The sequence below is a fragment of the Tachysurus fulvidraco genome, chromosome 9 (assembly GCF_022655615.1).
Source record: "Tachysurus fulvidraco isolate hzauxx_2018 chromosome 9, HZAU_PFXX_2.0, whole genome shotgun sequence".
NCBI lineage: Eukaryota > Metazoa > Chordata > Actinopteri > Siluriformes > Bagridae > Tachysurus > Tachysurus fulvidraco.
In genome coordinates, this window is record NC_062526.1 from 22982770 (window position 1) to 23054443 (window position 71674).

At 42.2% G+C, this 71674-nt stretch overlaps 2 protein-coding genes across 3 annotated transcripts; one reads left to right on the forward strand and one right to left on the reverse strand.

The window, feature by feature from the left end:
• Positions 1 to 15114: 15114 nt before the first annotated feature.
• Positions 15115 to 60217, reverse strand: mei4 (meiosis-specific, MEI4 homolog (S. cerevisiae)). Of its 2 annotated transcripts, XM_027177097.2 has the most exons (5): positions 59980 to 60217; positions 59561 to 59794; positions 53411 to 53922; positions 41530 to 41661; positions 15115 to 15536 (listed from the first exon to the last, which is right to left on the reverse strand). In XM_027177097.2, the coding sequence occupies exons 1-5, from the start codon at positions 60011 to 60013 to the stop codon at positions 15285 to 15287; spliced, it is 1164 nt and encodes a 387-aa protein (XP_027032898.2). In that variant the 5' UTR covers positions 60014 to 60217; the 3' UTR covers positions 15115 to 15284. The 2 variants fall into 2 exon arrangements, with proteins under 2 accessions (XP_027032898.2, XP_027032899.2); XM_027177098.2 differs by lacking the exon at positions 41530 to 41661.
• A 4914-nt stretch (positions 60218 to 65131) lies between these two features.
• LOC113662364 (5-hydroxytryptamine receptor 1B-like) lies at positions 65132 to 67059 on the forward strand. Its single transcript, XM_027177102.2, has one exon. The coding sequence runs from the start codon at positions 65700 to 65702 to the stop codon at positions 66858 to 66860; it is 1161 nt and encodes a 386-aa protein (XP_027032903.1). The 5' UTR covers positions 65132 to 65699; the 3' UTR covers positions 66861 to 67059.
• Positions 67060 to 71674: the final 4615 nt, after the last annotated feature.

The window sequence follows — 71674 nt, forward strand, 5'->3', positions numbered from 1 at the left end:
TCCATCACCAGTTCATCACTATAACCACCACCACCCCTTCATCACCACCCCATCACCATCACCACCACCACCACCCCTATAATATATACAGTACAGTTATAGAATGGAAATGATTCAGAATTGTGCTCTTCGGTGTGACCAGATGAGGATCTCTTTTGAGTCTTGTTCCTCTTTTCTTCCTCTTTTCTTCCTATAGTCTTAGGGAGATTTTACCTCACTACTGTCGCCACTGACTTGCTCCTTAAGTATAAGCTGATACATTTAATATTGACAGTCCCATTGAAAATCATATCATAACTGTCTATCACCAAATCGTCCCTTCTATCTATCTCTCTCTCATCCGGTACTTTATCGGCTGGCTCCGGGTGTAACTTTCTGGCAAACAGCAGCCAGAGAGAAACAGGAAAAATGTAATGATCATGATCGGATAATTTTGTTTCGCAGCACAGCAGCTGGCAGCCAATAGAATCTGATTAAACATCACATTCATGTAATGTTTCAGGAGGTTACACAATCGTACAGATGAATTACAATGATTATTCACAAAGAAACTTACCACCTTTAGGCATACTCGTTTACAATACATTACGTTTATGAATATGATCATTAACTTATAATGAAATTATTTAAAGGATGAATTTTGGTTGTTGGTTTGTTTGGCACTGAACTCCAGGAGGTTGAATTCAAACTCAGTGTTCTGGGTGTGACATTCAGTGAGGAGAAAAAACTAAGCGATAGAGCTAAACAAGAAATAAAAAAAACTAAGCGAAACAGAAAAATTAAGCCTTAAGAAGTTTGGAAGGCAGTCACATGTGCAGCGCATTGCAGGAATTATTTACGTGGATAAATAATTTTTTTGTAAAAAGGATACACCCTGGATGGAATGCCAAGCCATCGCAGGGCACACACACTCTCATTCACTCACACACACACACACACACACACACACACACTACGGACAATTTTCCAGAGATGCCAATCAACCTACCATGTATGTCTTTGGACCGGGGGAAGAAACCGGAGTACCCGGAGGAAACCCCGAGGCACGGGGAGAACATGCAAACTCCACACACACAAGGCGGAGGCGGGAATCGAAACCCCAACCCTGGAGGTGTGAGGCGAACATGCTAACCACTAAGCCGAAAAGTATTTGTATTATAATTTGTTTTAATTGTTCAAATATTCTGTTGTTTTGTGAAGAGAGTGTAGAATACAGAAGCAAATAGAATGAAGAGTGAACAAAAAGTAGGATTTTTCTACTGGCTTTTGGAGAAGCTAAAGTGAGAATGGAAATAAACTACAGGGTGGTTCGACTGAAGCGTGTTCGCCGATGATCGTCCTCTGTGCTGTTTCTGTGGATTAATCCAAACGAATAAGTTGTGATAGTTTGTAAACTGGTGTTATTGTTATACAAGGATTTAGTTGAATAGTTTGGCGTAATGATGTTTAACGACTCAGACAACCTCCTAAGTGCTTTTAGCAACCGTCTTTTTTCAAGAAAGAAACAGAGACTATATAAGAATAGTATAGAAGAATTTGTTTTGTCACATATACATTACAGCATCAGAGCGCAGGGTCAGCCATGATACAGAGCCCAACAGTGGCAGCATGGCAGTGCTGGGGCTTGAACCACGATGATCCTATCAACAACCCAGAGTCTTAACTGCTTGAGCCATCACTGCCTTTAAATAAATAAATAAATACATAAATACATAAATACATACATACATACATACATACATACATACATACATAAATAAATAAATAAATAAATAAATAAATAAATAAATAAATAATCTTTTTCCCCCCCCAAATAAAATACATTTAACTAAAAACCCTTAACTAAAAATCCAGGAACGAAATTTGCTAAAATTCTGACTAGTGTCTGGGATTTAAGCTCTTTGTATACAGTACATAATTTAGGCCCACAAATGCTTCAACAGCAGGATCCCACGCTCTCATTGCTGCGGCCCTGGTTTGATTCCCGGACAGGGCCCTAACCCAGCCACAGAAAAGTTAACTCCCAGTGCCGATCCCAAGCTGGGATAAAAATAAAAGGGAGTTGCATCAGGAAGGGCATCCGGCATAAACCCCGTGCAAAATCCAATAACCACGTGATCCGCTGTGACCCCGAACAGGAAGCAGCCAAAGGAAGAAGTATACAGTACATAATTAATGAATAAATCACCACATGGTGTGCTGTTACAGAAAATATTCAGAACTAGGAAGGTTGGGTGAAGTTATGTCACAGCATCCACTGAAGAGTTTTTTGTATTTTCCAATAACATTACATCCTGAAGTGTTTTACTCAATTCCCCAAAACGGAACTTATGAACTCGTTATTGAAAACATTCACGCTGTTTATAGTTCTATTGAATCAAAAACGATAACCTGAGTCATAGAGCAATTCGAGGTATATTCGAGGTCACCTGTAGGAAACGGTCTGAATATTGAATCGTTAAGAGAAAAAACTATAAAAGATTGTAAAGGCTACAGGAATCGAGGTTGCGAACAAAAGCGGAAAATACCGTACATCCCACTCAAGGTTCTTACGCTTGCTCTTATACAGTGTCACACCTTTAAGGCCAAACAACTATATCAACACACCGATCAGTCAACCAGCATTTATTTTTCATGCTGAGATCAGAAATCATCAAAAAAGTGAACCAGGAGCCTCCTGCTGCCTGTGACATTTCGACTGACGGACAAGAAGACGTGGGATATACTGTAAAGTATTCTCCTCCTTTACAGAACTTCTCCTTCTCTGTCCATCCATTTTCCACTCCCTGCCTCGCGCAAACCCGGCAGTAATAATTCACTATAATGCACATTAATACAGCCAGCTGCCGTGGATATAATCTTGTTATCTGGTTAACACTCAAAAACACGGCAAATTAAGACGAATGAGAATAGTTCGAGCTCAATTTTCCAGTGTAAAAATTATAGCAGATAAATCATGAGAAACTTTTACAAGAAAGTGAACGGTCTCTTAGAAGAGTCCTAAAACTTGGAAAATGAGCTGGATTCAGAAGTCAGACAATGATTTCCTATTTCTCTCACGCAGTCACTGAGGGCCTGGCACCGTTAACACGCAACTGATGAGGTGACCTGATAAAGTCTAACAGAGTTCAATCCAAGTCCATGAACACAAGCCCGAGATCTGATGAGAGACACAGGTTATGAACTGCTTTAACAAGTGCACTTTGAGTTGGGCTGTATGACGAACCTGGGGAATAGAGACCGGTGTTATCCACTTTTCTTACGTTGGAGGAAAAACTCAGCATTTTGTAAATACTGTAGTTAATTATTTTTGTCAATGGTGCAATTTCAAAGCGTTTGAATAACCTTGAATAAACATGGAGAACTACCGACTTACTACAAATATCCATAACTGAGCTTGTTTTTTCATCTACAGTACGTGTACAAGTGCTTGAGAAGGCCGCTGGGTTGTTTGCCTGTTCATCTTCAGAAATTAAGGCTACAACCATGTGCAACTGACCAAATCGTTTTTTAAGTAATAAAACTAGCTTGTTTTCCGGTTACACGTAGCGTTTGAATTTTAAAACCCTCTCAACCTACCAAAAAGGTTTAGTAAATCTTGAGTTTTCGAGATACAGTACAGTTCATGACAATGCACAACATGTACGACGAGTCCTCCTTTAATAAGCGAGAAAAAGAAAAAGAAAAACAACTTAGCATTAGAAAGGGAATAAAACCCTGTCGGCACATTGAACTCTAATCTCACTCGTACTGATCTACATTGCTAATGAAATCTTAATAACATGGGTGAACATGTGAACAAAGATTTCTGTCGAAGAAACAAAACAAAACAAAAAATTCAATATGCAAACAGCTTGAGGTTAAAAGCGGAATGGCATAAATGAGCTTGAAGCTCAAGAACGTGACGTATTCACAAAGACCCCAGTGATAAAGAATCGGGATCAGGCGACGTGCATCACATGATGTGACAGGAAAAATCTGCTGTCAGTACGTTGAAAGGTTTGGAGAGTGAGACGATAAACTGGCTGGACGTAAGCATAAAAGCTGTTGACTTGCGGTGTAGTTAAAATATGCGAGCTTTTGTTGAAGTAAAACCACAACAATGCAGTCTTGTCTGTTCTTTTCCCTGCGATGCTAATTGGATATCGCAGAGCATTTTAATTTATTCCTGTAAATGAATGGAGTCAACGTCCTCGTTTATTATTCAGAACACGTAAACCAATCAGTTCACCTGCTCATTTCCGCCCTCCTGTTTCATTTAATAATGAGGTATCTGGTAATGAGAAGAAAGGAGGAAAGCTTGGATAGAAAATTATATACACCTCACCTACCACTGGGTTTTACTCTCACAGCAGTCTTGGTTCTTCACAGTAAAAGTTATGGACTACAGTTAGATTCAGATACGAAGAACTTGATTTGATTCGCTGTATTATTACACCACCACCACCACAGATAAAGATTCATCAGATTTGGTAAGGTTTCACAAACAAACATTCCATTAACCCCAAAAACCACTGCTTCCAAGCATTGTCCTTTAAAAAAATAAAAAATACAAAATACAAAAACGCTCATAATTCTGTTCTGGGCTGATGAGAGCAGAGTCTGACATCATTATCTGCTGTTTCAATGTGTTGTTTGATTAGAGATCCTTTTCTGTTCACTCTGGTTGGAAGGAGTAATTATTTTAAAGTAACTCTAATTTGAGGCCTTTTCACACCTGGTCACTTCATGTGTTTTCTCTGATCCGATAGCTATCTGATTTGTTAAAACTGTTCCATTTACATTAGGCCACTAATCGACTTCCATAATTTCCGACCTTTTAAATCCCCGTTTCTCGAGCCGCTTCTCGCGAATCTTTGCTGCAACATTTCAGTCCCCTCCTCGAACCCTGACTCCTCCGAGCCAGAACACGTTGTCCAGTCCGATTAAGTTATCTCCACGTATTTGTATCCTCTTTTCCCTCCTTCTTTTCTTCTTCTCCCTTTCATCCTTCCCCTCCCTTTTTTTACCTATTTATTCATTTTCAAAACATGTACTCAAACCTTTCAATACCATGCATGTTTATGGTTCTGATTCTCCTGGTGTTGTCACAAACGCTGGATAAAAGGGACCCAAACGCAGGATGGCAAAAATAGCAGGGTTTAATAACGAAAAAACATGAAACATAACACAGACTAGACCAGACAAAGACAACAGTTGATTCCACGCTGCACAAGGCAACGCGGCACAGTTAAATACAAAAGACAATGAGACAGGATTAGGAACAGGTGTGGAGACAGGGAGGGGCAGACGAAGGCGGGGCAGACACTTGACAAGGAACGTAAACAAAGGCACATGGCCAAAAGTCCGGGCTGAGTCCTGACAGGTGTATGCGGTTTTCAGAATGCAATCAAAAAGAAGACAAAAAACTTGTTACGAAGGTTATGCTACATGTACAAAAAAACAGCGCTCACTGTTTGCTGCATTTTCGCTGGCCGCAGCAGCGCATTTTAAGACCCAACGAGACGCCTGGGTGAAAGGTCACCTGCGAGTGACGTACTTCGGTTTGGAAGGAGTACTGTATAGCGCTGAGGTATGTGGCTTGAACAACCACATGCATTTACACCTGTCCAGTTTCATTTGAAATGTGTCCCAGACCACCTCCTGAAGTTGTTTTAACCATCGGATTTATATCCGTCTCGTAAACGTTTCGGAGGGCATTTAGACCTGGTCTTTTTACCATCAGATAGCTAACGGATCACAGAAACGCATGAAGTGACCAGGTGTAAAAAGCCCCTTAGAGTTCATGTCAGCTCTTCACAAGTCTGCACATGCTCCTTTTAAATGTCCAACCAAATGTTCGCTAAACCATTCGTTGATGTAACATTCAGATAAAGTGTTTTAAATTATAATATTCTACAACAATTTGCCTTTTTGACTTCCAACATCCCAGCATCACATTCACATTCAAGACTTTAGGGCAAAAACTCACAAATCAACCAAATAACATACAAATCAACCAAGCAACCAACAAATCAATCAACAAATCAACCAACCGAGAAACCAACAAACTAACCAAACTTGTGGCTTGCAATGAAATTAGTGTCAAGTGATTATATGACTAAATGAAAGTCGATAGCTAAACTGGCTGCAACAACTAAAGATGAATCGAGTCAAATAACCCACTTTAAATGATGAAATCTTGTTTAAAAATTGAATAAATAAATCAATTAGTTAATAAACAAACAAACACCAGGGACTTGTTGGAAAAGTCTTCAGTTCCAGCGGTTTTCTTGTAAACAGTCAGAGCTGTTAAAACTGTAATTTCATGTTTTCTGATATGAGAATATCTTCATGGATGGAGGACTTTGTCTAATTAACTTCAGGCGAGATAAAATAAAGGATGCTGAGGGAATGTAAGAGATAAGGTACAGTGACGTTTTCTGCTAATAATAATGTTACGATATTATAACCACAGACAGAAAAAAAAACATCCGGACAATTAGAAACATCTTTAATATGAGAAACATCTTTAATATAGTCATTTGTGTAGTATTTCCTATTATAAGATAAAAATGATCAGGCTCATTTTTAGTTCTTCACATTTTTACTCATTTTAAGCTTATTCATTAGCAGAGTTTAGTCGTTTTGGTCTATTTAGAACATGAGTCTATTACTCAATTAATATTTATTAATTATTGCATCATCTTTCTGCCCTATGAGGAATTACATTGAGCTTAAGTCTTTTTTTTCCTTGTCAGTTGTACGACATATTATATAATAAAAAAAATTACGTCCCCTGTTAAAACTGCAAGCTACAAGAAATCATGTAAAGTCTTTTTCCACCTCTTGATATAGCAGCCAAAATAATTCAAGTAGAAAACATACGTTTCAGGAGACAGGTTTTAAGTATATGACTTTGTCGAACGCACGAAACTTTGATCAGATTCATTCTCATCTGATCTTCACACACTGCAGCACTGACAGCGTACCCTGTTAATATCAGTGCCACGCCAACACCCTCAATAAATTTTATTCCTGTCTAATAACGAGCAATCGTTCCATCGACACTAAATCAGGACGCGTATCGTTACTTCATATGGACGATACGGGGACGGCTCCCGCTGCTACCTCGTAAATAACATGTAAGAAGTACATGCAACACTGTTAGACCGGGTTCTCGGTTATCAAGGTCACCTTCACCTCGGCGTGCTTGTATCTGGAACAGCCTTAAAAAATTGACCATCAACACTTCAGGCAGAAACTAAACGGACATATATGTAGATCTGGGAGACTTTCAAGAGCCATGAACTAATAAAAAGCTATTATTTTTAAATGTGTTGGTATCTATTTTACCTATTTACATGTATTATTAAATTACACTGTAGGGGTGTTGAAGGTGAAGTAAACATTGTTTAAGCTATAGTCTCTCTCTCATTACATTTTTATAATGTTAATGGTTTTTTTTTTACCACTTTTTGCTTTATTAGAATATTTTCACTTTGATTTGAAAGCTGCTGATGTGCCTGAGTTTTTTTTTTCTGCTCTAAAACAATTTTCGTTTGATTCCCTCAACCCGAGCCATGCCTCTAAGCTGTGTTAGCGATATCAGGAGAGGAAGGAGGAGACGGGTCAGTAATGGAATGACCTGCCCAGCTATCTGAACTTAACCCTGCCGAGCTGCCCTGGGAAAAGTTGGAAGCGAACCTGCTAAAGGTATATATTATTGTCATATTACTGTTATTATATTACGTATCGCTGTGGTAAAGTCAGTATAACCGAGTTAAACCAGTGAAGACAATCCCTTTTGGATGGTGGTGGGTGAAGAAAAAACAGTCAAGATGTATGAATTCTTGGTAGATGACATATAGGGAACATCACGATTTGATCACGCAGGTGTCCGGTAGTGGCTTTCGAATCATCCTGAACACATAATAGAGACACGATCTCGAGTATTAATGCAATTGCCTCCATTTTAACTTTTACCACGGTGCTGCTGAATCTTAAATCTGATTGGTCGGAAGGTGCGGATTCATTTTCTTTGACAGCAGCTCTGATACACTTACATTCACTGGTCCTGACACAATATAATTCAAATAATAAATGAATTTATTGAAAGAATGCTAGAAAAGAAAATAATCCGGGATATGGTGACGTGTTCTGTTTATATGCAGATTATTTATTTATTTAAAACGTGGCTCGAGTGACTTAACGCTATGTAGGTTTTCTGTCTTCCGGACGATTATTTTGTTCACTATACAACATGACAAATCCGAAGCTCTTCACAAAAGTGTGAAAGATCGGTTTGGTGTAGACCTTTTCACAATTTACTAAATGTACAAGGTACAAACGCTGGTAATGTTACACCAATTAATTTGCTATTTTCTTCCAAGCTTTATTTTCCTTTTTGATGTCTCTATAAATGGTTAATGAGAGTTATATATATTTGAGTCAAGCAGTACATAGAAACAAAGTACATTTGCACTACATTTCCACCACAAGGGAATAATACGGATTTGATTATAATGTGGATTTGTCGCTTTATCTCATCATGCATGGTCAGCGGTTAAGGCACTTGGTTACTGATCAGAATGTTAAAGGTTCAAACCCTAGAATCACCAAATGCATGGGTAAAGGTGTGCTCCTGGGGTGACTTACTGCACTCTGACCTCAGCTTAATGACAAGAGATTTAAAAAAGAATTTCACTGTACTACAGCGTACATGTGTTTAAAACAAATTAAAAGCATTTAAAATGTCTTGTTGCTGAATTACGGCTTCTTCGTCACACGCGTAGACAGAAAGATTTAAAAGTGAAAGTGAAAAGTGACGTGACATACGGCTAAGTACGGTGCACACACACACACAGCAGTGAACACACACACACACCAAGAACACACACCCGGAGCAGTGGGCAGCCATTTTTATGCTGCGGCGCCCGGGGAGCAGTTGGGGGGGTTCGGTGCCTTGCTCAAGGGCACCTCAGTCTTGGCCAGCACAAGACTCGAACCTGCAACCTTAGGGTTAGGAGTCAGACTCTCTAACAATTAGGCCATGACTTCCAACACACCGATGCTGCACTGATGATTTTTAGTATGGTAGAAATTGATGTTAAACCATGAAAATTGAATTTCAATTACACAAACTATTTGTGGTTTATTCAATAGTTAAAAACAACAACAAAAAACAAACAAACAAACAAAAAAACCTCTACGTAAAATGCTTTCCCAGGCAGGCAGAAGATTATTAAACATATCTATTATGAAGGTAATTCAGAGAAGCTAGCATTCAAGATGTAGCATAAACTCTGAACATTAACATATGACTAATCAGAACGAGAATGTCACAGCCAGGCTGCTCCGCCGAGCTCTGTGGCGTTCTGCCTCCTACTGAGACGCTCTCGTTTCTGCCAGCGATGATCAACGCTCACCTCGGCGGAAAAAAAGAGAGAGAGAGAGAGAGAGAGAGAGAGAGAGAGAGAAAGAGAGTCAGTTCACGTTGTTGTCATTTCCCCTCTCTTCCCTCCATCTGTCTCTCCTTCATCAGTTCGCTCTGCAATTTACTATCAGGCCCCAGTTTTGTGAATGCAACTCATGTCTAATTGTAACGAGTTATCAAGTGTAATGAGCTTTTAATGTTTTCACACACACGGAAAATTGCTCTGCGGTAATTAAGGAGTCGTCATACTGTGATGGAGTACCTAGTCAGAGAGATTAATATGGTTTTGATGCACTGGGAGGGGTATTATTTATTTATTTATTTATTTATTTATTTATTTATTTATTTATTTATTTATTTATTTATTTATATTTTTTCTTTCTTTCTATATTTTTATACGCATTCCGTAGGAAGTGTACATTTTGACGTTTACAGTTTCGTTACGGCGTTTTTACCTGTATTTTAACTCAAAAGACATTTTGATGGTCTCGTATTACCTTTGAAAGGTTATAACCTTGGGCAAGACATTACAAGCACCATAAAATCCTGGAGCTCGAAATAGCTTTTGATGTTTAAAGTATGGGGAGGAAAAGGAAAAAAAAAAAAAAAAAAACCCCAACAACAAAAATAAATAAATAAATAAATAAATAAATAAATAAATAAATAAATAAATAAAAAACGGTGAAATCGGCTGTCTTTAAATCAAAAAACCTTCACTTGTGTGGGGCAAGGTCAAAAATCAGAAGGGGCATCTTTGATGGCATTTCTAAGTGAAGACTACAGAAAGTGCTTGGTGTGTTGGTGTGTGATGTACAGATGTACAGTATATTTGAAAGAAGTTACCTAGATTTGGAAATTTACTGTCAGGTTTTGTTAAAAGTTCACTTTAAAATCAATTACTTGCCACTATACCATCAGTAAGGTCTAAGATGGTTTAAAAAACAGATGATTTTCTGTTCAATACCCAACACTTGCTTCGAACGATAGTGCTTTTTTTTTTTTTAATTTGCCGATCATTACCTGAAACGATAATAAGGAAACAAGACCAAATAAGTGTTCAGGCTTCAGTAACAGATTTTAAGCAAAGCTTGTCGTATTCACTGGTGGCCTAGTAATCATCATCATAATGAGCAGCCTCACGGACCAAATTTTGAGGGGTTCTTCAGAATCAATATGTTTTCATTTGTTTGTTTCTCAAAAAAAGAAGCAGCAGAAAGACAATGAGACAGTAAAACCGTACTGATACAGGACGAGAGCTTTCTTCAGTGTTTACAGTACATCAAACATCTATATGGTGAAAAATCTCAATCCGATATGAAACGGTTAGTTTTTTTCATTGGTTGGATCGAGTATCTCAGAATCTACCAGAAATTTTTCCACAAACAAACATCTCAGAACACACAACAGATTGACCCTTGGTTTGGATTGGCTATAACGCCAGGAAACTGCTCCTGTCCGTCAAAAAGAGAAATCTGAGGCTACAGTGGACGACAGATTCTGAACACTGAATCTGCTTACTGAGTTTCCAGGCTCCTGAGCAGACATGTGAATGAGCACAAGTGGTTCTGTCCATACAGCTTTCTGACATATTAAGCACACAAGAGCCACCTCGACCCCCACTCATCCCGGAGGTTGCTGTTGTCTTGTAGTACGTCCCCGGGATGCTGGCGACAGGATATGAGAGATGCAGAGATGGCAGGAGGAGAAGCGGGAGTCGAGACAATACACAGGCGATCGTTATCAGGCAGCAACATGGAGTCGAGCGAGCAACGCGTCCAGCTCCGGCGACATAATTCATGATGCTCTATCAAATGAGTTTGGCATCAGGGATGTTATTGCCTGCACAAATATCTCAGCATGGCAGTGCGACAGCATCACAGGGTCACTGATGGAGCTATTTATGAGGGGCTTGTGAACTCAGGGGAGCGAGAGGAAGTAAAGAAGGAAGGAGTGCTCATGGAGCAAAATGGGTTCACGAAAAAAAATGAGCACTACAAACGAGAAAATGTGAACCACTGCAGTTTCATGGCAAGGTTATAAAGTATTCCTTTCCTGAAGGTGGGGGAGGGAAACCTGGACAATGTATGAATCAGTGGAAAACTGCTGTGGTGGTGTACTGGGATTGGAAAGTAACCACTTCATGAGGGTAGCTGTAACTTTACTTTATGTCAGGGAACCTCGTTGTCGATTAATATCCTGTAACAGCAGACTTGATTTATTCCTTACATACCAGAACACACAAAAGTTTTCTAGTTCATACTAGGAACAGAGATGGAAAAAGCACTATGTCCAAACCCTGCTAGAAGATCATTTAAAAAGATTAGATTCCCTTTCCAGTGAAACACTCCTCACCTACTGTACCTCTACGATTATAAATATCTACATTTCTAACTTTCCAACTAATTTTCAAATTATTAGCAGTTCACAATGGGAAATGATGCGGATTAGCATCACCCGCATCATCCTCGCTCTCATAAACTGAGGTAAACGTCGCTTATTTATTCACTCACCTGTTCTCTGTCCATTCTAATGTTGGTAGGGAAATAAATGCAGATCGCGTCTCGCCTGGCTAAAGACAAAAAGGACTGGACTGCTGCTGAGTGGTCCAAAGTTATTTCCTTTGGAAATCAGGGTCCCAGAGTCTGGAGGAAGAGAGGAGAGGCACACAATCCACGTTGCTTGAGGTCCAGTGTAAAGTTTCCACAGTCAGTGATGGTTTGGGGTGCCATGTCATCTGCTGCTGTTGGTCCACTGTGTTTTCTGAGGTCCAAGGTCAACGCAGTCGTTGTTTACCAGGAGGTTTAAAAGCACTCCATGCTTCCTGCTGCTGACCAACATTATGGAGATGCAGATTTCATTTTCCAACACAACTCCATGCCACGCCGCATTGCTGCACTAATTCAGGCAAAAGGAGCCCCAACTAAGTACCGAGTGCTGTACTGTACTGTACATGCTCATACTTTTCAGGTGGCCCCAAATTTCTAAAAATCCTTTCTTTGTATTGGTCTTAAGTAATATTCTAATTTTCTGAGATACTGGATTTGGGATTTTCCTTAGATGTCAGTTATAATCATCAAAATGAAAAGAAATAAACATTTAAAATACACCATTCTGTGTGTAATGAATAAATATAATATACAAGTTTCGTTTTTTGAATGGAATTAGTGAAATAAATCAACTTTTTGATGATATTCTAATTATATGACCAGCACATATATATATATATATATATATATATATATATATATATATATATATATATATATATATATATATATATATATGCGTATATATATTAGGGCTGGGCAAGTTAACGCGTTTTTATCGCGTTAACGCATTAATTAATTAACGCCGACAATTAGTTTATCGCGCGTTAACGTACTTTTTATTTTGAAAGTCCGTTGCTCACTGCGTTTGAATACACATAGATAGACTGGGTCACAGGAGGGGTGGGATGTTTATCAGTAGGCTACTGGCTGCTTGGGATGAGCGTCATCACGCGTCTCAACCAATGAAAGCATTTGTTGTGTGCCTAAGTGAGCTACAGCGCGAAACAGAAAATATCTGGTGCGGACAGAAAAATGGAAAAAGGTACCGAAATCTTAAATAGACATTTTTATTTTAAACCTCTTCCACACGGTGGAGTTGATAGAACTAAAGCTATTTGTAACCACTGCAAAGCTAAATTGTCATATCATCGGAGTACTTTGAGTCTGAAGTATCAATTAAATCACTCGGAAAGGGCCAGTTATAATGTTATGATCAAGGTTCTGGACATTATTTTTTTGTTTTTTGTTTTTTAACAAAACAAAACGTTAATGTTTTATTTATTAAAGCATTAATGTTTTAATGTTTTACTTATACGTTAATGTTAGATTTACTTTGATTACATTAATGTTTAAGTTAAGATTTACAAGAAGTGTTAACTGCTACTAACTTTTAACTGCTGTAAAAAAGCACTTTATTTGTTTAAAGTTTTGACAAACCAAATGTTATTGCACTTTTGTTCACACAGCAGTACTTTGAAACAATAAAATTATGCAATACACTACTTTTGATTTCATTATTGAATTTTGCGCATGCTGCGATTAATCACAGAAAAATCATTAAAATATTTAATCGTTGCCCAGCACTAATATATATAAATATATATTATATAATATAAATATTATATATAATATATAAAAATATATATATATACACACACACACACAATTTAAAATTTAGTGAGCTGTTGTAATTTTCACCCTGTCAGATTATGAGAGAGATATAAAAGTTGCTGTCAGCTGTCTTGTAAACAGACTGCATAGTCAGCTATATAAAAAAGTTACTAAACTAACATCATTCAACTAAAAAAAAAGTAAAGAAATCAATGTTGTTTTTGTGCCTGAACAGTTAAACGTTCAGTAATACCATCACAGCCGACAGCACGATAATATCATAAGCCGTCATTAAAGGTTAGCTGAGAATTTAATAAAAGTGGACATCTTTTTTGAGACTCGTACGGTGAAAGAGAACGGAGAGATGAAGGTAAAACAGATTGGAGTCTATCGTGTTAATCAGGGAAGGCTCAGCTCCAGGCTCCAGGGAAGTATTTAGGATTAATGTGGATATTTAGGATGAATCTAACACTATCCTAATTGCTGTAGGGTGGCAACGAGGGACAATTAAAAGCTACTGATTAGATAGTGATCTGATGCTTCTAGCACAAGATTACTGGTCAGACTTTGCTTCAGGGAAAAGTCCTTGCAAGGAATAACAAAAAAAGTACTATAAAACCTTAATGTGTTGTAGATCAGTGGACTGAATGTCACTGATATACAACATATGTACTGTACAGTATATACACACACACACACACACACACACACACACACACACACACACACACACACACACACACACACACACACACACACACACACACACCGGGTTCTATCAACTGTGCAATAAGACACACACATTAAGTGGAATTTAAACCATTGTTGTGTAAATACTCACACTTGAAAAGATGATCCACTTAGAGGTCTTCTCGACTCTAAAGAAATTGACCCGCCCCGAAGTGACCAGAATCATTTTTTACCCGATCCCGACGTGCATAATTTTTTTTTTTAAGAAAGACCCGACCTGAGACAAACCTGAAAAAATTAGACCCGAGTCCGACCCGACTGCAAATTTTTTTTTAACCCGACTGGACCCGAATGTTGCACACACCGATGCAGCCCTGCACGCACCAGTTAGACAGAAAAGTAACCGCTACAGCATGGATTCAAAATTGATTGACAGGTCTGTTTCAACGAAAATTAGCTTACCGCAACACGATGTCGCAAGCGGTCTTGGCAAACAGAGGAGAGGTTGGAAAAGGACTCGAATCGATGCACACATGCGAGATACAGTAGCTCGGGTCTTCTCAGGTCCGTCCGGTAAAAACACATTTATTTTAAATTACCCGAGACCCGATGCCGTTATTATTAGACCCGACCCGTGTCCGAACCCGCTCGGGTCTCGGGTCGGACCTCGGGTTTTCGGACCCGTGAAGACCTCTACCACTTATGTCTGCTTCTCTGAGTGTGTTCAGGTGAGCGCCAACTTACAAACCCCAATGCATAGTCCACAATAATTCCCCGAAATCAGTTTAACACTAACCATTCCTGCAAATGTGTTCTGCACTTACAGACCAGCTCATTCATCAAGGCAAATTAATCAGAACAGTTCACTTGGTTTATTTGTCAATAACAACATGTCTTAGATTTAGTCCAAGGACTTGACCAATAACTGCACACTGACTGTCTATATTTTTTAACATCATCTTGCCTGAGAGATATGGATAAAAACTAAGTCAGGAAGAAAAACACAGGAGCTTTGAAGCTCAGGTCCCTCGAGTGCAAGCAGGCTTAAGAAGTCCCTCGATTCTCCACATGTAAAGAGCGAACAGGGGAAACTCATCCGAAAGAGGAAGGATGTGTTTTTCCAGCTGGGAAAGTTGGAGGTGGTGGTGGTGCTCGCTCCCTGTGCTACATGACCTGGCTTGAAGGAGCTGCTCTAGGATCCAAAAAAGGTAAAAGGAGTTGTCATACCTGACCCAGTCGACCTGCTGTGGCTGCTGTCCCTCAGGAACTTCCTGGAAAACAACACAAGGGGGTATTCACTGGTCAGCAAAAGTATCGGCAAAACCCAAAAAGATGAATATTAACATTAGATTTACACATTTCTCTTTTTTATTTATATAAATCCTTCAACATCTAGTCCAACCAGATACTACCAAAAAGCTTTAGGCACTCCATAAGCAAGTCTGGATGACAGACGTGTGGATTCTAAGGCTTACTGATATGTTTCTGATGACCTTCTGCCTTTACATCCAGCATGTTTTGATGGTTGAAAATATACAAAGATCTTTCTACAGAAACGTAAAGTCAAAAGGATCGGGTAAAAGAAAAACGGATAGAATGAGACCTGGTATAAAAAAGCTGGTCTGTAAGTGTAGAACTGAGGATCCTGAGGCATCTAGAGATCTACCTGCTCTAGTTGGACTTTGCAAAACTTTAGAGGAGATGTGAACTCCATGTGATCTTTTGCATCAATACCACATTTATCAGACTGTATATTTATATAATCACACCCTCTAGTGTCACCCACATGAGGATGAGGTTCCCCTTTTGAGTCTGGTTCCTCACAAGGTTTCTTCCTTTACCGTCTAAGGGAGTTTTAGAGCTCTCTTTATCTGTCTTTTAACACGTTGAGCAAAAAATGAAAGACAAAAGCCATAATCAAAGAGCATGGTTGAAGAAACTAACTTCTGCATCTTGTCACAAGTTTGCTCTTGTTATTCGAACTAGAACGAAGCTTTGAATATGAGCCAACAGAAAGCAAGGAGCCTTTTGAATGAATCCCAGCAGATGGTTGTTTACTTGCTGCCTCTGCTAAAAGTGCCCCCAGGAAGCAGGCGAGTACGTAAGGGACTACCACAAAAAGTACATTCAGCCATAAAGACTACAAGGCAAACACTATCAAAGACGACTGCTGAAGATGTTGTTGTTGTTGTTGTTGTTGTTGTTTTTTTTTTTAAAACCCCATCACCCCCAACCCCATAAGTCTGAAGAGAGTTCAGAAACCGCCAGCAACGAAACATTAATTTTAGGAGAAATGTGACTTCAAGATATGTGGAATTTCAAGAGCACCTGCTTTGTTCGGTGTGAATATTCGACCGCTTCTATTATATTTGATCCGGCTGTAAAAAAAAAAAAAAAAATCCTGAATGTGGAGGAAAAGCTCTTTAAAAGGGACCTCCAGGAGGAGGATGGTATAAAATGAGATTCATAAAACTTGCATCGATGCAAAACCACGCTGGCACGAAAAAGCACGGGGACGGAATTAATTTGATGGCACGGCTTGATTGAAGGTGACAAAATGGAGAGATGACGTTCATCCTTGTGTTTAATTACTTTAGAAAGAAGCAGGCAAAACAAGATCAAAATTGTTCAAGGTTGACTCCAGTGAAGGGGAAAAACACCAGCAAAAATCTTGTATTAAATGTGAAAACATTGCTTCAAATAGGCTTCAAATGGAATTAGATCGTTTGTTGACTTATTGTTGGTATTGATGCATCAGCATGGCTTCAACCTACGAACATCAACATCTTTCATCTGGCATTTCCTCCCAAATTGGAATGAAGTATCTTCTATCATGAATGGCTAGACGTCATCTGATCAACCAGAGGATGAGTAACACCGTCCTTCGCAGAGACGCCGGGCCATCATCGGGATTCAAACACAAGCTCCAGACGATACCATGAACACTTTTCCCTCTGCACAAACAAAAAGGTTTTGATTGAAGTGGGTTTTGCTATTCAAAATGCAGAGCATGCGCTGGGTCATCTGGTGTCATCTGACTTGATCTAGTGTAACTTAAACAGGAACCTCGAATGAATAGCTGTTAAGACTTTAAAATTTAAAAATATACTTTAATTAAATTCTTATTTTATCCACTCATACTTCTGAGTCTGTTGAACCCAACGGCTATCTAACGGACATACTAAAGCTTAGACAAATTTAGGAAATAAGGTTTTCCGATCCGATAGCTATCTGATTTGTTAAAACTGTTCCATTTACATTAGGTCACATAAATACGTCTCAGCGAATCTTTCTACTCCTGCCCAAAATGCAAATATATTTTACCTCATTTCCGGGGTAATTGAAATGGAACACGCTTTGGTGTATGTGGTTTTCAGAATGCCATCAAAAAGAAGACGAAAAACTCGTTACGACGGTTATGCTACAAAAAAACAGCATTAAACAGCGCATTTTAAGACCCAACGAGACGCCTGGGTGAAAAATCACTCGCGAGTGACGTACTTCCGTTTGGGAGGAGTACTGTATAGCGCTGACGTATGTGGCTTGAACAACCACATGCATTTACACCTGTCCAGTTTCAGCTGAAACGCGTCCCAGACCACCTCCTGAAGCGGTTTGAACGATCGGATTTATATCCGTCTCGAAAACGTTTCGGAGGGCATTTAGACCTGGTCTTTTTACCATCGGATAGCTATCGGATCACAGAAACGCATGAAGTGACCAGGTGTAAAAAGCCCCTAAGTCTCACAATAATATGTCTATAGTACTTCTCTCTCTTTGGGAAATCTTGGTACTGACGCCTGGCTCGTTGCAACAATATTTCTTTTTTTCATTATATGTGCTCACAGGAAATGCTCTCTCGTGCTTAGGCCCATCACGTCAGTGAGGATGTTTATGAAAAGCTTTAACTGCTTGCTCCTGAGCTGAACCTTCTCATCCCTTCCCCATGACTTATATAACATGCAATATTGAACAAACCCCAGCTGATTCATTAATGGTGCAAAAAAAGCTTCCTTCAGCACATTTGGTTTTGGGTGGTACTTTAGTTGCCCACTCATTTAGCTGACAGCTGTCTTTAGGCAAGAATGATAAACGCGCTGAATCGAGCGGTCATAGAGAAACTACAGAGAGAACGAGTTTAGACCCAAATAAAATGGGGTGTGGCGGGTGGTGGTCGGGGACAGGGGTGTTAACTTTAATCAAGATGAAATGACGATATCCCAGAAGTAATGTGACTAAAAGAAAACAAAGCCTGGAAGAAGCAACTAAGAGAAGAATTAGAACAAAGAGAAACAGGGGGAGTATTCGGAGATGATAAATCTTTGTGTGAAACGTCATTGCTTTCAAATCTGGACCCCAGGGACGTAGTGCGATTGACTGTGCTTCAGGACAACTTATGGTTAGATATGGGGGAGAATAATAAGGAGGAGAGAGGGGGGTAGAGAGAGAGAGAGAGAGAGAGAGAGAGAGAGAGAGAGAGAGAGAGAGAGAGAGAGAGAGAGAGAGAGAGAGAGAGAGAGAGAGATAGAGAGAGAGAGAGAGATAGAGAGAGAGAGATAGCAGAAATATATAAATAGCACATCTTTTTCTATTTGTTATGATATATGATTCTATATATCTCTCTCTAGATTCCTATATTCTATCTATATTCTCATCTCAGTGTAGGGGGGGAGAGAGATTGTACAGAGTTTGTACACTGCTTTAATAACACCTCACTAAGAACCTCATCTACACATGCATATTCAGGTCAATCAAGTAGCAGCAGTGAGGTCCACAAAATCACATCAAGATCATCTGATGTTCACACCTTTGACCACGGTGGGGTTGTTGGTGCCAAATTATGAGAGAAATGAAAAAAAAATGACTATGCTTTCTTGGTGGAAGGGATGTACACAGAGGCGTTAGTCAATCCTGTGCATCTGTGAGCTCATGTATGAGGAAAAATCCAGATAGCACCTGAGGATTTTACAGCACACTGTGATGCGGAATAAGCATCTGTTCAAAAATAGATGAAATCGGCTGGCGGGTTTCAGAGTAAGCATGTGCAAAGCCTTCACCCTCTTCGGCTTGTGCCATTCATATGATTTGATGGAGTTGGGTCGAAGCAGGTACGAGGGAGCATTTCAGAGTAGATAATACATTAAACCTTGGGCTGATTCACTACAGCAGCATACATATACACACACACACAAGTGAATACACATATACACACACACTCACATATGGCAAGAACATGGATCCGAGTTGTAGAGAAGTCTAGAAGCTTCTAGAAATTAATGCAGGCTTTTGTTTTTGTAGCCCATCCTCAAGATTTAGCTAATTTTTGCTTGCCAAGGTTGTAAAGATTGGTTACTTCAGTTACTGCAACATTCCTTTTACCTCAAAACCAAACCTCTGACCTCCTTGATTAAGATAAGCTATTGCCAAATTATAACTGCTTTGCATCTGGAAGCTTTTTGTTTATCACACAATTCTGTATAAGCTATGCCTCTATTTATTCAGGTTTTGTTGCAAGTTAGAAACGATCGAAAATTTTTCATTTCTGGTTTCTAGAGTTGCTCTTAAAGGGATGAGGCACGATAACAAGACAGTGGAACTCGCTGCCTCTTTGGTTCACTATGGAAACCTGCTGAGGCTAAGGGATGAGTAGCGGTAACGGAATACGTCACTGCAGTCTTACTGCTAAGTCACTCAATCACAAGCCACTATCTCTGGAGGAGTGAGAGTGATATGACAAAGAGCAAAAGCAATATAGAAAGAGCACAAATTATTTCTCCCTAGAGAACACTACCAGCATGCCTCATTCTTCTAAACTGAGAGAAAATAAGAGGGGCGAAAAAAAAGCCAAGAACCAGCAGGAACAGCGATATGACAGGATGAGCAGCTGGATGAGTCTTGTTTATTCCCACTCCTCCGTACTTAAAATACAACCCATTCCCATCATACAGGACTAAAAGCTTGATATGAATGATGCTACCCAAAAATAAGACATTTAGAAAGATGTCTAATGAAACAAGTTGCGCTGTGGAAAGTTCTCCTGGTGGGTCATGGTGCAGTGGGGTGGACCTCATTCTTTCTGCCTCGTTAGAATTAACACTCATCTAAATGCATAGGCTGTCCATTGTGCCTGAGAGCAGAGTCCCAGTGAGGACCCAGTACGAGCTCTGCTTCTGCCACCTTTAATAGGCCAGATACAGAGGAGAAGGAGGAGGAGGAGGAGGAGAAGGAGGAGAGCAAAGACATGGCAGGCTGCAAACTAGGGCAAGTAGTACTTGCTTCACGGTTATCAGAAGAAAAAAAAAATTAGGTTCAAACCGACCATGATCCTAACCCACGGAGGTCCATCAGTCTCCCAGGGTTCAAAGTCTTCTAAAAAAAAGTTGCATTTGAATTATTCCTGCATCTCCCGGGCTGTGCTTTTGCTACTCCGAGCACAACAGCTGTATCGACAGCATGAAACACCATGAATGTCAAATGGCCAGGCAGATGAACTTCAATTAAATATACGCCTTTAGAACATCCTGGAACTGTTTATGATTAAAGATGCCCTGCTACATGTATTTCATTACTTTTGTGGTAATATCTGACGTTTACCATGGACTCTGTAACATTGGCTTGGTTACCTTGTTTCAAGTCATTCTAGTGTGGTATAGAAAGCCTGCAGGAAGACTCAGCTCGATTTGCGCCAGTTCTCATTAATATTCAATGAGCTATGCTGCTTGGCTCCGATTGGCTAACCGCTAGGATATGAGAGTATGACTATTCATTCACCCAGCGCAATAAGTAGCCTAGTCTAGAGGAACTTTGTTTACAATCACCTGGAATTGAGGCAGAATGGCTTCTTCGGGTATATTGACGTTCAGCCATCCTTGCTGTATAGGAAACTCACTGAGCTAATTCTGTGGGCGTGGTCTCAAGTGGGAGAGCTCATAAATAGTAATGAGCTCAATCAATTCCACATCACACTGAGCAGCTTTTCTAACTGACCTGATTTCTCCGCTTATTTCTTTTAAGTGGCTAGAACTGACAGGGGAGGTAGGTTCACATTTCCCGACACAACACAAACACATAAGACTTATCAAAAAATACAAGTAAAAACGGTTTTGTGTGGAAGGACCCCATTAAAGGTGGGGTGTACGATGTGTGAGAAATGCTTCAGAAAACTGAGTCGGGCTGACAAACAAAAAGGTGTAGCCAATTAGCAGAAAGGGGCGTGTCTTGTCAATATGGGCGGAGAGAGTGTTCAGTGTTCATGTGTGACATTAGCAGAAAGCGATTTAACATTGACATGGCGGCTAAAAACGAAACGCGAATAAAAGGCTTATGATAAGGTAAGAAGTAGGAAACGTGTTAATATAGGGTTAGCTTTCCAGCGCTGGAGAGAACTGAAGGAGAAGGAAGGCCTGCGATGGGACGATAAGCTCGCTTTTTTCCTTCTCGATAGGTGAGTAACGTTGGTTTTGCTTTGTTTCACAGAACTAATATATGCCTTTGTCCTTTACATGATTATGCTTGTGTGTCATTTTTGCTTGTTTGTTTATCTGCAATCGTATTGTTCTTCCCTTCAGCTATGATAAAGACACATTTCTTTCCATTAGTTGCCTGGGTTACGTATGTATGTGTGGGCGGAGCTATAAATACAGGGGAGGGACCAATTTGGGTTAGGGGCGTGTTTGTTTTGGTGATTTCAAATATCAACATTGGCTTTCAGACAGCGTACACCCCACCTTTAAGGCTAGGTATGAATCACTGAACGCCAGGTCTATGAAAAATAATATTCGTGCAATCTGTTGCTCTGGGGTCGAGTTAAACTTTGTGAAGGAAGAATCAATTACCAAACTTGATGTGATCAGACACAGTTTTATTGAAGGCTTCTCTATTATTATTTATTTTCAGAGCTGTGACCATTATATTTACTAAACCAGTACAGAAACAAATGCTCATCTAGCATCTTATAATTGAAAAAGACCCTTTATGTTTTTAAGTGGTTTCCCAAACAGAAAAAAAAGAAAAAAAACCTTGATGAAAAACCATCCACTAAAAAATTTGAGGTAAGTAATATTAGAAGAATAAAAATACTAGTACTTTTTATAGGAAAAAAATACTTTTTATAATGGTTAAATAAAGCAACGGACAGGACATAATAAAGACAGTGGAACCTTAATGATTTTTCCATAAGTCTACTCCATGTTAGTCACTTGACACGAAAAGATTTCTTTTAAACGCTACTTATGCTACTTACTAGTGTGAGACCAAACCCTCACACAGTTAAATCGTGTAAACAGGAAAACAGCTGAGAACTCAGGTGCCCCTGCACTCTTAAAGAATAATACGTGGGAGTTTACTCCTCTGATGCCGTGGGCCGAAGTTTCTTCAGCCGAGGGTTAAGATTTACTGCCAAGGATTTGACTTTGCTCTCTGACTCTCTGACTTTGTGCTTGATTCGTTTCATTCATTGCGCTCTGTTATGTTATGATGCCGTGGCCCTTCGTCTGAGCAGGGTCTTTTCAATCCCTGTAGCTTTACTCAAGGGAGGAAAGAAAAACATTGCTGTTGTTGAAGGTCAATGTTTACAGATGTATCAGAGGAGATACACAAGTGGCAAAAACTTCTGGCCTTTTAGTGTACGCGATATTTGCCCAGTGATGAAATGTTAGCATTTGTCACAATTAGAAACTACACTAGGGGCATTTTTTACAAATGATAATCCACCTGCATGTTTTTAGGAAGTGATGGAGGAATAACGGGATAAAAGGGAACATGCGGTACTGGATTTTTACATACAGTGCCGAAACATCGATGCTGATGATTTTCAATTTGTTGTTAATATTTACAAAGCTTTTAGCTAAGTGGCTGATAAATATTGAGATCAAAAATCATGTTATATCATCTGGATTGGTACTGACTAGCTAAATGTTATCAAATACTGAGTCCCAGTCACAATACCACATCACTGGGATTGGTAATGACTAGCTACCGACTACTAGTCACAATACCACATCACTGGGATTGGTAATGACTAGCTACCGACGACTAGTCACAATACCACATCACTGGGATTGGTAATGACGAGCTACCGACGACTAGTCACAATACCACATCACTGGGATTGGTAATGACGAGCTACCGACGACTAGTCACAATACCACATCACTGGGATTGGTAATGACTAGCTACCGACTACTAGTCACAATACAATTTCATTGGGATTGGTAATGACTAGCTACCGACTACTAGTTACAATACCACATCACTGGGATTGGTAATGACGAGCTACCGACTACTAGTCACAATACCACATCACTGGGATTGGTAATGACTAGCTACCGACGACTAGTCACAATACAATTTCATTGGGATTGGTAATGACTAGCTACCGACTACTAGTTACAATACCACATCACTGGGATTGGTAATGACTAGCTACCGACTACTAGTTACAATACCACATCACTGGGATACGCTCCATTTGAGGTGTAAACACTAACGCATCCCAGAAGGCTTCGGATGACTGCCAAGTCACCAGTGATGCCAGTTTGCCTGGCTATACTTTTGACACTTGTACATTTGATGGTTAAATTTCTATTCGCTATTTTAAAAAATAGCTCTGTGTGCATCAAGATATTAAGCAGACCATTACATAACCACTACCACCCTGTTGACAAGAGTCTTCATTTTTATTCTGTTAAAACCCTTCCATCTACAAACAAACATAAGAAAAGCAGCTCCATCCGACCAGGTGTAGATTTTCCAACTGTTCTAGTTCAGTGAGTGTGACTGACACGAGTGGAACTTCTTCTCATCAAAGTGTGCATTTTTGCTCACCTTTTATTTTTTTACCTACCTTACCGTAGCCTTCCTGAAGATGTCGAGGTTCTCTTTGGGAGTGACAAGATTGGACAGGATTAGGAACGAGTACATCAGAGGGACAGCTCATGTTGGACGTTTGGCGGACAAAGTTAGGGAGGCCAGATTAAGATGGTTTGGACATGTTCAGAGGAGGGAGAGTAAGTATATTGGTAGGAGGATGTTGGACATGGAGCTGCCAGGCAGGAGGCAAAGACGAAGGCCAAAGAGGAGGTATATGGATGTAATTAATGAGGATATGAAGCTAGTGGGTGCAAGGGTTGAGGATGCAGAAGATAGGGATAGGTGGAGAGAGATGATTGGCTGTGGTGACCCCTGAAGGGAAAAGCCGGAAGAAGAAGAAGAGGACCGTAGCCTCCCTGTTCATTCGAACCTGTCTGGCCATTCTTCTCTGACCGCTCACATCGATAAGATGTTTCCTTGGATGTCTTTTGTTTTTCAAACCATTGTGGGTAAACTCAATGTTTGTTGCCATCTATAGATTGTGTAAAGCAAATCAGCTGATTTCCCCAGCGACATTCAAAATAAATAAATATGTAAAATAAATCAATCACCACAGGCATGTCCATTGCGGCATGTAGGTGAACGAGTGAGTGAGTGAGTGAGTAAATGTCTGTATGTAATCTGATAAAGAACAACACAAGGCTGTGTATGATATGCCCAGTATATCCTTTCCCTAGTAAAATCAACTCAATCCAGAACCGCAACAACTTCCACGAATTGATTTTTTCCCCCTCAGGAAGAGATGTTTCGCAGGGCATCTCTCTCTCTCGATCCCCCCACCCTACCCCACCAGCTCCAGTGTGATATGCCCACAACACAAAGATTTACAAGACAGAAAATCGATGGTGCTGTCTCCAAGAGTCCATTTGTTGAGTCCAACTTTATCTATGATGATCCCATCTTAAGTGTGTGGGTTTCTACCATTAAAGAAAACATTTCCTTTGTTGGGGAGAACATGAATTCATATCAGTGTCCTCAAGAACCACAATATTCCAGCAAACTTAATAGTACAGTTCCAATCAGCGGTAACACCCTTTGTTAGATTTCACAATGTGACGGATTGACGTTAATACTAAGTGAACTGAACGTGCTCGCCGACATCGTTCAATCTAGTAATAAGACATTTTAATAAAAGTGAGTATAAGCAATGAAATCGTGCCTTGTTGAGACAAGACACAGTATCCAGTATGTTCCTCTATCGGCCCGCTTCGGCATTTGTGGCCTCGGAGTCACCTAGTGTCACGGTGATGGACAGCAAAGTTGGAGTATGCCATCTCTTCCTCACAGACAGCACAGCCAATTTTGCTTTCTTTGCTCCTGGCCACTACGACATTGTTCAGGATTAGAACTTGCAATCCCCAGACGACAGAAGAAACTCTCTTTTGCGGTGCCATTTGAGAGCCCAAGGCATATTTGTGACATCTTAGCAGACCTAATAATGCCATCAATCTTCACAAACGCTTTTCAACCACCAGCTCAAAGCATCAATTATCCATCACCATCAATTTCAGACTTGTGGTGGTGTGTATCCTTCTCAGAAAGAGCTTAAGAAGAGTATTTGCTATTAGACAAACTGCTGAATTGGAAGAATTTGAATTTCCGATAACGAGCGAGGTAAGTAGTGAAGAGACCGGCCAGAGCTGACAGGTCGTCTATTCGTTCAAACAGCTGCTCGTAATCGCTGTGGTGAGCAGAAAATCATCTCAAAACACACCCCAGCACAACTGAATTCTTGTTGGTTAGGATGTGTTGATTTCTTTTCTATACCAGCAGCTCAGAGGATGGTTAATAACAGGCTTATATTAACACGATTGTTTTAAAATACTATTGTTTCTATAAAATACACAGACTTTTGTTGTGTAAAATCTAGATTTATTCGTTTGGGTCGGGGGTTTGTAATACTTTGGGAGGTTGGTTTCATGTTTCAATATATTCATCTAGAGAAGTCTGAAAATGGGATTTTTTAGAGAATTAGTTAGGGAGAGAAATAGCACTGAGAGCACATGGGCCACCTTTATTATTATTATTTCTAGCTATTAGCTAAATTTTTTTTACGCTTTCTAAGATCGATTTCTTATTGCAGCAATAAAAAAAAAATCTATCTTTCGTGAATGGAAATGTTCATCGTTAGGAAATGAGGGTTCAGACATTGTACAGTTAAACCTCTCTCAGCGGCCCAACACTTGACAGCTTGTTGACGGTCTTCATAATGCTGCTTATCCTCAGATGATGTGACACTAATTATATGACGTGTGATGATGGTCAAAAAACTAATATAAGGGTTAGCGGCTGGGGGTGAATACTTATGCAAACAGAATGCTTATTTGAGTAAAAAAAAAAAAAAAAGAAAAACTCCTTGGGGTATTGAGTGCACATACAATCTTAATTCATTCTATTTAAGATCCACTTCAAGGTGTAGAAGGTCAACAAGATGGGTGTGATTACTTATGCAAAGCACTGTACATTGTGGTTAACTCCCAAAACATGCAAGTGAATAAGATAATGATAAATCTGTTCATGCTGCCCTTATGGACCAGAGTCCCAGAGTCCCAGTCCCACCTCACCCATGGTTCCAAGGTGTATGCTTGGCAAACTGCTCCAGCCTTGCTTCATTATGAATAAAAACAAATCCTCGGTTTTATTTTTATAAAATACAAATAAACATTGGCTTTTTTTTGTTGTGATAGACGCTAACACCTCCCCCGCACGACGAGAGCGGCCGAAAAGCTTGCGCTGTGGAAGAGAGCCAATCACGGCGGCTCAGTAATACTCGTTTCACTTCCTACTGCATGAACATAAGCATCTTTGCTAACACCAGAGTAATGTAAATACAGTAATACCTCGAGATACGAGTTTAATTCGTTCCGTGACCTTGCTCGCATCTCAATTTGCTCGTATCTCAAAGCAATTCTCCCCATTTAAATTAATTGAAATCCCATTAATCCGTTCCAGCTTGCAAAATTCCACTCCAGTTGTTTTGTTTGTGTTTTGAATATGAAAAATGTACAGTACCTGTATTTATAAATGACAAATATTGTATAAAAACGTACAGTAATAAAAGAGAATGTTAAAAAAATAAACTGGTTTTACTATAAAGTGAATTATTTACCTTGGAGATCAGACGACTTGAGCTAACGGAAGATGTGCACGGAGGTTGAGGGAGGAGTAAACAGGCGGAGGAGTTAGGAGGAATTTTGTCTCGTACGTACACTTTCACTTTCATTCACTGTTTCGTTCACAGTAATGCTACTTTGCACTTAAATGGAACTTAACTAAATTTCACTCAAATTAATGAACTTAACTGAAATTCTCTTAACTGCTACAATTTCTGTTTTCTTTACATTAATTTTGCTTAATTTTCTTCATCGCTTTTCTCTTCACTTGTTTTTGCCTTTTCTGTCACTCTTTCCTCACTAATATCTGCCAGTTGTTTTAATAAAAACCTGTCCAAGGAGGTTTGTGTCTTCGTCCCTTTTGAAATGTTTCGGGGGAAACAGAGCACACGTTGCACACGGGTCTTTGTTCGGCGGCGTCGGCTCGAATGCTAGTCTCAAAAAATCTCAAAAATTTGTTCGTATCTCAAGGCAAAATTTGGTCGAATCACAGCTCGTATATCAATGCACTCGTATCTCGAGGTATCACTGTATGTTGAAAAGCTGATGTCGGGATATTTTAGCGACTGACATAATACTTCCTGATTTGAGCCAATTATCTTCCTCACAGTGGCCTTGAGTGTGGTTAAAGTGCAGAACCACAGGGTCAGAAGCTTTTCTCATCAATATGCTGACGTTTGATTACCAGTCCCTTCAGGCTGGAAAATTTTTCTGATAGTTGTGGATTGTTTCTGATCCGTCACTGAGTGCTTCTGAGTGCTGTCTTTTAACCTGTTATCGCACACGAACGATCGGACGAAATTGTATACAAAACAAAAAGTGATACAGCTCCCACATACTTTAACACACAGGGGTGAGCCTGGTCTCATTGGAAAGAAGTGATTCCCTAGTTTCAGATACAAGTGTCAGATTGATTCTAGGCCTTACTGACACAAAGTTACAGAGGCTAGAATGGAAAATTTTGATTTTCGCCTGAGGTTTTTAATTTATCTTATTTCTCTGGAACATGTTAGGTAACATTTAACACCTGAGGGTCATAGCCACATGTCTTGGCTTTCACCAAAAAAAAATCAAGTCAAAAGACCCAAAAATGGCTTCAATAAAACTATTTTTCTACGGACATGTCCATCCGGTCACGTGTTTCTTGTTTACTTGTTTACTGTATAACTTTGAATTAAAAGACTGCATGCTCAGTTTAAATGGCCAAAAACAAACACAGCCTCTCTCTCTACTATTCTGTTGTGTAAAGAGGCCTGTAACCTGACACCCTGAGCTGTGAGTGTGAAAAGTTCAAGGATTGCGCAATAAACCCATCGCGCACGATTTTCGCGCAGAAGCCAGCATTAGAGAGGCGGGTCGTGGCATACCGTTGGAATCGTCTCCTTATTGGCTAAAGAGCTGTATAGGTCCCGGCCAATTTCATTGCTATTGGAAGGAGTAATTGTCAGTCAAGGGAGGGTTCCCAAAAATGATGTCTGACCTCATTGGCTTCTCAGCCGTCTATCTCTGCAATACAAGCACCGATTGGCTTAAGTGAGGGCTTGTTTGATTCGTTACGCCCTGGGCTATAAATGAGACGTAAATTTAGAATTTTTGAATACCCCAATGAGAAGTTAGAGCCGAAACAATGATGGTGGCGCACCACTGTTTCCAATTTTTCTGAATATTTGCGGCGCGACCAAAGCGTTTTGGATTAAAAGGCTTACAGATTTCAGTTCCTTGGACCTGTGTGGATTTTTGTGGAATATTTGTTTTGGAATATATTACCCCAGTGAAGAAAGGGATGCGTCTAAAGGTAAGGAAAAACTGGTCTAGCGCCACCTAGGTCAGTTTTCTCCCCAAATTTTTTTCTAAGAGTATGACGGCTATGAATCATATTATGCTTTGTGCGTGGGCTTAAAAAAATAGAGAGTATAAACTTTACTAGAAACATAAGTTTTTTCGTGTTTTTAGAGGATTTAATGCTTAAAAGTTACAATGAAATTATGCAGCTTCAGCCCCTAGCGGTAGTGTTCCACAGGTGGAACGGTGTTCAATAATAAAGCTCTGTATAGTATTAAAAAGAAGATGGAGAGGGAAACTTGTTAAATCCTGTCCTGAGTTGTTAAATCCTGTCCTTGTGCTGACGTGCTTCCTGTCAATTTTGTAATTATGTGATATAACATAATATATTATGTTATTGATATGTCATGACAAGGTTTCACAAAACTTTATTGAATTGGCAAACCAGACATACTGTACATAGAGTGCAGAAACTGTGCAATTGCTATGACTTGAAGCAGATGAAACGGGCCTCGTGGATCACGATCGTAGATCATTCGTTTTTAATGACTTCTGGCATAAGGAGCAACAGCATAGATGTGGGTGTGTCCAGATCAGTGACATGACAAAGTCCTCAGCTATGATGCTGATATACACTAGTGAATTTATACACAAACACTAAATTTCACTCCAGAATGTTTCAAATTAGCGGCAAGATTAGGAATTACCGTTTCGGAGCGCCTCCTGGCAACTTTGTAGTGAGCTCTTGGAGACTTCATTCATTCATTCATTCATTTTCTACCGCTTATCCGAACTTCTCGGGTCACGAGGAGCCTGTGCCTATCTCAGGCATCATCGGGCATCAAGGCAGGATACACCCTGGACAGAGTGCCAACCCATCGCAGGCTCTTGGAGACTTGCAAGGATCAAATCAAGCAACTCAAAGTGCTACTAACCAATTACATGGCAGCCTTCGGGATTCTGAGTCTTGTGGCCAGAAAAGTGAACAAAAAAATTCTGTCGTTGGCATTTTTCCAGATGCATCTAGCTAGTGTTTTTTTTATATATATATATATTTTTAGGTATTTAACACATCATCACACTGACTAACTGTAGGTTGAAAATAAATGGGAATTATTACAATAAGCTGTAAAAGGCAAATCTCTGCTTAATTAGCCTGTAGTGCTGCCAGTGTGACAGCAGGCAGTTAACTTCAAGGACAGTAAAGCTCACTTCAAAACCTGAGGCGATAATTGTGGCGCTCGCAACACAATCCTATGCTAATCAGTGTAGCTTTTCAAACCAGCTGGAAGCAGCAGGGTAGCAATCAAGCGCACGCAAAGTGCAATCTTGAGCTTTTTATTTTGTTGTGATTGATGCGAGCACGAATCGCTTGAAATATGGGCAAAATATGGCAATGTGATTCCACAACATTTTGACTCGCAGCTGGTGTAAAAACTCGATTGTTCCCGTTAACAGTCGCGCGATCTGACGTACGATCGCTCGGTTTTATTTGGTAGCATTTCAGTGAAGACCTTGTTGAGAAGGCTTCGAGTGTAAATGTGTTTAACCTCCTTTTCATGTAATACAAAGACTTATTGTCTAGCATGTTGCTTCTGGAAATAAAAAAGAAAACTTTAAAAGAAAAAAAAATCTGAATCAAAGTTGACTTGCCTTGAAACTCGAGTGAAAAAAGCCTTGAGGCCGTGTGACGGTCCCAAGAGCTTCCACTGGAGCCAAAGATCTAATGAGTTGTAGTGTACAGAGGACGAAGGCTTTGCTTTAGCTCTCCAATGCTTTTTGACAGCTGTTAACATGAAAACGCCAGACCTGCTCACGGTGCACACTGTCAAGATTTTTCAGTTTTCCATCCGATCGGTGTTCTGAATTCATTCATTCATTCCTGCTCGAAAAAGTTAACAAAGAAAATACGGGATAAATAAAAATCTAAACACGATATCGGGTCTCAGCCGAAGTACTTCATCTACGGAGTGAACCTTTCTAGCCACCAAGTTAAAGAATCTGGTAGGCTACAATCTGATACAACAAAAATGTTTCAAGCACAAAAAAAAACACTTCTGAATAAACACACCGTCAACGGACTCGAAAAAATCGTCTCGGACACAATGATTTTGGAAGTAGGTTCGGCAAAATCAGGCCTGACGGTTCGACTACAATTAGCATGCTACCAAGAGTGATGTTTTCTTTTTTTTTTTTTTTTTCCTTTTTTCTAAGCTGATTTGTTTGCCAGCCATTCAGACAGTTCTCATCACCACAACCAATTCTCTATAGTCCATATTCAGCCCCTTCACCAGTTCTAAAGGTTTTCGCTGTCGGGAGAATGAGCTGACTGTGCCGAGCCATGTTGCTCACGATGGGGGTGGAGTCTATTAGAGTGTGTTTATAAAATGACTGGAACGTGTCAAACGTGTTTTCTAAGCTATAAAGCTCTGGTGCTGAGGCCAGGACTATGACGGTTACCTTTCTTACTTTCCACGTCGTGATAAATGAACAATTTCTCCTGTAAACATCAAGAAAGGTTTGAAGGTTGAACATGAGTCATGTTAAATTGCTGATTTCTGTGAACGGAGGTGCTTCTTGGCCCTGTTAGTTGGCAGAATCTAGCAGAATCTCTAGTGTTATTTTGCCACCCTGTACCTCTGCCCTTCAATTATCTCCTTGAATCAAATTCTCTGCCTTTGTATTAACCCTGATTATCCTTGTGGACCTGAAGAAAACACTCAGAACTCCAGGTTAAGAGACTACCGAGCTGCCAGCTACGAACAGACACATTTCTGTAAAATCTGACAGTGCCGGAAAATATTTCCCTGGCTTCTTTCTAATACCACGTAAAATTTATCTACAGTAAAGCCCAACATGGAGGGCAGGGAGGCACTGCTGCTTGGGGAAAGGCTCGATTTTTCTTTCTCGGTCCTTGAAGCGTCGGAACCCCAATGAAGTCGTTACAGTTAGTGAATCGTCAAGGGTGAGGGAAGCTGACCTGAGCCGGGTTTAAAGAAGAATCTTACGCAGGCCATTAAGAAAAGAGCTTTGGCTCTGAGCATGGAGCTGTGTTCCTGGTTTTGTGCTCACGAGTGAGATTAAATGATAGAAGAGATCCTCTTGGAGTGTGTGTGTGTGTGTGTGTGTGTCCATGGACACAGGCTGATGAGAGAAGGAAGGGAGTGTGTCTGGTGAAGCTGGTCTCGTTGCTTTTTCACAGCTTTTCTATACATAGAAATATAATAACCTCAAACTGCATTTCACTCAGGAGGCATGGTGGCTTAGTGGTTAGCACGTTCGCCTCACACATCCAGGGTTGGGGGTTCGATTCCCGTCTCCGCCTTGTGTGTGTGGAGTTTGCATGTTCTCCCCGTGCCTCGGGGGTTTCCTCCAGGTTTCCTCGGGGGTTTCCTCCAGGTACTCCGGTTTCCTCCCCGGTCCAAAGACATTGGCATCTCTGGAAAATTGTCTGTAGTGTGTGTGTGAGTGAATGAGAGTGTGTGTGTGTGTGTGCCCTGTGATGGGTTGGCACTCCGTCCAGGGTGTATCCTGCCTTGATGCCCGATGACGCCTGACGGCTCCCCGTGACCCGAAAAGTTCGGATAAGCGGTAGAAAATGAACGAATGAATGAATTTCACTCAGCTTAATAATAATATTAATAATAATAATAATAATAATAATAATAATAATAATAATGGATGGTGATCTACAGTAGTATATATTAGTCTAGTCCATAGTAAAATAATGACTACAACTATGGTGAGCAGAAAAGCATCTCACATGGATGAGCTACAACAGCAGAAGACCACATCAGGTTCCTCTCCTGGACTCTGAGGCACATCATCCCAGAGTCAAACAAAATGAACAGAAGACTAAAGAAAGAACAGGATGTTTTTTTTTCTTCTATTCGTCAGTGTTCCAGTCTTGTGTGTTCCTAAAGGTGTGATGTTTTGTGCGTGCCGAGTTGACCGAGTTATGGTATCCTTCCTGGAAGCTTTTCCTCCGATCTCTCCTATTGACATGATACGCCGCTGTTAAAGTCACGGCAAAGACAGGTTTTCTAGTTGTGTGTGTGTGGTGTGCGTGTACAAATTACACACACAGTCTGTGAAGCTCCTTTGCATGCTTAGGTCAGCTGCTCTCTCACACACTATTAAACCTCCTCGGAGTAATCGCCAAAAACAAGAAACACGGCAGTGTCAGGAAATGACCTCCTGATTCTCTGCAAGCATTCCGTTTCAAAACAAAACGCTTCCCAGTGGATGAAGTGAGGTTTGATTTTGGTTTTGTCAGAAACACTGACAAAAACCTGCAGTTATTTTTCTTTATGTTGTTCATTTATTTTGTTTCGGCTCACGAAACCCAGGCTAGGTGCCATGCGTCATGGCATGACTGCTGTGCGTATTTGGCCATTTCTCAATACTTTTGAAAGCGTATGTGTGTGTGTATGTGTGTATACACTCCCCTGCTGATTGCCCTACTTGCCGTCTATCCTCTGAGGAATTTCATACACAATATGGCCAACATACGGAGAATGTGATATAAAAGCATCAGTATCGAGTCAAACTTCTTTTATTTTAGCGATCCTTTTATCTCGAAGTTAAAACATTAGGTTTTTTAAAGATGAGAAGCTCTACGAGTGATATAACGTCTATATAACGACAGGCTTTCGGCATCCGTCTTTTGGCATCCTCTCTCCTGAACGACGAGCTCGGCTTGCTTGATAAGCCTTCGGTTAAAGTGCCGCGGTCAAACGTGGTGCAAATACATTCGAGCTCGCTCATGCGTGACACTCGTATCAGTTGCATTTTCCTCCTATTAAAAAATAAGAAAGAAAGACGCGCGTAATGGTTTACCAGGCGTTAGTCAAGATGAAAAAAGCGGGAGCGGGACAAAGAGAATGAGCGCACAATGAGGGTGAGTTGGAGAGGGAGGGAGCTTCTGTTTCACTCCAGCTGCTGCTGACGGAAAGGCCGGTGCTGTTTGCGATAATTACTTCATTACTCCACCGAGCTGAATAGACGCGTACGCTCGTGAGCGCTGCCTGTGATGGGATCCAAACAAAATGAGACAAAAAATTTGTTCTTCTATTGTTCCCTCACGTCGCTGAATTACTGTCGTACTGAAAGGCTTCTTTGCCGGCGAGGTATGCAAATACAGATACTGTAGGTGACCCAAAAATAAAGAAATATAACCATTAATAAATAAATAAGTAAAAGGTGGGCTTTATATTGGAGATTATTTTGGCGCCTTTGTTCTTTGTCCGTTTGTGTTCTTTCATAGATATGTCATCGCTGATCAATACAAAAACTCTTCTAATTGAAAAATCAATGTTGGAGTTAAACTGCCTCTGACAGCAAGCAGCTCCCGACCGCATGACTGATGCTGAGCTTTAAGTGTTGGGCAGCATAGCCACAGACCTGTCAGACAACAGGCACCAAATTAATCTGTTTGCTTTGACTCTTTTTGACTATTTTTGCATGTTTATATACAAATTGACAAAACTTCATATCCGATAAAGCAAACGCTGAAAAAAAAAAAGTTTTTTAAAATCATTTTATCAAATCTTTCATAGTGCTAGTAAGTCAGACTATGTGGTGGTCGAATTTTTCAGGTGTTTATATGTTGTGTTTACAGCTGAAGTTAAAGGTGGGGTCCCCGTTGTTTGAAAGCCAATGTTGACATTTGAAATCACCAAAACAAACACAAACACCACCCCACACATACACCAGACAAGTATAACCCAAGTATAACCCAGGCAAGTATTATGGAGGAACCGGTTGGGGCAGCTGACCGAGGGTATGTTTTTATCAATAAATGAACTCAGTGAGTAATACTATGGTAATACAAATGTGTTTTTGTAGTACTGTGTGTTGTACTGTGTAAGTTTTAGCTCCGTTTCACACGGAAGACTTTCAGTTCTCTCCAGCGCTGGAAAGCTGACCCTATATTAAAACGGCCTACTTCTTACCTTATTCGTAAGCCTTTATTCGCTTTCTTTCTTTGTTTTTATCCTAAAGTTAAAACGGCTTTCTGCTAATGTCACATGCGCACTGAACACTCTCTCCGCTGCATATTGACAAGACACGCCCCTTTCTGCTCATTGGCTACACGTTTGTTTTGTTTTGTTTGGCGGCCTAACTCAGTTTTCTGAAGCATTTCTCAAACATCGGAGACCCCACCTCTAATGTTCATGTTTTAACCACTCCACACATGCCATATTCGTGTGTGTATATATATATATATATATATATATATATATATATATATATATATATATATATATATATCTATATATGTGTGTGTGTGTGTGTGTGTGTGTGTAGATCTACACAAAACAGATACATTCAGATCTATGTAAAATAGATACATTCTGTCTCCTTGACTTGGTTTGGAGTGCAAACAATCTTATGAAGAAGCTAGAAAACGATCTATATCCGCAGTCCTATATTGACTTAACCTGATAACCCGATAATCCTCAGGTCTGATGCAACAGAAAATGAACTGTTTTGCCGTGGTAACTGTTAGGTCAGCAAGCCACAGAGCACCATCTCAGCATTGAAGCATGGTGGTGGTAGCGTCATGCTGTGCGAGTGCTTTCCTGGTGCGCTTCACAAAACAGACACCATCATACTGAAGCACCATTGGCCAGGGAGTTAAATATGGCCTCGGTCACAAATGTCTTTCAAATGAACAGTAACCCCGAGTAGGTCTTTCCTACCCCAAATATGGGGAATTTGAGACAAACTGCAGACATACCTGACATAACCTGAAAAAGGTCATCATGAAGAGCTTGGATATTGAGATCATACTAAAAAAGACCTCTTTGTCCTTAATTACATCCATTTCATGAGTTTCGAGTCGTGAGTTAAGTAGTAGCTAAAGCAAGCTGATGCATATTCGACTTCTTTATCGGTGAAAAATAAGGTCAAATAACTTACAGTAGGATCAGCCACGTCCATGACACAGAATATAAATAAGTTAAATTAACAATAAAGCAATGAGCTCTCTGACAGAGTTATAATACAGTATGGAGCAGATGCAGTTGAACGTATTACTCGATTAATAAAGGGTTTGGTATAACGTAGGCAATTTGAAGCTTAACTGTGCTTCTAGCTGTCATGGCTGATCATTTACACCATCGATCACATCAGTTACGTGAGCGGCGCTCGTCTGCGCGATTCCAGTTAAAGTGTCACAAAGAGTTTTGCTTTGATGAAATTCCAAAGTTAAGCAGAAATGGTTGCGCAAAATACATCTTTAATGATCAACAACAATCGATCATTAAAACAGTCCCAGTGCAAACTCTTACTTATTTCTGCATTAGGGTCAGAAACATGACCTTCAAACGTCTTTACCTGCCATTTATCTTTGTCATCATTACCTCCTCATTAAATCCTGTACAGATAATCGCTCAAAAGCGACAGAAGAGAAAAAACCCAGTATTTTCTACAACCCTGTGTTCGCTCCAAACTTCGAACGAGCTCTAATTGGGTGTCGGGGGAGGAGACGATCCGATATGTAGAAAACAGGACCGTGTATTTGATGCGAACAGCTTTCTGAGAGGTTGTTCAAGAAATATGGCCTCAGCCACCTCAGGCCACAAAGTTCACTTAAACTCTGGCACTGTATACTGTATACGATGGGCTCGAGGCTAGCATGCTCTTCTCGCCTTTACAGTTTCGTTAACTGCTGCTAAGACGGTCGGGCTTGATAGCTATCCATCCTAATGAGCGGCATGTTAGCACTTAGCCTAATGTCTCTCAGGAAACGAGCAAAAATTAATAACAACGAGACGGCTGAACGTTTAATCTGTGTCCTGTTGAAGTCTGGTTCACCTCACACCTCTTCCGTTGACACAATTAACCAGGTGACTAATTAGTCAGATGTCATCTTAACCTATTAGGGCTTTCTAGGCAATTGTATCTTGGGACTATATTTGATATAATCAAAAAATCTGACGCTTTTAAAGCTGAATTATTGGAGCATTGACAACGTGATGTTTGTACTTTTGTCAGAATTTTGTCTCTCACAAACACAAGAGTTTTACCGTGTTATAGGTGTAAAATCCTGTCCTACAACGGTACGAGTGCAGACACGAGCGTGTGCTCGGTTAATAGTGTAAATACGAACTTTAACTTTAAAAGAAATCTGTAAAAGCTGTGAACGTAGAACGCAAAATCGAGAAAACCTGGATTCTGCGATTTTAAAACCTGTCCTTGAGCCGTATCGATTTTCGCACGCAAATCCACGCCATCTGTGTAGTGACTTTGTAAAATCACACCATGGATGCAAAATTAATCGGCTCGCATAAACACATCTGGAATTCTGGCACCCGAGCATAAAAGCACTTCAGACTTTATATTGAATCAAAAAGCGAAAAAGACAACTGTCCTGTCTCTTAGGTTTGTGTGCACTTAAGCAAATCAAGGCCCGAGTGTGTTGAAATTCAGCTCTCCAACCTAGTGCTACTGCAAAAGTTTGCTCTCCAGAGTTGTCCTAAAACAAAGTTTACCTCTCCAGGCTTTGTAACGAAGCAAACATCAGCTCTCCAGGGTTGTCTTGGGGCGTACATTACCACTCATGACATGTCCTGAAGCAAACAAGAGATCTTCAGGCTCACCAAGTAACAAACATTAACGATCTTGGCTTGTCCTAAAGCACAGCTCAGGGATCCAAGACAGAACACTGAATTAAAAAAAAACCAAGAGTATCAGAAGGAGTAAACTCGGACTAAGTTGGCCAGGAGTCATCAGTTCTGGTCCTGGAAGGCTTGAATTAGGTCATTTCCTGGCTGAAAGGCAGCTCACTAGTGACTTACCAGATGGTGTGTTAATGAAAATATATCACCGATGTGAAGCCCTTCAGATGGGTTAAAGACGACCCTTGTCGTGGACATGAAATTGGTTATCAGATCGGATAAGTGCAAGTAGCCTGATTTGATCAATAATGAAGACACATGGCAGAGATTCAGCCTCTAATACAGAGCAGGATTTCAACTACGTGTCATTCAAGCAATCTGTCAGAGAGGAGAGAAGAAGAGCTCGAACGGCAGAGTGACGCTGGAGTGGACATGATTTATGTGTGGACACAAACACACGTCACACAAATCGTTGTTAATAAAAGTTAAAAATGTGGTCAATGACGACTCCTCCGGGAACTTTACGGAAGTGATAACCGTGGTGCTTTACTATATTTGGATTGATCGAACATATTGAACGATGCTTCTGGGGGAAAAAAGTTTATATCCCCTCTAAAAAGAAAGTGCTATTTTACTCGAGCTGTAAAGTATTCATTCACTTTAGTATTCCTCTTGGCAAATCATCCTCACTTCCCCAAAATTACAGCTCCTGATGCACTCAATTTCAAACTCCTCTATAATTTTTCAAACGAATTCGAGTCAGGAGACGTGCAAGGCATTGATGAATTAATCTGTCTATGTTCGGGGGACACGGTCTTATTGAAATGTCCTTCTCCAAGGATTGCTGCTCATTAATTTATTTATTTTTTGCCTATGAGATTTCTTCCACCAATAATGTTTCTTTAATACAGTTTTTTCAGGCAAATTTCCTCACTGAGATTATATACGCTCCCATCCCCGTGCCTCACTGAGGGACTACGCTCCCATCCCCGTGCCTCACTGAGGGTATATACGCTCCCATCCCTGTGCCTCACTGAGGGACTACGCTCCCATCCCCGTGCCTCACTGAGGGACTACGCTCCCATCCCCGTGCCTCACTGAGGGACTACGCTCCCATCCCCGTGCCTCACTGAGGGTATATACGCTCCCATCCCCGTGCCTCACTGAGGGTATATACGCTCCCATCCCCGTGCCTCACTGAGGGTATATACGCTCCCATCCCCGTGCCTCACTGAGGGTATATACGCTCCCATCCCCGTGCCTCACTGAGGGTATATACGCTCCCATCCCCGTGCCTCACTGAGGGACTACGCTCCCATCCCCGTGCCTCACTGAGGGTATATACGCTCCCATCCCCGTGCCTCACTGAGGGTATATACGCTCCCATCCCCGTGCCTCACTGAGGGTATATACGCTCCCATCCCTGTGCCTCACTGAGGGTATATACGCTCCCATCCCCATGCCTCACTGAGGTATATACGCTCCCATCCCTGTGCCTCACTGAGGTATATACGCTCCCATCCCTGTGCCTCACTGAGGGTATATACGCTCCCATCCACGTGCCTCACTGAGGGACTACGCTCCCATCCCCCGTGCCTCACTGAGGGACTACGCTCCCATCCCCGTGCCTCACCGAGGGACTACGCTCCCACCCCCGTGCCTCACTGAGGGTATATACGCTCCCATCCCTGTGCCTCACTGAGGGTATATACGCTCCCATCCCCGTGCCTCACTGAGGGACTACGCTCCCATCCCCGTGCCTCACTGAGGGACTACGCTCCCATCCCCCGTGCCTCACTGAGGGACTACGCTCCCATCCCCCGTGCCTCACTGAGGGACTACGCTCCCATCCCCGTGCCTCACCGAGGGACTACGCTCCCACCCCCGTGCCTCACTGAGGGACTACGCTCCTACCCCCGTGCCTCACTGAAGGACTATGCTCCCACACCCCATCACTGTCCTTTGGTGTTCTCTGGATCGCACTGTATGCATAACCCTTAGTTCTGCAAATACGTTGAGCGACCTGCTTTCAGGTCGTCCTGCAACACTTTCCGTATGTCTGTAGGGGTCACCTTCCTTCCTTACCATTAGTCTGGGAGTGTGTTGTGAAATCGTCCCAAACTATTGCAACATTTTTATAGAGAGAACATGATATAATATTAAGCAAACTTTTTTTAAATGGTATCTTAAGCTTTAGTTTTGTGTTCATATTTAATAGAAAAAAAATCGAAAGACGTTCCGTCTGTAAATGTAAAGCGGATAAATGAACCGGAAGTAAATTAAATACAGAAAAAAAAAAGGTTTGCATATTTATTTCCTCTTAGACACAAGCGCGCACGCAAAAATAATGAATCTTTTGCGCTCCGTCTACACGAGACATTTTTCTGCAGCGATTTCAGATCATCTCTTCTGCGCTTTGCCATGATTGCAAAAACCGAACGGTGATTTAGGAGTTGACTGGATTCTGTGTGCTGCTTTTTGTCTGAGGTTTAGAAAAGAACCGATGGATCGTCTGTGGAGATACGGGCTTCCGCCTCAAAATGTTAGAGCAACAATTAAAAAAACGAGTAAAATCCGAAGCAAACTCTGAGTAAGTCATGACTCCACGTTCTTGTCAGAGCTCAGCATTTTCCCAAAAGTAGACACGATAATACATTAACCTTAGAAAACTTTAGTTATTTGCGATTATTTTTAAACTTGTTTCTGCTGACGGGGCGACTTCCTGCGGAGCTGAATGGCGTGTAGTCGCCTAATAGGAGCGATAATCAGAGGCACTGCTTTCAATTTGTAGCAAACTTTAGCAAATATTATTCAATGGATTATTATTTGTATTTGTTTAGAAGATGGATAGATTTTTTTTTGAAACCCTGCATATCTGCAGCTATAAACTTCCAACGCTACACACGGATTAATTTAACCGTCGGCTTAATGGATTTTCTGTTATATTCCAGCTCCTGCTTTCTGCTGACTGAAGCCATTGTTACTGTACAAACCCCAAAATAATACACTCGAGTACTAAAAATAGGTTTTAAAAATAAAAATAGATTTTTTTCAACCCTGTAGCTTCTCTCGGTTTGAGATAAGCAGCTAGGTTTTTGTTTAAAATCCACTGGACGAGAAGCCTGTAAGTGTCCTGTTGGATTCGTGGATGGACAAAACCAAAGGGCTCGAATCGAACGGTACATTTAGTTATGAAGTCAATAAGGAAGTCAATGCTGTGCAGCATCAACAATAAGGAGCCATAAAACAAGTAAATAAACAAACATTTGAGAATATTTGAGCGCTGAGAAGCTAGATACCTCAATAAAAAAGATTTGTTGAATTTTGTGTTGTACAAAAAAAAAATCGCAGCAATATCGAGCATTTTTGAGCAATAAATAAATAAATAAATCACAGCTGATAAACACCGTCAACATGTCTGTCATTCAGAGTGTAGAGGTAGATCTTCGGCATAAATGTTGCACACATTTGCGTATATAACGGCAAAACTTTGCAGAGAAAGATGAGTCCCGGCGAAGCCACAGATCGCCGGCGGCTCGGGTCGGAGCGAAGCTTTCGACGCTCTCGCACTTTTATGTTGGACCAACAAGCTTAATACATCAAGGCACAAGGCATTATTTTTTTCTTTTTTTAACCATTTTCATTCAAATTTATATCCTATTTTATAACGTGGACGGTCGAAAATCATTTGTGTTACTGTTCACGATCGTGGAATAAAATTAAATAAACAAAGTCAGACACGAGTCGAGAACTTTAACGGCTAGTCATAACGCAAAATACGATAAAATGAAGCTCCCGGTTCTAACATGGACATAACGAGCTCAGCCACCTGATTCGATCCGGTTCAGTTTGGCAAACTAGAAAAGTGGCCTTACCTGACAGGCGCCCCAGAGCTGCTCGGCTAGGCGGACGATGCGGGTCAGGACGAGATGAACTAGCACAGGTCTGAGCGCGCTGGCGCCTCCTAGACAGATCAGACACTCTGTCAGGTTGTCCTGCACAGCAAACTGCAGGGAAAAATAAAAATAAAGCATCGGTCTACAACGACGTCAAGCAATTATTGTGATATAACAAATATTCTGCAGGCTTATTAAATATACTACAACTGTCCCGATTCCTTCGCTCGGACACGTTATATGAATTCCGACTCTAGCAAAAGGCCGTGCTAACCTTTACACGCGTTTCAAAACTGAAATGTTCTCGAAGCTATTGGTTGCCTGCGGCTTTGTTTCTGTCTCCGCGAGCTCGGAGGGAATCCTGCCGAAAAAGAACTGCGCTTTGGGGATGGGGGGGTGGGGGTGGATGTTGTTGACCGAGCACCTGAGAGGCGATAAGAAGCCGTTCGATTTCCTGCTGAGGTACAGGGACGGCTGATGACGGGGGGGAAGGATCGTGTAACGAGTAGTGAAAACATCTCGCTGCTTGCGTGTGTCTCGACTTTAGTTTTATTTATTCTGTTTATTTATCCAGAGTGTTTTTAGACACGAACGCTAAAATGGCTTTTAAAGGTCACAGTCTTCTTGACCTTAAACTAGAACAAAGGGGCAAAGCCACCTACAGGCAAACCATGAGTGCTGCTGACAGGAATATTTATTTAAAAAAACTACTTTTTTTTACTATTACTGCTAATAAAAATAAAGTTGAGTTGAGTATCAGATTGCTATAAGATTTGTTGAACTGCTCGGTGTTTGTACGGGAAAAGCCGTTTTAAACAAAAGCGTGCGGTAAAGAAATGAATCTAAATGTAAATGAGTATAAACAGCACGTTAACCCCAACACGAGCATGCTGGGATACGTGTTCGAGACAGAAGCCACCTCGTCTCTCCTCAATCAGACAAAGCTCTCTGCGCATGAAGGCGCTCCGGGGCGAAAAGAAAGAGCGGATTAGCGCTCGGCACCAAAAGTGCAAATTAGTCATGCGTTAAGGAGAAGCCATTTACAAAAGTAATTGAAAATTATTTTTAATAATGTAATTAAAACACGGGCAAATCAGTCAAAAAGAGACAGAGGTCTCACAGATTACAAGGAGATGAAAGGAGAGAGAGAGAGAGAGAGAGAGAGAGAGAGAGAGAGATTATAAAAGAGAGAGTAAAAGAGAGAGATAGTGTAAAAGAGAGGGTGAGAGATAGAAAGAGAGAGAGAGAGTGTGTGTGTAAAAGAGAGATAGTGTAAGAAAGAGAGAGAGAGAGAGTGTGTAAAAGAGAGATAGTGTAAGAAAGAGAGAGAGGGATAAATAGTGTAAAAGAGCGCGCGCTCGTGTACCCCGCGAGGGGGCGCGCTCGTGGTCCCGCGCGCGCGCTAGCCGGCGAGCCCGCGTGTGTGTCCCAGGCGCGCGCTCGTTTCGCCCGCGCCGCGCGCGCGCGCGCGCGCGCGCGCGAGAGAGTGGTGTCACCGAGCCGCGCGCCCGCGCGCGCGCGCTCGTGTCCCGCGCGCGCGCGCGCCTGTCCCCGCGCGCGGCGCGCCGCTCGCGCTTGTCCCCGCGCGCGTCCCCGCGGCGAGCGCTCGTGTCCCCCGCGGGGGCGCGCTCGTGTCCCCGCGCGCCCTCGCCCGCGCGCGCGTGTGTGTGTCCCCGCGCGCGCTCGTGTCCGCCCGCGCGCGCGCGCGGGCGCGCTCGTGTCCCCGCGCGCGCGCGCCCGCGCGCCCGTGTCCTCCGCGCGCGCTCGTGTCCGCGCGCGCGCGCGCGCGCGCGCGCGCGTGTGTGTGTCCCCGCGCGCGCGGGCGCGCTCGTGTCCCTGCGCGCGCTCGTGTCCCCGCGCGCGCGCGCGCGCGCGCTCGTGTCCCCGCGCGCGCGCCCTCTCGCGCCCGCGCGCGCGTGTCCCCGCGCGCCCTCGCCCGCGCGCGCGTGTGTGTGTCCCCGCGCGCGCTCGTGTCCGCCCGCGCGCGCGCGCGCGTGTGTGTGTGTGTGTGTCCCCGCGCGCGCGGGCGCGCTCGTGTCCCCGCGCGCGCGCGCGCGCGCGCGCGCGCGCGCGCGCGCTCGCCCGTGTCTCCGCGCGCGCTCGTGTCCGCGCGCGCGCGCGCGCGCGCGCGCGCGTGTGTGTGTCCCCGACGCGCGCGGGCGCGCTCGTGTCCCTGCGCGCGCTCGTGTCCCCGCGCGCGCGCGCGTGTGTGTGTCCCCGCGCGCGCGGGCGCGCTCGTGTCCCTGCGCGCGCTCGTGTCCCCGCGCGCGCGCGCTGTCCCCGCGCGCGCGCGCTCGTGTCCGCGCGCGCGTCCCCGCGCGCGCCCGCGCGCGCGCGCTCGTGTCCCCGCGCGCGCGCCCTCGCGCCCGCGCGCTCTTGTCCCCGCGCGCGCCGGCGCGCTCGTGTCCCCGCGCGCGCGCGCCTGTCCCCGCGCGCGCGCGCTCGTGTCCGCGCGCGCGTCCCCGCGCGCGCCAGCGCGAGCGAGCGCGCAGCTCGTGTACCCCGCGCTCTTTCGTCCTTGTGTTGCGTCACATACAATCATATGATTTATGTATGACGACAAAAACCGCACCCACCATCTGCTCCTTAAAGTCCGCAGGGAACAAACATCTGCCAGCCACAATTTTCATTGTAAATGTTAAAGAACGTTGAAGACAGACGCAGATGCAGACTTTACTGTGCAACTAAATAAAGTGCCACCACAAAGAGAATGACGTAATTCCAACATACTTCCCATTCAGACCCAGTTATATAGGCGTGGGACTGGGACAGGAGGTGCCGGGGCTGATGGGAAATGTAGTCAGGCCACGATTCGTGTCGAGCGAGGATCACAGCGTGAGCGTGAATGAGAAGTAAATAAGGGTTTGTTGTTGTTGTTGTTGTTGTTTTGGACAGAAAAACAAGGCAGTGTGAGACAAATGTATCTTACAAATTTAAAAAGAGAAAACAAAATGTAAAATTGAGGTCATGACAGAGTAACCTGGTTCGTTTAGATTTAAAAAAACAAAGTTTAAAGTATTGAAAGTTTTATTCCCTCCCCCCTTCCTCCCAAAATAAGGAAAAAACAACCAACCAAACAAAAAAGTTGGAGATCTGGCAACCCGTGTATGAGCTAGAATAACACCACTTTTGTGTACTTTATATTCGTTTCATTTATAAAAAAAAAAAAATTGATTATTTCTCCGTGCTCAACTGAACCTCGGCTCATTAACACTTCCGATTCAGCCGGCGTGCCTCGGAAAGCCCGAGCCGAAAATGGTTCCTGCTGAATGAGGAAGAATAGCAAGCTTGAGCTCAATGGGTTATTGTGTTATATGTTCATCATGCGCACAGCGTCGGTCCTGATAGAACCATGAAGGCTAATCTCAAAGCTCGTGATGACAGAAAAAAAAGAAATGCAGATACTCAGCTCGGGGAAATGACATGTCATGTTCAAAAGAGTTACGGCGTTATTGGAAGCAAACAGCCATCCAATCAGCTCCCTTCCCACTTAGACAAGAGATCGTGGGTTAGAAGGCGCGTTATTATTTGCTGCTTCGTTTCACCTCCTGCCGAGCATTCAGCCTCCACCTGCGTCTACTCGCCATGCTGGAGGTTTTGGGGGGCTTTTCTTTCTTCCCGGCTACAAAAGAACGCAGAACGAAGGAATAAATTCGCAAGGCGCAGATATTATCTAAACGCTCTGATATGCGCAGGGTGCTGATAGAAATCACAAGTGTCATTTCAAGCTGCAGAGGAAGAAGGTGTCAAGTTTTATTTCATACTCTGTGGACGATTAACATATCTGAGTGGTGGGTGAGAGAACTGGAGACGTACAGAATGTTGACACTGATTGGCTGTGGCGCACCAAAATAACAAATGGGAAGAACAGAAACTGGTAAATTTGGAGGAGCTAATTATAATCTTGCAGCTCGAGAGACTGTATGCGTCTGTCTCGTGTACTGTATTGTCTAGTTAAACAAGCTTTATGTGAACAGGTTCGTTTACGTTTCAGCCTTTACTTCGGTTTTGTATTCGGGCGGTGGTCTGGGACGCATTTCAGATGAAAACGGACAGGTGTAAATGCATGTGGTTGTTCAAGCCACATACGTCAGCGCTATACTCCTCCCAAACGGAAGTACGTCACTCGCAGGTGATCTTTCACCCAGGCGTCTCGTCGGGTCTTAAAATGCGCTGCTGCAGCCAGCGAAAATGCAGCAAACAGTAAATGCTGGTTTTTTTAGCATAACTGTCTTAACGAGTTTTTTCGTCTTCTTTTTGATGGCATTCTGAAAACCACATACACCAAAGCGTGTTCCATTTCACTTACCCCGGAAATGAGGTAAAAGATATCTGCATTTTGGGCGGGAGTAGAAAGATGGGATCGATATCCGATTCGCCGAGACGCGTTTATGTGGCCTGATGTAAATGGAACAGTTTTAACAAATCAGATAGCTATCGGATCAGAGACAACACATGACAAACCACGTTTCTAACAAACCACAAGAATTTCCAGCTCAAAATTTTTAGTTGACTTTTCAGTGCTCAAAGAAGCACTGGCTGATTTGTTTAGGATGGTTGTGTGAGGTTTTTTTTACATTATGTCTCAACAGCTAGCGTTGAACCAGGTGTGCTCAGGTGCAGAAAACAGCGATGCCGTGACACATCTTGACTTCTTCTGTATGCTTAACAAAGAGCGACCCCTAGTTTTCCTACTCGGTGCGCTCAGATGCCGAGCGCCTTCTGTATTTGGTGCCTTAAATAAATTCATTGCTGCTTTAAAGGGACCGTTTATACACAGGATTGCTGACGTTTCTAAGCGTGTACGTCGTGGTCTTGAGGAGGATACACGTACTTGGACAGGGGTGTAATATCCTGTGATGTACTGCAAAGGGCATCTTGAGCTCAGGTCAAAGCCATCATTACAGCCATCTAGCCTTGACAGAGACATGATGAAGTTATGTTTACTGAAAATGAAGAGCCATCTCAGAGGGGAAAAAGTAACACAGCAGCACCAACTGTCTATTTTCTTTTTTTTAGACTACTAAACAAATTACACTTATAAGTAATCAATATTACGCTTAATTTATAGCATACTATGTAGAATGAGATAGAATAGACAACATGAGGCAACACGATAATGTCGGCCTGGTCTATATCCAGGAAAGGAAGAAAATAATCAAAGGTTGAAGTATTTAGGGCCCCGTTCACACTGCAGGAAAAAGTTTTTTCAAATCAGATCTGGGCCACTTCCATATGTGGTCCTGAATCAGACCGAAATCTGATTTTTTCCAATGTGGCCGCAGTGTGAACAGCCAAGGCGGATTTGATGCGACTTTTACGTCAATCTACATCGACATTCGTCACAATTATGCGCCAGCGAAAACTTTTTATTATTTTTTTTGTGAACTAAAACGTGACACAAACGTGACTGGTAACGTGTGTGTGTTAAGAGTGTTATATAAAGTGGTTACGTGAACCAGCTCATAATGTTTGCATTGAATACATCACATTATAACATTACATGATATGTTTGCTTGCACCAGATGATACAATACTTCCTCCGTAACCTCGCCAACTTTTTAGCGCAACGGCGTTCTGCGTGTGACGTCATTGTTATTGTCAGTTTGCGCATGCGTGTCAGTTCGAAACAGCAAACAGTTCACACTGGTATCTGATATAGGCCACATTTTAAAAGGTAATGTGAACAGCCAAACAAAAAAATCAGAACATGGCCTAAGTGATGAAGTTCAAGCACCGGAAAGATTTTTTCCCCGCATTTCCAATAAATAGGTTAAATAAATAAATACAGGCAATGGAAAAGGTGTAGATAGATAGATAGATAGATAGATAGATAGATAGATAGATAGATAGATAGATAGATAGATAGATAGATAGATAGATAGATAGATAGATAGATAGATAGATAGATAGATAGATAGATAGATAGATAGATAGATAGATAGATAGATAGAACAAAAAAGAACCACTCAAAACATTTAAAAACAAAATGTCTCCAAATAATAAAAATAAATAAAAATGCATCACCGTTACCCGTAAATCACTGCCCTAAAGAACGAACAAAAACATAAGATTACAGAAATGATGAACTTTTAAACTCTAATTAAACTTCGAATCATTTTTCACACAAATCAATATTTCATTAAATCAAAAAATAAGGAGCACTTGGAATATATAGAAATACATAATTTTCTTTATCTCTCGTTCTTTTGCTATTAGCTTGGCCTAAAATGTTTTTCATTTTATTCTAAACAGATCGTTTAATTCATTTTCGTAGTCTTTTTGTTTTAATATACATTTCACTTTGGTTACTGCTGAACTGCAGGAAATGTGTCATCGCTCACACAGCTCAAAAGATTGAGCCCCAATAAGCCACTTGGGCTGTACAGTAATAAATCCTTCAATAAAAGCAGAGATGATGAGCAGTGCAGTAACACAACTGGTAAAACCTATTCTGGAGCTCATAAGTCGGCCTAATATATATACATGCGCCCTTAAGTGCTTAGTGAAATGATGGGGCATCAGTCTCAGTGACTGATGTGACACAGTGAGGATGGGAATTATGAGGTACACAACACTGTTGGTGGTGTACAGACCCATGAGGTACACAACACTGTTGGTGGTGTACAGACCCATGAGGTACAGAACGTCGGTGGTGTACAGACCCATGAGGTACAGAACGTCGGTGGTGTACAGACCCATGAGGTACAGAACGTCGGTGGTGTACAGACCCATGAGGTACACAACATTGTTGGTGTACAGACCCATGAGGTACAGAACGTCCGTGGTGTACAGACCCATGAGGTACACAACACTGTAGGTGGTGTACAGACCCATGAGGTACACAACACTGTAGGTGGTGTACAGACCCATGAGGTACACAACACTGTAGGTGGTGTACAGACCCATGAGGTACACAACACTGTAGGTGGTGTACAGACCCATGAGGTACACAACACTGTAGGTGGTGTACAGACCCATGAGGTACACAACACTGTAGGTGGTGTACAGACCCATGAGGTACACAACACTGTAGGTGGTGTACAGACCCATGAGGTACACAACACTGTTGGTGGTGTACAGACCCATGAGGTACAGAACGTCGGTGGTATACAGACCCACGAGGTACAGAACGTCGGTGGTGTACAGACCCACGAGGTACAGAACGTCGGTGGTGTACAGACCCACGAGGTACAGAACGTCGGTGGTGTACAGACCCATGAGGTACAGAACATAGGTGGTGTACAGACCCATGAGGTACAGAACATAGGTGGTGTACAGACCCATGAGGTACACAACACTGTTGGTGGTGTACAGACCCATGAGGTACACAACACTGTTGGTGGTGTACAGACCCATGAGGCACAGAACATAGGGGGTGTACAGACCCATGAGGTACAGAACATAGGGGGTGTACAGACCCATGAGGTACACAACACTGTAGGTGGTGTACAGACCCATGAGGTACACAACACTGTAGGTGGTGTACAGACCCATGAGGTACACAACACTGTTGGTGGTGTACAGACCCATGAGGTACAGAACGTCGGTGGTATACAGACCCACGAGGTACAGAACGTCGGTGGTGTACAGACCCACGAGGTACAGAACGTCGGTGGTGTACAGACCCACGAGGTACAGAACGTCGGTGGTGTACAGACCCACGAGGTACAGAACGTCGGTGGTGTACAGACCCACGAGGTACAGAACGTCGGTGGTGTACAGACCCACGAGGTACAGAACGTCGGTGGTGTACAGACCCATGAGGTACAGAACGTCGGTGGTGTACAGACCCATGAGGTACAGAACGTCGGTGGTGTACAGACCCATGAGGTACAGAACGTCGGTGGTGTACAGACCCATGAGGTACAGAACGTCGGTGGTGTACAGACCCATGAGGTACAGAACGTCGGTGGTGTACAGACCCATGAGGTACAGAACGTCGGTGGTGTACAGACCCATGAGGTACAGAACGTCGGTGGTGTACAGACCCATGAGGTACACAACGTCGGTGGTGTACAGACCCATGAGGTACAGAACGTCGGTGGTGTACAGACCCATGAGGTACAGAACGTTGTTGGTGTACAGACCCATGAGGTACACAACACTGTTGGTGTACAGACCCATGAGGTACAGAACGTCGGTGGTGTACAGACCCATGAGGTACACAACATTGTTGGTGTACAGACCCATGAGGTACAGAACGTCGGTGGTGTACAGACCCATGAGGTACAGAACGTCGGTGGTGTACAGACTCATGAGGTACAGAACGTCGGTGGTGTACAGACTCATGAGGTACAGAACATCGGTGGTGTACAGACCCATGAGGTACAGAACATCGGTGGTGTACAGACCCATGAGGTACAGAACGTCGGTGGTGTACAGACTCATGAGGTACAGAACGTCGGTGGTGTACAGACTCATGAGGTACAGAACTTCGGTGGTGTACAGACCCATGAGGTACAGAACGTCGGTGGTGTACAGACCCGTGAGGTACAGAACGTCGGTGGTGTACAGACCCATGAGGTACAGAACGTCGGTGGTGTACAGACCCATGAGGTACAGAACGTCGGTGGTGTACAGACTCATGAGGTACAGAACATCGGTGGTGTACAGACCCATGAGGTACAGAACATCGGTGGTGTACAGACCCATGAGGTACAGAACATCGGTGGTGTACAGACCCATGAGGTACAGAACATCGGTGGTGTACAGACCCATGAGGTACAGAACGTTGGTGGTGTACAGACCCATGAGGTACACAACACTGTTGGTGTACAGACCCATGAGGTACACAACACTGTTGGTGTATGTAAAAATGGTATAGAGAAAACTGCTGTACAAAACAACAGGTACAGAACATTAGGTACAAAACACAGACTCATGGTTTGTACACCAACATGTATGGAACCATGAGGTACAGAACTTTTGACCAGAAACTTTAGGTAAGAAAAGTTCCTCTTTTTTTTTTTTTTTTTAACCTCGTTTTATATCTGAAGAAAGCAGGAACTGCCATTGGTGGAAAAGGAGCAGTTTGTAATGTAAGAGAACTTTTACTATTTTGCAAATTGTAAACAATGTGTGCATCTGCATTCAGGATCAGCAGAAGAAAGTCAATCAGACAGGCTGTGGAAAGCCTGCCCTGCCCAAGTCACAGTTACCCACCTCTTAGGATTCCCCAGGGTTGGATAAGCAAACAAGTGAAAGAAATGACTAGATGTTAAAAAGGAGACTTCTAGATGACAAAGCCAGGCTAGCAAAATGAACAGCAAATGACACACAGACGTGTGCATTGGTGCGTGCATGCTGCGATCACAAAACACCAAGGAGATGACAAGTGCTTGTCGTGGAGACGTATCTCCAGGGATAGATGGCAGCTCGGTCATCCTGGGATTTCACACTGCTGGAATTCCGTAATGAGGTGCCTGACAGACCCGATGACACGCAAAATGAAACCTGATTACAGGGGGGGAAGGAGGAAAGGCCTAGTTATATGGATCTTCTCTACGGCACCACATGGAGATGAGTGGTATTCTGGATAGGAAGCAAAAGGGTACCACACAGGGCCAGTAACTGCAAGGCCTGTGAGCTAGCACCTGAAGATCATGTTTAGACAGGGTGATTAAAAATAACCCAATCCGATAAACAACTTGACTGTGGTGAATGTAAAAGGAATGAGAGCTGAAAATGAACCATTTTGACCACTTATTTTAACTTTAAATCATGTCTTCCATTTAAATATTTTCATAACTAAATTTCATGGTTGCCCTTTCCAATTATTTCCTACATTAGAATTAGTTGTCCTATCTATTAGTTGTCCTTAAATTCATTAGAAATTTCAACCTGTAGAAGACTTTTTACTCATAGTTTCGACCATCAGCTGTGGCAAAGGCGCCTTTTGGCATACGTTTGGCTAGGGCTGGGCGATATGGCTGAAAACTGTATCACGATATCAATGTTTCATATCGGTCGATATCGATAATTGTTGATATTTTTTATGACCCATTTAAAATAAGGACCAGGAGTAAAATATAACATTTAAACATTTTTATTATAAACTTAACCTTCCTCTGATCATAATCCCCTCAGTTATTAAGACAGAAATGTCAACAACCAGGAAAACTCAAATAATTATAATGTAAACATACGTCTAAAGTCACAATGTACACTTTACAATTATCTCTTAACATTTAAGGTGCAAAATGGAAGAAAATGTAATAAATGCTTAATAAAGTGTAATAGAATAGTGCAAAGTGTTAAATATAAACGTAGAGAAACCTGAGAAATTTAGTGCAAGTTTAGTTCGAGGAAGTTCACTAGCTGTTCAACTTCTGGTGAGTAAAGTGTTACAAAATATGTGCAGTGTTTTGTAAACATAAATAAAACTGAGGTAGATTGAGATACCTCTGTAATATAAAAAAAACAAACCTGATACAGTAAAATAACATTGTCTGAAATATAAAACCTGCAGAAATATGAAAAAGCTGACTTTTCCTCTTTTATTTACAATTTCCTCGCTCGCTGTGGCTCATTTTCTGCTTATCAGTCGCCGGTTACTGAAGAGGAATGCAGCAGACCAGCACGAGACAGAATTATGGCGCAACCAAATATGATACTGTTACATGATTGGCTGTCACTCCCTATGTCGCTAAGTTACCAGAGAGTGAGTGCCTTTGTTAATGCAACCAAAGTTGCTTCGCAACCTCTGTTTTCTTCCGACAAATAAAAATATCGAACGTTTTATCAGACACATTTTTTACTGATATCGATCACGTGTCTATCGCGATACATATCGTTATCGTTTTATTGCCCAGCCCTACGTTTGGCTATATAGTGTATAAAAAATGTGCACACGACACGCAGTCATGATGCTTTTAAAATCAAGACGTTAGTCACAATTAAACAAATGTTTCACAAAGACTCGCTGCCTTTTACCTGAGGGAGCAAACACATAAATAACCAATGACTGCTCGTTATACTTTGTGATCATCTGCATAACGTATACGATTAAACGTATACGATCGAATCATTTGACTGTGGAGACCGAATATAAGATCACCAAGTCTGTGGCCTTTGTGAAGAGAAATTCTCCCCCCAGATTTTCCAAACGTTACTGAAAAAAAAAAACACCTCCCTCAGATTAACGACTTGAGCAAGACAGGAATATTTTCTAGAACGACACCACGGTGTATGTTGGAGGTGTGGTGTGATCAAAGTGTTCTTCAGGGAGAAAAGGAACGAGATCTTAGCAGGAGGACGAGCTGTGTGTCTTCTTCGGTGTCACAGAGCAGCTTAGTGGTGTTGGGTTTCAGTTTCGGCTGCTGGCACTCACGATGAAAATTCTGCCATACTTTACCCGAACTATGAGCATCTACAACGGCGAGGGAAGAACCGGATGAGTTGAGGGTCATTAGCATAGAAATAGTATGAGATCCACATAGCAGGAAATGAAGAGGGAAAAAAAAAAGAAAAAAGAGAAGGATTAAGCAGTGTTTCACACTTCATACCAGCGTTTGTGCGGGAAAAAGAAGATATTCAAATGGCAGAAAAGCAACAAATTCCTTACAAATATTTTAAGCATGACATGCAAATTAATTTCTTACAAAGTACAGATTTTTTTTTTAAACCTGTGCCCTCTTTCGTCGTTAAGCTCTGATGTTATCGTGGCAACGATTTCCATTATTTAAAAAAATGTGAAGCGCGAGTCAGATGACATATCTGACCTATAAGCCGTCATAACTGTGCGTCGCTAACGAGGATGAGGAAATGAGTACAGCATTAGACGATGATGTCATATTGTAGAAAATATATATATCTGCTTGCCACCCCCCCAACACACACCATAAAAAAATTCATCTACCTTATTTAGCTGGCTGTTGTTGAGCAGCAGCTCAAGCAGCTCCTCTAGCAACTCTTCCGCTTTCTCCAAAACTTTCCGCCTGCCAACTCCTCCTCCCTCCAGTGCCTGCACGACCAGCTGCGAAGCCTGGACAAACCGGTCCAGCTGAGACATATCTCCTGTGCTTCCTCCACCAGCTTCTCGGTGGGCCTCCACCAGAGACTGAATCATGTTCAGAGCCGTGTCCTCGAGCACCGCGTCCCCTCCATCTGCCTGTGTATTCTTCTCTGACCTGCGTAACGTGCAAAGGTTGTGAAGAAACCGCGTGTGTTTGGCGAGTGCACGGTCCCGGGCGTCTCTGAGGAATGATGCCTGACTGGGTCGGAGGGAACGTGGAGGGACAACCTTAGAGGAAAGGACAGCGTCGACAGGATCGGGCGTTAGGGAAAGGGTCTGGGTGTCACAGCCGGAGTCGTTTTCCGAAAGCTGAGCCTCTGGGAGATCCTGGGAGAAAAGCTTTACTATATCCTCACCTGGAAGAACAACAGCCCAAGAGCTAGTGATCAGATTATTGCAGTGTCCACAGTTACATGCAGAACTGTACACAATATGTTTAATTACATATTGCTCACTTATTCCTTTAAGGAAATGCAGCCACGAACAAACGAGCTACTTCCTGTTACCACTTCTGTACTAGCAGCTATATAAACGTACCTATACGTGTAAACGAAAATTGCTTACTGCAAAGTTTATTTGTTAAGCCAAAGGCACAACTAGAAACTGCGCTAGACATCTAAAATATGAACCGGTTCTGATTCTAACTACTGTGATGGTTGTTTTATTATTTACGTGTAGCGTTGCCCAACTTTATTTATTCTTTAGAACGCCTTCTTGCTCTCGCTATAAAACAAACCATTGTACAGGAAAGTCATTTCCGAGTGCTTCAGTACGACGCGGTGGACACGGTGTCTCCAAGAGAAAAGGCTGTAATTAACGACATTAGAAGCAGAGTGAATAAAAGAATAAAGTCCATTAGCAAGTAAACACTCTTGTTGAGTCATTTCCATCCAATTATCATGTTCCTGATCGTTTATCTTCCCGACTGAAGGACCGGTGCTGAGTGCATTGGGAACATTTCTTCAGACAAAAGTCTCGATTTCGATAAGTATCTCTAAAACAAAGCATGAGGCATCGTTTTAAATTCTGTTGCGGTTTTCCAGTGAGCTTAGCTAGATTATTATTAAGTCGTGTCTTTCATTTTGAAAGGATGTTTGACATCGTTGAGGAGTAATAAACAAAACGCTGACTAATTGCTAATGAAAGTGACTAGCGGCTATGGATTCTGGTATCATTTCTTCTTTAAATCATTAGGAAATGGCACGTACACAACGTCTCGTGAGGTGCTGCTTGCTTAAATGTAGTAAAGGTTTTAAATTTAAGTATTTAGACCCTTGGCTAATGTACTGAGCCTTCTCTAGAATTTTACTGGAGTCTCAAACCAAAGTCCAAAAAACTCTTGCTAGATCTCTGTGATCACATTGTTTTGATAGACCTGGGCAATGGAATAAAATCATTCCCACAGCACTGAATATTCTCAATCCTGGAACAATCAGGACTTTGTCTAAAACTGGCCGTATGGCCAAGGTGAGGAGGGCTTTGGACTGGGAACTAACAAGGAAGCCAGTGGTCTTTAGGGTGGGGTATCAAAAGAAATTTTCCGGTTCCGATCCCGGTTCCAGTTCTGCCTTACGATTCCCGGTTCTGATTCCGATTCCATAATAAAAGAAATGTGAAAAATAATGCACGATACTTAAACAATTCCATTTGTGTTTATTAATCACGCTTTAAATATTTTAAACAGAGCATTTCAATTCATATCAATTTAAATTTAAATAAATCCAACATCAAATTTAACATCCAGAATAACAACTTAGCAAAACACTTTTTTAGACATGTTTATCACAAAGCGTACCTTAGCACAGCAGCGCGACTGATTTCTGTGGTAAACTGCGTTAATTTGGTTGCGTGACTGTAAACAGTGTAAACAATTAATAGTCATGAGTTAAGACATGGCTATTTAAAGTGACTGCTCCCAGCGCTTTGCCAGTCATCGCATCGGAACCACGTTTGGAACCGAAACTTAAAAATTCCGCGCCGCTCCTGTTAATAAACAGAACCGGTTCTGAATGAGAACAGGTTCTCGGTTCCCAACCCTAGTGGTCTGTCCAATAGAGCTCAATCCTCTGCAGAGACAGAAGAGCAAGGGCAGTAATACTCATCACCGAGATCTTAACAAGCCAGAAAATATATGGTGGGAATTTTGAGAAGCAAAAAGTGAGGGAAGGAGGACATTCTTTGTTTTGAGGAGACAAAAATGAGACTTTAGGGGGTGAACTCCAACTGCTGTATAAAGAGAAACTGGGTACAGCTCATTATCTAAATAATAACTTTTTGGTGTGAAGCATGGTGATGGTGGCATCAAGCTGTAGGGCTGTAATGACCGGAATACTGAGACCAGTCAGAATTCAGGCAAGGATAAAGGCAAACAACTACAGAGTTCCTAGAAGAAAATATGCTTGAGGGTGCAGACCTTAAACTAGGGGTTTAGGCTGCTTTCACATCTATAGTTCGGTTCATTTGGTCCGGACCAAAAGTAAAAAATGATACCTTGTAGCTTTTTAGCAGTTTTGGTTCCTTTTCACACCACACTGATCGTTCTGTTCCGCACCAGTTGAAACGAACCAAAATGCAGTCATGTGATAACATCCACATCACTCATTGGCCACATGTATTTCCTAAACCGCTTCTCGATTGGTCAGAATAAACGTGCGGGAAATTTCAACGAAACTCTGGAAGTAAACAAAAAGAGGAAAATACAGGAAAATACAGCATACAGTACACCATAGAGAGACGACTGCGTGCTGCAATTATGTTCATGGTTGTAATCTACTACATCGCTTGTATACAGCATTCTAGGCAAAGTCTTAATTTTCAGAATGAAGCGCGGATGCGGCTTGAAAATATAATTTTAATGCACTGCAAACGGCAAAGACGCATCGCAAGAGACTTCAGGAGGCAGCGAGCATTACTTTTGCGAAACTGTGACATGCTCATCTTCCGAAAATATTGCCAACAACCCACTACGGCAGCTGGTTTAGTCCAAAATGCGCAATACTTTTTGCAGTTAGGTCTGTTGGATCTCGGACTGTGTTCTCACCACAAACGAACCGTACCAGAGTTCGTTTGAAAGCGTAACGAGACCACCTCTTCAAGGAGGTCTCGGTACGCTTGTTTAGTCCGCTTTTGGTGCGCACCAGAGTTCGATTGCTGCATTCTCACCTGCCCAAACAAACCGCACCAAATGAACAATTGATCTCTGGTACGATTCAACCGAACTAAACAAGGCAGGTGTGAAAGCACCCTTAGACCTTGCAGCATCGCAAAGACTTAAAGCATTCGGTCAAGAGAACGTTAAAGCTGCTTTTAGACAAAACCCTGAAGATCATCGAGTTGCCCAGCCAAAACTCAGACTTGAGCCTCATAGAGCATCAGTGGAAAAAAGATAACAATTCACAGAAGTTTGCCTGTCAGTCTGTTTTAGCTTGAAAAGATCTGACAAGAAGAAGGCAAGAAACTGCACCAAAGCCAAATCAAAGCTTGGCTGCGAGGTTTAAGGGTCAGAACACTTAACACATCTAACCCAGAGATCTCAGTTTCTAATTTTTAATAAAGCTGCAAAATGCCTCAACTTGTTTTCACTTTGCCATTAAAACAAAACAAACCGTTCTAAAGGCAAAAGTACAGAAACGTTGAGCCGAGAGGAACGCAACGGTTATTCAAAAAAGCATCTCAACAACACAGCAACACATCAAATGATGTGGGATGTGGTAGCTCAGTGGTTAAGGTGTTGGCTACTGATCAGAAGGTCATAGGTTCGAAACCCAGGTCCACCAAGCTGCCACTGCTTGCCCCCTGAGCAAGGCCCTTAACCCTCAGTTGTAAGTCACTCTGGATAAAGGTGTCCGCTAAATGTCGTAAACGTATGGAGCTTCATATCAGGTTCAACTCCGTTCAATAAAGAAGGAAAATCTGAGGTTTTAGTAAGCACAGGCTCGCCCAAACCAATCAGATAACCAAGTTGTCAACATTTTCTGGTCTTTTCTCTAATTTTTGTTTTAAACCTGTTTAATCACTTTTCTAATTATAAATTAGAGAACAAAATGTGTCTGAAAAGTGTTATTAAACTATAAACAACACTCTTAACACAAGGAGTTCTTGACTTGACTCTTGACTTGAGTATCTGAAGTATTCACACGTAGTATGGAATATGCAGAAATCAATTCTAAACGTCGAGCACTTTATAACCCAACCTGCAAAGCGCATTCACGCTTTAACGCGCATCGGGAAGGGAAATAAAGTCCTCACTGAGTAGTGCAGGAAAATTAACACAGAGTCAGTAAACAGAGTCAGTTTTAAGATGTCAAAGATGGAATCTAGTGTATAGTATGGAATGTATTTTCTTGTATTTAACGTCTCTCTCGTCTCTCCCCTATTTATTAGTATTTATTGTGTTCTATTAAAGGTGTTATCCTGTACCGTGCCTCGCAAATCTATGCGCGTCTGTAACGGTTTATTAAATATAATTACAATAATTAAAATATGAAAAAAAAATCTCTCTCTTATGCAGTCATTCATTAAAACGTTAAATCAACTCACCTTTGACGTTAAACACTTTATTAATCGTGTCCTAAACAGCGGTCTCTTTATTTGAGGTTACTTTCCTTTTACGAAGTATAAGGAGATTCATCAAAAGGAGAAATATTTTTACTTTTCTGTTCTGGACATTATTTCCACACACTGCACTTAACATCCCTCTAACACAAACCCCTGTGTAAGTAAGCGTACAGTTACTAACTGTCGTCTGATGTGTTGTTCAGTATGATCTCTCATCCCCCCTCTAGGGTCCAGCAATGCTGACCAGATATTCTTTCATGACTCCACTTTGTTCGAGTGTTAATGTGTGTGTTAATCATCCTCTAGCCTTCATCACCATTACTTTCTGACTATAGCATGCTGCTGGCTGGATAGATTCGGCTGGTAGATTGTTTCTGGGCCTAGCACTGACACAGCACGCGCACACACACACACACACACACACACACACACACACACGTCAGTGTCACTACTGTGCTCTGAACGATGCATCACGTAAATAATGACAGGGTAGAGAGCAGAGCCTTCAGAATTAAAGACAAATAACATCACGAAACAACAGGCTTTTTTTTTTTTTAAGTGTGATTAATACCTTGATTTCTGTTTTGTCCTTTGTGCAATAAACAGTGGTTATGAAAGATGTGCAAGAGATTTGGTCCTTGTTTTGGGTAACTTTAAACCATACTGAGCTTTTAAAGAAACCTTTAAAGAAAATCTGAGGATTTAGTTCACAGCTATACTTCAGTTAACAGTTAACTTCTTTATATACAAGGCCATGCAACTACGTGATGATTGTGAGACAAGTGTTATTTATCCCTCGTGTCATCATCACATTCCCTAGGTGGAGATGACACGAGGGATAAATAACAATCGATACTGAATCGAATGCAGTAGGCGCTGAATCAAAAGCAGTAGGCGCTGAGTCGAATGAGTAGGCACTGTGTACTGCGTTCGGCTATATGAAGTTAAAATAATAATAAAAGCTTCTTATTGACTTAACTCGAATGCTGCATACGCTAAATCAAAAGCAGTAGGCGCTGAGTCGAATGCAGTAGGCACTGAATCGAATTAAGCAGAAGGTGAATCAAAAGCTGTAGGCGCTGAGTCGAATGCATTGGGCACTGAATCGAATTTAGCAGAAGCTGAATCAAAAGCAGTAGGCGCAGAGTCGAATGCAGTCGGCACTGAATCGAATTAAGCAGAAGGTGAATCAAAAGCTGTAGGCGCAGAGTCGAACGCAGTAGGCACTGAATCAAATGCAGTAGGCACCTTAACACTGGGCAATTTGGGACGTACTAGGCATCAATCATAAAAACTCAGCTTCAGCAAACGAAACCGAACCATAACCAAGACACGAGCACTTGACACAAGCAGATCACAAACATATTGGATGCGATTAACGGTGGACTTGTTTAAAATGTAACATTAAATATTCCTCATGATCCTTGCGGCACTCACCCCGCGCTGTCTCGGCACCATTTTGCTGCTTCCTCAGCAGTTTACTAAGCAACAGCTCCTGCTTCAGACTTAAAACTTCTTCCTTGAGATCCTCTGCTTTACTTTTCCAGTTTTCCTGCTGCTGTTTGAATCTAACAGCCAAATCTTCTGCGTGTTGCCGACCGCTCTTCCCCACAGGCTTGCTCTTTATAACGGCGAGCGCTACGCCCAGTTTGGCGCTGCTGAGGCGAAATACTAAAAATAAACATTTATTAAAAATAGAATAAGAAAAGAAACATAAACAAACATTCAGTCTGATGTGTGTATATAAACAAACCTGTGTTTTAAATGAAATATAAATGTACAAACACTTTTAGTCATTTTAGCTGTTTTAGTCAAGTTAGCTGTTATGCTACATAGTTAGCACATATGCTACATACCTTCACGCCATTTTGAAGCGTCATAATCAGCCATTGTGTGATCCTCAGCTTAATAATAAGCCTACGCGAGTTTTGTTACAGGACAATCTTATGGATAAATCTGTTAACTCCTTTCAGATTGTTATAACGCTTCTATTCGTACTACAAAATAAATAATAATTTAAAACTAACGTGGAGGCGCTTAAACGTTTTGGCACGTGAGCGCCTCGTGCGCCAACTTAATCGTCACCCTATACTTCCCTATTAACCCACCCCCAACAAATAAATAAATAAATAATGACATAAAACATTCTAAAACTTAATATTTGAATTAAAGAAAACATATTAAACAATATTATGCAATGTAGTGCTGGTGGTTAGTAGCCTTATTTTTCTGAGATTTAATTACACAGAATTTATGATAGTTTTATTATTTAATAATATGTCATAAAGCCGGTGCTACTTGTTCTGAGCAGGTGTTGTCAGTGAACCGGGGCCCCCTGGAACCGGGGCCCCTTGGCACCTGATGTTTTTGATGTTACCCAAACAAAAAGGACAAACGCGACTCATCCGAAGCCATCGATGCCCGTGCCTTTCATAATTGACAAACAGAACACAAAAGAAAAGACTCAACAAAATATACACTGCAAACTACACTCTTAATCTACCCACCTCACCTTAAACACTACCACTGAACAATGTACCCTAAAAACGTACAAGTGCTGTACAAATAAATCTGAATTGGAATTTTTTTTAAAAACACTACTGTGTTTAACATTCTACAGTTTGAGTAGTTAAAGTTCAATAAGTCAATAAGTGTTACAGCAGAGATGTCACATACACACAGTACAGCGCTGCTTAATACTGTGTGTATCAATATTTGAGACGTGTGTTAACAGCAGAAGATGTCTGTGTCGTGAAGAAGGTTGCTGAAGACAGAAAACGAAGTGAATCGGTCATCAGAGTAGTACCAGAAGTAGACGACCAGGAAGTCTTTCCTAAACCTTCATTCATTCATTCATTTTCTACCGCTTATCCGAATTACCTCGGGCCACGGGGAGCCTGTGCCTATCTCAGGCGTCATTGGGTATCAAGGCAGGATACACCCTGGACGGAGTGCCAACCCATCACAGGGCACACACACACTCTCATTCACTCACACACTCACACACTACGAACAATTTTCCAGAGATGCCAATCAACCTACCATGCATGTCTTTGGACCGGGGGAGGAAACCAGAGTACCCGGAGGAAACCCCCAAGGCACGGGGAGAACATGCAAACTCCAGACACAAGGCGGAGGTGGGAATCGAACCCCCGACCCTGGTGGTGTGAGGCGAACGTGCTAACCACTAAACCACCGTGCCCCCCCCCCAACCTTCATACAAATTCTAATTAAAATTTAAAAATGAATAAAATGGGCTTGTAGCAGCCTCCCAAGTTGCTTTATAGTAAACAGTACTGATAATAGCCTGCTGTGGTTGGTCCATTTAAAGCAACAAAGATCAAGTATCACAGCTAACCAGAATGTAATTGGATCATTAATCTAGCGAGATGTCCAGGATTAGTCCGTAATGTGTGTTTTACTCATTTGCTCGTTGTCACATTTTGGTGATCCACGATGGAGTAATTTCACAGCTCTGTCAGGAGCAGAACTTTCTCAGAAGGCACTGTGATCTACTGTAAAGTCTTTCTCCTGACCAGGAAACACGGCGGACGTTTATTATTTAAAAAAAAAAACTTAACAATACTATTCTATCTATTATTACAAGATGCCTTAAATAATCCATTCTGTTTATACTACATCTATTTTAACTGGGATTACAAGTGTGTGCTGTCATTTTTCTGTAAACATACATACATGGAGGAATCATCAGATGCAATCTCTGTAGTTGACGTCAGATTTGTTGAAAATGAAAGATTAATTTCAAACTTTTCGAGCAATTATAACCTCCATGACTTCCCAGTTTCAATAAAAGAACATAAAACCTTGATAAGAGCTATAAAAGCTATCCCAGTAGGTTTAATCCAACAAATTAAAAATTACCTAATGATTGACAAGGGTAACGTTATGTATCCGGCTTTGCTTTTGGGTGATATTTTAGACAGGAATTGAAACATAGGACATATTTGCAGACGTTTTCCAATAAAAAGAAAGATTACTCCAAGAGGTCAATTCTACTAGGATTCCTTTATAACAGATATAGATTAGGCTTTTTTTCTAATAAATAAACCCCTCATTGCATGTTCCTTTTTTCCCCCCGCTGAATTTAACTCTCATCAAATTTCATCCCTTAAACAACAAAATTAAAAAGTAATTTTATAAAATTATAAACAACAAAAAAGCACAAAAGTTTTCGATGCTTTATGAGGACAAGTTTAAAGATTTGTGTTAACCTTGATATTGTGCTGTTCTATGTCTGTGTACGTTTATCCTTGTTTATCCTTTTTCCCGATCATGTGTTGTATGTTTTGCAAAATAAAAAGATAAATTAATTCATTCATTAATTAATAAACAAATAAAGGGGGGCATGGTGGCTTAGTGGTTAGTACGTTCGCCTCACACCTCCAGGGTTGGGCGTTCGATTCCCGCCTCCGCCTTGTGTGTGTGGAGTTTACATGTTCTCCCCGTGCCTCGGGGGTTTCCTCCGGGTACTCCGGTTTCCTCCCCCGGTCCAAAGACATGCATGGTAGGTTGATTGGCATCTCTGGAAAAAAGTGTGTTTGCCCTGTGATGGGTTGGCACTCCATCCAGGGTGTATCCTGCCTTGATGCCTGATGACGCCTGAGATAGAGACAGGCTCCCCGTGACCTGAGGTAGTTCGGATAAGCGGTAGAAAATAAATGAATAAATGAATGAATGAATGAACAAACAAATAAAGCCTTGTGCCTTTACAATTTAAGTTTACTGTAGTGTCATAAATTCATTAAAAACATAATAAAAGCAAAACGTCCCTGAATATTCTTTCTTTCTAATTTTTTATGGGCAAGTCGTGGCCTAATGGTTAGAGAGTCTGACTCGTAATCCTAAGGTTGTGGGTTCGAGTCTTGGGCCGGCCACGACTGAGGTGCCCTTGAGCAAGGTGCCGAACCCCCCAACTGCTCCCTGGGCGCTGCAGCATAAATGGCTGCCCACTGCTCCGGGTGTGTGTTCCTGGTGTGTGTGTTCACTGCTGTGTGTGTACACTTTGGATGGGTTAAATGCAGAGAATGAATTCTGAGTATGGGTCACCAAACTTAGCCCTATGTCAACATGACTTTCACTTTATCTATATTTATTTCTTTGTAGAAATTAAGCTGTGTTTGTTTGTTTGTTTGTTTGTTGTCAACTTCCCAACTCACATATATGGACTTCCCAGGAGGACTTGGGGACACGGTGAGTAATGTGAAGTGTAAACATGTAATAGCAAGCAAAAATAAGAATAAAAATTTACCTTTTAAATCAAAGTGCCGATCCTCGTCTTCTAGCTTGTTCCGCTCCTGTTACTTAGTTAACCAGGTTGCTTTTTTTTTTTTTTTTGCTGTCAGGTGTATTATGATTGAAAGCATAGTCGTTGGCCACTCATGCGGTGTACATGTAAAACACTTCATAGACGTGAGAGGAAGTTAATGAAGATGTATTAAAAAAAAGGGTCATGAAATAAAATTTCATGGTTGAGTCAGCACGTTAAAGCTCGGTATCATCAGCTGCAGTCTGTCCCTTATCCAAGGGCAAGGAGAATATACATCTGCATATGTGTGTGGGTGATGGATGTGATGATTATATTGTTGATGAACTCGAATGATTCTTGAAAAACAGTCTTGCTTCCATGAGTCTCGCAGTTCAATATTAACGTCGAGATTAATGAGACGTCATTCATGCTTATGCAACTTATAGTAGGTGAATTTAAGGGATTATGATCGATTGAGTACAGAAAGTGAGGTCTGACCATTTTTACGCTACATTATAGAGCAGCTGTGTCTAATCTTATCCGGTGTGGGTGCAAGTTTTCATTCCAACCACAAGGTGTGGCTTCTGCTTGGTTGGAATAAAAAACTGCACCCACATCGGCCCTTTGTGGATAAGATTGGACACCGCTGTTATAGAGCATTGTGTGCTTCCGACTTTGTGGTTACAGTTTGGGGAAGAAGCAAATAGAAAAGTGTGGGATGGTCAGATGGACACAAATACATTGGGACATATAGTATATTTCACATTTATGGCATTTGTCAGATGCCCTTACGTCCTCAGCTGCTGAGGGTTAAGGAGGTGAAGGATCTTAAGGCCCCAGCAGAAGCAGCTTGTAGGTGCACAAAGACATTCTGGGTTTTGAGCTCAGCGTCTTGACTCGACTCATCCACTGAGCCACAAACTGTATTTTCAGCCATAATATTCCTGACAGACAGAGACACTGAAGAAATGTGTATTTTTGAGTCGTATCAGCTCACCGACTAGTTAGTACTGTAAGTGTGTAAAGATCGAAACGATGAATCGAAATAAAAAGCTATGAATGAAATGAATCAAAGCCCGAAGTCAAACGATGGCTCTTGTTAATCCTTCTCTACACCGTTATCCTTTGTGAATTTAACAGTATGGCTGAAACCAACCTTGGGCAGATTGAAGGCTACAAAAAGAGAATCGTATCATATGTTTAGCAGATAGAAATGTATCGTATCTTCTGGATTAACTAGGAAGTGTTAATCGTTATTTATTTAATTGATGTTTATTTCTACTGACAGTTGAAAGTGGAAAACAATATGTTATGCAATGAATCTCTCTTTCTTACTCTTTCTCTTTCTCTCTCTTTCTCTTTTTCCTTCTCTCTCCCTCTCTCCCCCTTCTCCCCCTCTCTTGCTCCCCTCCCCCCTCTCCCCCCTCTCTCCTCCCTCTTCTCCCCCTCTCTCTATCCCCCCTTTCTCTCTCGGTCTCTCTATATCGTACTGTATATCGTCTCTCGATCTCTCTCTCTATATCTCATCTCTAAGTCTCTCTCTCCATACCCACCCTCTCCCCCACTCTAGACCCCACACTCGCTATACTAACTCACTCACTTTAATCACTTCTCGAAATTAAAACTTATCTCCCCCCTCTCTATGCCCCCTTCTCTCTCTCTCTCTCTCTCTCTCTCTCTCTCTCTCTCTCTCTCTCTCTCTCTCTCTCTCTCTCTCTCTCTCCGTAATTAGTATTCTTTAATGAGTCTTCTCCGAGTCCTGTAACTGCGTCGGTGATGAATTGGAGTTTGGAGTGAAACAGAGACATACAGTACATGTTGTATAGCTTGTGAATGACAGGCTGCGAGTGTGAGCGCCCCCAGCGTGCACGCGCGTGTCCGGAGCGCGCGTCCAGAGCATAAAGCAAAGCGCGCGGCACCGGAGCGTCATTACAACTTGCGAAGTGGTCCAGGACACACGGTGCTGTGCTTCACGTGGCAGACCAACAGGATGAAGGCAGCAGAGCTTTGCGGCGCAGTCACATGCGCTCACACGGCGGCTCTTTTACGCACGGAACATGAACAACTTGGGAAGAAAATCTGCATTGTTCAATCGTCTCGTCTTGTTTTTGTCACGGAATACAACGTCATATAGCACAGCAACAAAGTAAAGGAAATCCTCGAAGTTTTTACACTACTTTTTTCCCTCTCTTACATTATTGTATGCGTCTGTCATGCCTCGAGAGAGGAGATAATGCGTTTGAAGATGACACGCAAAAAACGCAGAGGATGATCGCGCGCACGTTGTAAACGCTGCTCCACCGGCCAAAGATGGAGCGCACCGGAGCTTTCAAGCCGAGTCCCGTGGCGTATGGAGAGCTGCTGAACCTCTCGGCTAACTCTACAGACTCCAATTACACGGGCGAGACGGTGGAAAAGAGCGCGAGCGTGTTTGCACAGGCGAGTGCGGCGGTGTTTTTATCTCTTCTGACGTGCGCCACGGCTCTGTCCAACGCGTTCGTCATTGCCACCATATATCAGTCTCAGAAGCTGCACACACCAGCCAACCTTCTGATCGGCTCGCTTGCCGTCACTGACCTGCTCGTGTCTGTGTTGGTGATGCCTGTAAGTGCTGCGTACACCATTAGCCAAACGTGGACTCTGGGCCAAGTGGCATGTGACTTGTGGCTGTCATCCGACATCACGTGCTGCACGGCATCCATTCTTCACCTATGTGTGATCGCGCTTGACCGCTACTGGGCCATCACGGATGCTGTTGGATACTCTGCAAAGCGCACGCGAGGCCGGGCAGCCTCCATGATCGCTGGTGCCTGGGTCATCGCCATATCCATCTCTGTGCCACCCTTCTTTTGGCGCCAGGTCAAGGCAGACGAAGAGGTCACCAGCTGCCACGTCAACCAAGACCATGTCTTCTACACCATCTATTCCACCTTCGGAGCTTTCTACATCCCTACGCTGCTGCTGGTGGTGCTGTACGGTAGGATTTACGTCGAGGCCCGCAAACGGATCTTGAAACAGTCACCTCAGAAGCCGGGCAAAAGACTCACATCCGCGCATCTGATCACGCACTCGCCCGGTTCTGTGGCATCCACCACCTCGCTCACGTACGGCACGGCTGAGTTGACTTCCTACGATGGTACGACCTCCGGCCAGGCAAACAGCCAGGTGAAGGTCACCATGTCTGACGCGCTTCTGGAGAAGAAGCGGATCTCGGCGGCTCGGGAGAGGAAGGCGACCAAAACTTTAGGGATTATACTCGGGGCTTACATTATTTGCTGGCTGCCGTTCTTCATTTACACGTTATTGGTGGCTATTTGCACCTCGTGCATGTTTTACCCAGAGCTGTTCGACTTGTTCACGTGGCTCGGCTACCTGAACTCGCTCATCAACCCTATTATTTACACCATGTCCAACGAGGACTTCAAGCAGGCTTTCCATAAACTTATGCGCTTCAAATGTTGCCGAGCTTGAGTAGGTTGGAATGAGAATCCAAGATTTGAGATTTTCCAAAAAAACTATAAGAATAGAACATAAGACTCTAAATAGAGCCACAATGCTGGTATCTGACTCCATAGCACTGTCCACTTTCAGGAGGAAAAATATACACACACACACACACACACACACACACACACACACACACACACACACACACACACACACACACACAATTCAACATATGGTGCAAACAAATCAGAGAGCATTTATCTTAAACGCAGTCATCAGATAGCTAAACCTTACTGCTGTGAATTTAAAAGTGTGTCTGTTGGTTTGTTTGGATTGTCATGTTTCACACCATTAGAACAGCGGTTCGCACTCTAGTGTTTATCAAATCGCGGGCATTTTACGCTTGTCTCATTTTTTTTTCTAGTGGAAAACACACCACCTGGAGGTTTTGTCAGGGTGGAGTCTTATACAGGTACACCGGTGTACAGTGGTGTGAAAAATATTCAATCAGTCGTAGAGTCGTGTAGTCACTGATTTCTTTTTTTATTTTATGTCAAAGTTTCCGGCTGAAGCGACACTCGGTTAACTCCCTTTAAAGACTTCGGTAGCTACTGTAATTTACGGTGTGGTCATCCTATAGCACTCACTTCTTTATTCTGATTGGTAAGAAGGCATTTATTGTTTTTTTTTTTTTGTTTGTTTATACAGCACCTTTAACACTAGTTCTTGATTGTACGTCTACCACCATTTGATGGCGGCTCCACATAAACTGTGTTCTTTAAGGGAAGGAGTCTCCAGTGTCAGAGCTTTGGAACAGGAACTAACTTGTTCTGAACTTGAACATTGGGCCGCGTCAAACCGCTCGTTTCGATAGCTTGCGGAATGTTTAGAGGCCACTATGACAAAATGTGGGAAACAAAAGTCATTAGTGTGTTTTACGCATAAGTGTGTGATAGTTGTGCTTGATTTTAGGATCCGTACATTTGGTCTTATGTATTTACTACTCAGCATTTCTATGCATGGATACTGCGAAAGCGGTTGTTTATCGGTTTAAAAACAAACAAAAAGTGTAATAGATTTAATTGTGATCTTCATCTTCTGAATTTAATTTCGAGAATTCCGAATATTTCTCACGCCACTGTAAAGTCGTCCTATGTGCATTTGGATTGTAATTAGGTTCTAGGAGCAGGATGGTAGAAAGTAAAGCACTGTTCAGGTCCAAAGGTTGGAATGGAATAGTTTAGAAAAACCAGTATGATCTGAATGTGGGGGTGGGAGAGGTGTGCTGCTGAGTGCCGTGCATCAGTGTATCGGTGTGTATGTCATACACACGTGTATGTGGACGTGCTAGCTTTTTCAATTTCTCTGTACATTTTTTTTTTCTTATTATCTTTGAATCATTTTTCTTGTTTTCTTGGTTCCTGCTCCCTCGTTTTCGTTGCGGTGTGGGTCGTCGTTCCTGAGAGCTCCGGTCTTGACAGCCGGTCCGACATATCAGCACGCCCGTTGCTGAAAAAGGAAACATCTTCTCCCTGCCACTGCTAAGCATGCCGGCGCGTGTTGTTATTCAACAGCAATTATTATTCTCAGAATGACGTCTGTGGTCGGAAAGCTGCGCGTTGGCACGTCGTCAAATACCACACGAGCACAAATGCAAATGAACTGTGATCACCTTGCAGTGGAGCACGGATCGATTGCTACAGAACGTACCCTGTATCCGGCCCGACGAGGCTACAGGGTCGATCTGACGAGCATCCGTCAACAAAGCTACTGCTGTACTATACGCTTCTGTGCATATAAGCAATGTTCTGTAACTACCTTTGTTGCAAATGTTGCAGATTTACAGGCCAATGGAGTTAAAGAGCTGCTGCTATTATTTGGAAAAAAAAGGTATAAATAAAAACGAATAAACTACAATTCTGATTTCAAGGTCAGTTTTATTATTATTTTTTTTTTGTATAGAAATAGGGATGTTTCCAAAAGTCCCGCCTGATGCGCTAAAGATAAAGTGAATAATTATTTGCGAGCCGTTCTCCTACCTCATCTTCCTCTTCGGTTTGCATTAAGCTGTGGAAATAAAGGAAATCCCAATTAACACGCCATCGTGAGTCGATTCTGTGTTTATTCTGTAGCAGCAGCACGACGCATAAAATCCTGCACAAACAAGCCAAAAGTCTCAGTTACACTTTAATCAAACATCAGCATGAAGAAAAAAAGCCTGATCTCTGTGACTCGAATTGTGGCATGCTTGTGGTACCGTATGTGCCGGTTTGATTATTTGCTGATCTCCTGGGATTTTCACAAACAACAGCTTTAGTGGTTTACACCGGATGGTGTGAAAAATAATACAGATAAATAAATAAATAAAGTGAGTGGGTGGAAATGGCTTGTTGTTGAGAGAAGACAACGGAAAATGGACAGATTGGTTCGAGCTACCAGGAGGTCTACAGATTATACAGAGGAATCGCTCTTTACAGCCGTGGTGAGCAGAAAAGCATCTCAACATGCACAAAACACTGAACACTGAGGTGATTTAGCCACAACAGCAGAAGGTTTAATCCTGTTCCATCAGCCAAGAACAGGAATCTGAATCTGTCTGGTTTCTGTAGGCCTCAGATTCCTCTTCTGAGCTAAAAGGAGATGAACCTGATGTGTTCTTCTGTTGTTCAGTTCCTCCACTTCAAGATTTGATGGGTTGAGTGTTTTGAGGTGCTTTTCTGCTCAGCGTGGTTGTAAAAAGTGATTGTTTGACCTGCTATACCTGTCCTGTCATTCAGCTATATCTGTCCTGTCATTCAGCTATATCTGTCCTGTCAGTCAGCTATATCTGTCCTGTCAGTCAGCTATATCTGTCCTGTCAGTCAGCTATACCTGTCCTGTCATTCAGCTATATCTGTCCTGTCATTCAGCTATATCTGTCCTGTCAGTCAGCTATATCTGTCCTGTCAGTCATCCCTGTCATTCAGCTATACCTGTCCTGTCAGTCAGCTATACCCGTCCTGTCAGTCATCCCTGTCATTCAGCTATACCTGTCCTGTCAGTCAGTTATACCTGTCCTGTCAGTCAGCTATACCTGTCCTGTCAGTCATCCCTGTCATTCAGCTATACCTGTCCTGTCAGTCAGTTATACCTGTCCTGTCAGTCAGCTATACCTGTCCTGTCAGTCAGCTATACCTGTCCTGTCAGTCAGCTATACCTGTCCTGTCAGTCAGCGATACCTGTCCTGTCAGTCACTTATACCTGTCCTGTCAGTCAGCTATACCTGTCCTGTCAGTCAGTTATACCTGTCCTGTCAGTCAGTTATACCTGTCCTGTTAGTCACCTATACCTGTCCTGTCAGTCAGTTATACCTGTCCTGTCAGTCAGCTATACCTGTCCTGTCAGTCAGTTATACCTGTCCTGTCAGTCAGTTATACCTGTCCTGTTAGTCAGCTACACCTGTCCTGTCAGTCAGCTATACCTGTCCTGTCAGTCAGTTATACCTGTCCTGTCAGTCAGCTATACCTGTCCTGTCAGTCAGCTATACCTGTCCTGTCAGTCAGCTATACCTGTCCTGTCAGTCAGCTATACCTGTCCTGTCAGTCAGTTATACCTGTCCTGTCAGTCAGCTATACCTGTCCTGTCAGTCAGCTATACATGTCCTGTCAGTCAGCTATACATGTCCTGTCAGTCAGCTATACCTGTCCTGTCAGTCAGCTATACCTGTCCTGTCAGTCAGCTATACCTGTCCTGTCAGTCAGTTATACCTGTCCTGTTAGTCACCTATACCTGTCCTGTCAGTCAGTTATACCTGTCCTGTCAGTCAGCTATACCTGTCCTGTCAGTCAGTTATACCTGTCCTGTCAGTCAGTTATACCTGTCCTGTTAGTCAGCTACACCTGTCCTGTCAGTCAGCTATACCTGTCCTGTCAGTCAGTTATACCTGTCCTGTCAGTCAGCTATACCTGTCCTGTCAGTCAGCTATACCTGTCCTGTCAGTCAGTTATACCTGTCCTGTCAGTCAGCTATACCTGTCCTGTCAGTCAGCTATACATGTCCTGTCAGTCAGCTATACCTGTCCTGTCAGTCAGCTATACCTGTCCTGTCAGTCAGCTATACCTGTCCTGTCAGTCAGCTATACCTGTCCTGTTAGTCAGCTATACCTGTCCTGTTAGTCAGCTATACCTGTCCTGTCAGTCAGCTATACCTGTCCTGTCAGTCAGCTATACCTGTCCTGTTAGTCAGCTATACCTGTCCTGTCAGTCAGCTATACCTGTCCTGTCAGTCAGCTATACCTGTCCTGTCAGTCAGCTATACCTGTCCTGTCAGTCAGCTATACCTGTCCTGTCAGTCAGCTATACCTGTCCTGTCAGTCAGCTATACCTGTCCTGTCAGTCAGCTATACCTGTCCTGTCAGTCAGCTATACCTGTCCTGTCAGTCAGCTATACCTGTCCTGTTCTCCTCAGTTCTCCTTTCATCAACAAGGTGTTTCAGCCTGCAGATCTCCAGTTTCCAGCAACCACATGCCAAGTCACAGATCTCAGACTTTTCCTTCATTCTGGTGTTTGATGTAAACAACGACTTATGTCTTATCTACAACTCATTTATCATTTAAAAGTGGAATTTTGGATGAATTTCAGAGGGGATTTTCTTCCCCTTTTTTTTGCGTGCACTCGAGCTGACGTGGACTCCACACGTGTAGATCGAATGTGTTGTCATGTCTCTGTCCTCACGCTTCAGTAGACGAGATTAGCCATGAGGAAAATCTGAGCTTTTGGCATTGAAGATGAAAAACATCATTATTTCCTTAAGTTTTAATAGAGATCAAGAATCCTTCTGTTTATTTTCATCTCCCTTT

What these genes read in the sequence shown, in the direction of transcription:
- mei4 (XM_027177097.2), bottom strand. Translation starts at nt 60,013, where the DNA reads ATGGCTGATTATGACGCTTCAAAATGGCGTGAAG. An exon ending in CGCTTCAAAATGGCGTGAAG is followed by an intron (nt 59,795 to 59,979) that starts GTATGTAGCATA and finishes GTTTATTTTTAG; the next exon opens with TATTTCGCCTCAGCAGCGCC. An exon ending in ACAACAGCCAGCTAAATAAG is followed by an intron (nt 41,662 to 53,410) that starts GTAGATGAATTT and finishes TTTTCCCTGCAG; the next exon opens with TTTGCTGTGCAGGACAACCT.
- LOC113662364 (XM_027177102.2), top strand. Translation starts at nt 65,700, where the DNA reads ATGGAGCGCACCGGAGCTTTCAAGCCGAGTCCCGTGGCGTATGGAGAG.